We start from the raw sequence: 71,647 nt of genomic DNA, 5'->3' as shown, positions 1-71,647 counted from the left end.
CTGGTACAAACCCTGACCTGTGTGAATTTGTTACCCAGTTCTCCCCTCCTTCAATGTGGGGAGGACAATGTACACTTTTTGTAACCAAGCAGAGATTTTTACCCCAGACATTTCACTTAAAGGGATACTGGGTTTAGATTAAATCACAAAACAAGTGTATTAACTACAACAGATAGAATACAAGCCATTAGAAGGGATGTCAAACAGATCAAAGAAGATGACTGAGCAAATCAGCAAAAATTCAAACAAAGTTTAACACACTAATTAGACTGACTAAGAATTAGCAGTTTCTCACAAGCCATTCGGCAGATTCTCAAGGCACAAGCAGCATTTTCTAACTGCATATTCGGCTGCATTAGTAGGCCCATTGCCAGCAGATTGAGGGAAGTGATTATTCCTCTTGATTCGACACTGTTAAGGCCACATCTGGAGTACTGCATCCAGTTTTGGGCCCCCCACTACAGGAAGGATGTGGAAAATTGGAGAGTCCAGTGGAGGGCAATGAAAATGATCAGAGGGCTGGGGCACATAACTTATGAGGAGAGGGAGGCTCCGGGAACTGGGCTTGTTTAGTCTGCAGAAGAGAAGAATGAGGGGGGATTTGATAGCAGCCTTCAACTACCTAAAGGGGGTTCCAATGAGGATGAAGCTTGGCTGTTCTCAGTGGTGGCAGATGACAGAAGAAAGAGCAATGGTCTCAAGTATAAGTGGTGGAGGTCTAGGTTGCATATTCAGAAACATTATTTCACTTGGAAGGTGACGAAACACTGGAATGGGTTTACTAGGGAAGTGGTGGAATCTCCACCCTTACAGGTTTTTAAGACTGGGTTTGACAAACGATTTAGTTGGGGATTGGTTCTGCTTTGAGCAGGGGGTTGGACTAGATGAACTCCTGAGGTCTCTTCCAATCCTAATCTTCTATGATTCTATGATTCATAACTTCAGACACAAACATGAAATATGCATTAAAAATCATACTCAAAAAATCACAACACTTCATATGACATCTTATATGACCCATCTTGAATTAAACGTATCAAAATTGTACTATAATTATATCAAAATTACATCACAATGAAGAATATGGTTGCAATGTCATGCAAAGATAAATTGTTCTTTCCACCGGTGAAATGGAGTTGGGAACCCAGGCTGCAGGTCTGTGGCTTGCCAGAGCAAAGTTTCCTTGAGAAACCCCCAAACACACTCCGGGCCATGGAAGGTCCCAGTGCTGGCCTTGGACCAACAATGACAAAGAGAAATTTAATGTCAGTGCTGTTGCCCAACTGTCCCTGTACACCCCAGTCCCCACCCCCTAAACCTTCAGTGCTGTCTGCCTGTCTGTGAACATACCGCTCCCCATCCCCACGATCGCCACCTCTGTTTGCCGGTCACTGTACAACCCTGCCTTTCCCCACTGCCCTCAGTGCTGCCTGCTTCTCGGTATACACCTCCCTCCAGAATCCCCAGCACTGCCTGCCTGTCTGTGTGCAACCCGCTTCCCACCACCACAACCCTCCATGCTGCCCACCTGACCACCTACATACTGCTCCCTGCCCCAGATCCCCCACTTCCGGCCACTTGTCAATCTATTCCCCCAACCCCCACAACTTCCAGCCATGCTGCAGAGTGATACCCCTCACCCAGGAGCAAAACCAGGTGCCAGACCCCACAGTGACAGATCACAGAAATATCTCCTCAGACTAGGTTAAAGTAAATGTCTGCCTGCAATGGGGAAATGGGGAAGATAAGCCTGAACTGCCTTTCACGGGGCCAAGGGAACCCCAGCACCAGCTCAGACTATGCAGGGCAGGAGAGAGGGACAGGACCGGCAGGACAGCGAGAGACACCTCCACCCCCATGAACATGATACAGTTCTGTGGTGACCTAGAATCCAATTTTTGACGTCTCCGACTCAAGGAATATTTCCAACACACCTCTGAACAACATACTAATCCACAGAGACCTCCCTCCCAACACTACGAAAAGAAGGATTCTGGGTGGACTCCTCCTGAAGGTTGAAACAATAGACTGGACTTCTACATAGAGTGCTTCCGCCGACGTGCACGGGCTGAAATTGTGGAAAAGCAGCATCACTTGCCCCATAACCTCAGCCATGCAGAACGCAATGCCATCCACAGCCTCAGAAACAACTCTGGCATCATAATCAAAAAGGCTGACAAAGGACGTGCTGTCGTCATCATGAATAGGTCGGAATATGAACAAGAGGCTGCTCGGCAGCTCTCCAACACCACTTTCTACAAGCCATTACCCTGTGATCCCACTGAGGGTTACCAAAAGAAACTACACCATTTGCTCAAGAAACTCCCTGAAAAAGCACAAGAACAAATCCGCACAGACACACCCCTGGAATCCCGACCTGGGATATTCTATCTCCTACCCAAGATCCATAAACCTGGAAATTTTGGACTCCCCATCATCTCAGGCATTGGCACCCTGACAGCAGGATTGTCTGGCTATGTAGACTCCCTCCTCAGGCCCTAAGCTACCAGCACTCCCAGCTATCTTTGAGACACCATTGACTTCCTAAGGAAACTACAATCCATCGGTTATCTTCCTGAAAAGTTTGAAAAGACCATCCTGGCCACTGTGGATGTAGAAGCCCTCTACACCAACATTCCACACAAAGATGGACTACAAGCCGTCAGGAACAGTATCCTCGATAATGTGACGGCAATCCTGGTGGATGAACTATGTGACTTTGTCCTCACCCATAACTATTTCACATTTGGGGACAATGAATACCTTCAAATCAGCGGCACTGCTATGGGTACCTGCATGGCCTCACAGTATGCCAACATTTTTATGACTGACTTAGAACAACGCTTCCTCAGCTCTCATCCCCTAATGCCCCTACTTTACTTGCACTATACTGATGACATTTTCATCATCTGGACCCATGGAAAAGAAGCCCTTGAGGAATTCCACCATGATTTCAACAATTTCCATCCCACCATCAACCTCAGCCTAGACCAGTCCACACAGAAGATCCACTTCCTGGACACTATGGTGCTAATTAGCGATGGTCACATAAGCACCACCCTATACCGGAAACCTACTGACCACTATTCCTACCTACATGCCTCCAGCTTTCACCCAGATCACACCACACGATCCATTGTCTGCAGCCAAGCTCTACGATACAACCGCATTTGCTCCTCAGACAGAGGCAAACACCTACAAGATCTGTATCAAAAATTCTTACAACTACAATACCCACCTGCTGAAGTGAAGAAACAAATTAACAGAGCCAGAAGAGTACCCAGAAGTCACCTACTACAGGACAGGCCCAACAAAGAAAATAACATAACACCACTAGCCGTCACCTTCCGCCCCCCAACTAAAACCTCTTCAACGCATCATCAAGGATCTACAACCTATCCTGAAGGATGACCCATCACTCTCACAGGTCTTGGGAGACAGGCCAGTCCTTGCTTACAGACAGCCCCCCAGCCTGAAGCAAATACTCACCAGCAACCACACACCACACAATAGAACCACTAACCCAGGAACCTATCCTTGCAACAAAGCCCGTTGCCAACTGTGTCCACATATCTATTCAGGGGACACCATCATAGGGCCTAATCACATCAGCCACAATATCAGAGGCTCATTCACCTGCACGTCCACCAATGTGATATATGCGATCATGTGCCAACAATGCCCCTCTGCCATGGACATTGGTCAAACTGGACAGTCTCTATGTAAACGAAGAAATGGGCGCAAATCAGATGTCAAGAATTATAACATTCATAAACCAGTCAGCGAACACTTCAATCTCTCTGGTCACTCGATTACAGACCTAAGATTGGTAATTCTTCAACAAAAAGACTTCAAAAACAGACTCCAAAGACAGACTGCTGAATTGGAATTAATTTGCAAACTGGATACAATTAACTTAGGCTTGAATAGAGACTGGGAGTGGATGGGTCATTATACAAAGTAAAACTATTTCCCCATATTTCTTTTCCCACTCCCACCCCCCACTGTTCCTCAGACATTCTTGTTAACTGCTGGAAATGGCCCACCTTGATTATCACTACAAAATGTCCTCTCCCCCCCTCTCCACCCCCGCTCTCCTGCTGGTAATAGCTCACCTTACCTGATCACTCTCCTTACAGTGTGTATGGTAACACCCATTTTGTCATGTTCTCTGTGTATATAAATCTCTCCACTGTATTTTCCACTGAATGCATCTGATGAAGTGAGCTGTAGCTCACGAAAGCTTATGCTCAAATAAATTGGTTAGTCTCTAAGGTGCCATAAGTACTCCTCTTCTTTTTGTGAATACAGACTAACATGGCTACTACTCTGAAATCTGCCAATGTGAGTAACTCTTCCTTAAAATGACACAAAGCGTTAACAAATTTCAGTCCATTAGAAACCCAGACAGAGCCTCCTCAGTCTGCTGTCCCTGTGTTGGCAATTGCTGACGTTACCAGGAGGCTGTAGTTGGGTTGCTCATGGGAGGAGGGTTAGTCCAGATGGGGGATGATGTCAGAGACAATCTGCTACAGTGTGGTCCACATTATGTTACTTCCTGAGGCAAACCTCTGCCCCAGGAGACCTCGTTACACCTCCTGGTCTGTGCATTAGGCAAGATGTCCATTCCCTATTTCACCCAGTTTGAGGACTCCACACCACAGTGATCTGGATACTGCATGTTTCCCCCTGCTCCGCCCTGCGCACACACACACCCTGTTCATTCCTGAATCTCCCTGAAGAGATTTCCACCACTTGGTTTTCTCTAAGCCAGAATCAAGCTTTTCTTTTTACTGTCTTTTGGTACTGCCCATTTGCAGTACCAAAAGACAGAGATGCAGGGGCACAGAAAGAAAGAAGACCCCTCTCCCCCGTCAAAAAAACTGTTCTCCTGGTTGTTCTGAACCTCTAAGACTGTGAGTTTGAGATTTCAGTAACTCTCCTGTCAGTTCTTCTTTGATCCAAACGAGATATCCCGTCCTTAAAGGCTATGAGACAACTGCTTTTAAAGTCACTGAGGATCCTGGCCGGTGTAAACGAGGCCATTTATTTAAATCCCTTCTTGTGGACTTAGGGTGAACTCCTATCCCTGTTGGGAGTTTTGTCATTGATCTCAGTGGGACCAGATTCACCCTTAGTGTTTAACTTTTGGCTCCGAGATGCGAAAATCATGGCTTTGGATAATGCTACAGAGAGCATTGTTCTGTAAGGGTGCTGAAAGAGTCTGAAGGAAACCCCCAGTTTATGTGGAGTTCTGAGACTCCACCATAAATGATGGGGATTTCAAAACATGTGGGCCTTAATTTTGCTCTCAGGGAGGCCTGTGTCATTGTGGAGTTATCCAATGAAGGCAGAATGTGAGAGCATAATCTGGCCACTGGGCGACACATTCTTGTTGTGAACCCTCTGGTAACATAGATACCCGCTGCAGAAGCTTTGGCTGCACTTCCTTACAGGGCAGTGAAGTTGCTGAATTGGAAAACGTGAGTGAATCAGAGGAAAAGCCACACAGCCTCAAAAAAGGAAGCTACTGAAACAGATAGAATGACACAGTAAGAGACAAGGAACTGATCTTAACAACCAATATTTGTCCAATCTATTTCCATTACATTTGTAGTTCCAATTTTACCGGGTAAATACCTTGGTGTTTCTGACAATACTAAACAGTTCAAGCACTGTGAATCCTACCTAGATGGTTCTTGCCTTTACCCCTGGAACCCTTCCTGAGCCCTTACCACTAGCTTTATTGCAGAAAGAAGCAACTCACCAAAATCCCACTCAACAGAGAGAGGAAATCGCTTTACTGCAACAACAAGGCAGAGCCCTGAGTATCAGTGTCTGACTCTCACATGTCTGACATTTCATGTGCTGGGCAGCAACCTTTATGGTTGATCTATACAGTCCCTGAGGACTCTCACGTTGGCCAGGATTCACACACAATTCCCTTGTCTCCATTAGCAGTAGGGAATAGCAGAAAATAGACCTTGGAGAATTTCAGCCTGAGAGGTTCCCCAGGGAGTGAAGACAAGATTCTTTGATAACAGAGGCTCAGATTGTCATGGGAAATTGAGTCTCCCAGACTTAATAAAGTGGTCTGGCACTACATAAACCTTGGAAAGAAAAGGAAGAGCCAAGGTTTAGATGTACTCATTTATGTATCAGCATTTCTATGCTCCTGCACATAGTCATAGAATTTGAGCATCTCATCCTCATCCTCCTGGCTGACGAGCCCTGCGCTGAGTCCCTGAGAACATGACATGCAAAGTAAAGGCTTGTCCTTGTCACACATCCTTGTTTCAATCCCATCTGATAGCCTCTCTAGGACCGAGGGTAGCACAGTTTGTCCCTACTTAATCATATACCCCTGTAGTGCAATATCATACCATGGGCAGGAGCAGCTTCTTGAGCCCCTTCAGTGATCAGCAGGTACCCTGAAGCCTAGGGACTGCTAGAATAACTGCTCAGGCTATAATTAGATTAGGGAGGGTGGAGGAAGAGGTTTAGAGGCACACCTGTGAATTAGGTGCCCAAGTCCATCCACATTCAGTGGGACTCGGGTTGTTAATGGCACGAAGGAAGTTGGCACCAATTAAAGTCTTGGCCTTCACAACATCTTCCTGACAAAAGTTCCACAGGATAGGTCCAAAGAGTTCCTGGATGATAGTTCAATTGCTATTAATCAGGAAGGGCAGGGATGGTGTCCCTAGCCTCTGTTTGCCACTTGATGATTACCTGTTCTGTTCATTTCCTCTGAATCACCTGGCATTGCCCACTGTTGTAAGACAGGATACTAGGCTAGATGGACCTTTGGTCTGACCCAATATGGCCATTTTTCTGACTAAGAGGGGATATGCTATAGATGTATAAAATCATGACAGGCGTGGAGAAAGGAAATAAAGAAGTGTTATTTACTCCGTCCTATAACACAAGAGCTAACACAGTCAACCTTTGGAACTCTTTGCCAGAGGATGTTGCGAAGGCCAAGACTGTAACAGGGTTCAAAAAAGAGTTAGTAAGTTAATGGAGGATAGGTCCATCAATGGCTATTAGCCAGGATGGACAGGGATGTAGCCTCATGCTCTGGGTGTCCTAGCCTCTGTCTGCCAGATGCTGGGACTGGATGACAGGAGATGGATCCCTCAATAATTGCCTGTTCTATTCTTTCCCTCTGAAGCATCTGACCACTGTCAGAAGTCAGGATATAGATGGACTGTTGTTATCTGAGTCTCCTTTTCCTTCTCTTGGTGCTGCTCCTCCTAGTCAATGGGGTTCACATGCCTCACTACCTCAAACAGTCCCTGCCTTCAAACCAGTAATTTGAACCGAAAGCTTGGTAGTAACAATTACAGTCATTTACCCAGTTTGAACACTCACAGCTGGACCCCTTTGTTATAGGCCTTCTCTTTTACCTGCTGTGCATTTAGCAAAATTCTTCTAGCAAACACTTACAATGTCTTGAGGCAATTTCTTAATTGAATTATGTATTGGACTGTATTCATCACCTGGGGTCTTTGCTCTTCCATGTTTCTCTCAGCATGTCTGGAAATCCTTGAGGTTGCTTCCTGGATAGCAGTTCAAAGGGAGAAAGAAAAGTTGGAGACTTGAGGCACATCCCTGATAGCACAAAGGTGGCAGGGGAAGAGTTGGTCCTAATGTTTGGGATCCGAGGCTACAAACTTGTTTAACACCGCCATCAAAGTTCTGTGAAATCTCTCTATCATCCCATCACTTTGGAGGTGGTAGATCGACGTTCTGAACATCTTCACCCTCAGTAGATTGCACAGTTCTTTCATTACCTGGAAAGTAATTTTAGGTCCTTGATCAATAAGGATTTCTCGGGGTATTACTACCAGGGAGATTAATTTCATAAGATCATTTGTTATGGTAGGTACATTGGAGGAGCACAAGGGCATGGTTTTGGAGTATGCAGCGTGCAGTCCAGGATAATGAGGGTATGTTCATACCTCCGAACACTCTTTTCTAGGAGCCCCACAATGTCTGCGCCTGTCCTTTCAAATAGGTTATCAACATGGAGGAGCAGGATGAGAGGGTCTTTAGGTATTCTCCTTCGACTGGCCAGTGTAGTAGAGAGTGAGAGAGACCCTGGAACACTGGGCCTGGTGTAAGATCTGAGGTCTGAACCAGAGGCTGTGAACTCAAGTCAGGCCAGGTATTAATGCAGACACTCACAAGTTGACTGTTTGGTACATGAACTATGCAAAGTTGTTGCTCGTGTACTAGGCCCTAGATATTTACCTGAATATATTCCAGCTACTGCAGATCGATCCCAGTCTGGTACAAGATAAGATGGTTTGACAAAGTAATGAATAGGGATGTTTTGTTAAGATATCAGGAACAAAGGGAGGTAACAAACAGATATCATGAAACTTGTTTATTCCAGTTGTTTGTCTCAGCCTGTAAATGGCAGAGTACCTCACCTTAATCCTTTCTGTAGCCTTGTAGCAAGAAAGTTTGCCTTTATTGTTTTGAATGCTCAGGAACCAATTGTGCCTTAACTCTGAGGACTGCCTGTATCTTATAAAGTATTAATTGAATGGTTCTATTGTTATATTCTTCTATGTGACAGAGTCTGTGTCCTATATTTGCCATGCGGCTCCACTCTCTTAACTGTAACTGTTATTATTTGAACTCTGTTGTTTCCTGGTTTATTATTTTAACCACTCATTTCTAAATAAGTATTATTTCTATTTTCAAAGAAACCACTGCTTGTGTGCCTATTCCTGATTGGAGGGTTGTATCTGTGTCCCTTCAAGGATCAGCAAGGCTAGATAGTTCTGGGGAGCACTCTGTAGATCAGAGACAAGTACTGGTAATATCCTGGAAATTGCTTTAGAGCGGGCCAAACCTTGGTTACCAGATTCGAGTAAATGGTAAATTAAGGTTTATATCTAAAAGCTTTATATTTAGTTAACATAATTTGTTTAAGATGTTAGGGGACTTACTCCTTCACTTTCTTCCCTGGTCCTTCTTGCATGAACAGAGAGCAACAATACCCGAAGTCCAAAGGTGCAAACAATTCAACGTTTACTGGGGTGAACTTCCAGCAAGCATGATTCCAGTTTCCTTCCTTAGTGTCCCCCTTCCCAGCTCTGACACCACAGAGCCTTATACCTGTGTCCCTGTTCCCATTCCTGCCCTTAGTCAAACATGATTCCAATTTCCCCCACCCCCGTTCACTGTTCCCATTCCCCCTCACACACCCCCACTCACTTCCTGATTGACTGCAGACTATATAGTAAAACTTGAGTTCTGCTTAGCTATACCTTAACCAATCATTTTCCTGAAATTTAACTAACCAATACTAACACGTTGTAACATGATTATGTAACCAATTATATCCCACCACCTTAATTAGTTTACACCCAGCAAAATTAATTATACAGCAGACAGAAACAATCACAGAACCAGATAGAGATTATACAGACAAACAATAGAAAAGTGGGAACTATAATGACAAAACAATACAGAAGTGAGGATTTCACATCCCAGCTATTGATGAGTGAGTTCTTGACAGACAGTATGCTATCAAACTAAGTTTCCTTTTACATTTTCTAGGCACTTCCCTTTCTCTGGAGGCAATAGGCATTATCAGGACAGGATTGTATTCCTAACAGCCCAATAACACCTTATTTCAATGTGACTAAGGGTTGGAATCTGAGAATGTGACCATTCGCTTCCCAGCTTATGACTGCCTCTGCTGCGTAGCCAAAGGCCTTAGCTTAAGAACAGGGCCTCAGACTGTCTCAGTAAGAGAAGGACCTTACACTGGCAGACAGTGATTTTGATTCTTTCTTTTATACCTCTAACTAGCCAAGTGATAAGAATAGACCTAAATTCTTTGAGTACAGGCCTTTACCGACAGGCCTGAATATCTATATCCTAACGAATATAATTGCATCTAAATCTTCTGGTAGCAGGAGAGGAGATAGAAGAAACTCCTGCTGCCGACTGAACCACTTGGCACTCATGTGTTAACATACCTGTGACCATGGAGGCAGGACACTCTGGCTCTTCCTTGACGGCAATAAACCTGGCTGAGTGCCTTTGTCACTGAACTGTGCCTTTGGTCTTTCTTTATGAATAACATTAAGTTCTTCTGAGTGAGCTGGCTGCCTTGTCTGCTAATTCTGATAATACTGGAACTCCAAGGACACAAGCACCGAGCAGCCTGAATAGCATTACTGAGGCAACAACTTTCCAGCCATCAGCACTTCACAATGGCCAGCTGACACTTTTGGGGACATTTTACATGTCAGCCCCAGGATTGCGAAGCCAGAGCTGTGTTGCCCAGAACAGCAGAAAAGGATCCGACCTTGTCTTTGAAGACTGAGGCAAAAAAAGCATTGAGTACTTCAGATTTTTCCACATCATCTGTCACTAGGTTGCCTCCTTCATTCAGTATTGTGTCCAAGTTTCCACGTCTTGTAACGTTCCTTTTGGTGTTTAAATTCAGCAAAAATTTCTCTGTTAAGCCAAGCTGGTCTCCTGCCAAATTTGCTATTCTTTCTGCACATCAGGATGTTTTTTTCCTGAGCCCTCAAGAAGTCTTCTTTAAAATACAGCCAGCTCTACTGGTCCCCTTTCCCCATAATATTCGCTTCCCAGAGGATCCTGCTCATCAGTTCCCTCAGGGAGTCAAGGTTTGCTTTTCTGAAGGCCAGGGTCTGTATTCTGCTGCTCTCCTTTCTTCCTTTTATCAGGATCCTGAACTTCACCATGGTCACTGCTTTATGGTCACTGTTACCCAGGTTGCCACCCACGTCTACTTCCCCTATTAATTCTTCCCTGTTTGTGAACAGCAGGTGAAGAGAACCATGCCCCCTCGTTGGTTCCTTCACCACTTGCACCAGGAAGTTCTCCCCAACACTTTCCAGAAACATCCTGGATTGTCTGTGCACTGCTGTATTGCTCTCCCAGCAGATGCAGGGTGATTGAAGTCCCCCATGAGAACCAGGGCCTGTGTCAGTGTTCCCTCCCCACTCTGAACTCTAGGGTACAGATGCGGGGAAAGATCCCCTAAGCTTATTTCTACCAGCTTAGGTTAAAAGCTTCCGCAAGGCACAAATTGCTTTCCTTGTCCTTGGACAGTATTGCTGCCACCACCAAGTGATTTAAACAAACACTCAGGGAGGGGCCCCTTGGAGCTCTATCTCCACCAAAATATCCCCCCAAATCCCTTCGCTCCCTTTCCTAGGGAGGCTTGAGAATAATATACTAACCAATTGGTTAAAAAGTGAGCACGGACCAAACCCTGGGTCTTTAGGACACTGCAAATCAATCAGGTTCTTCAAAGAAGAATTTTATTAAAAACAATTAAAAGAATCACACTTGTAAGATCCGGATGAAAGGTAACTGTACAGGGCAAATAAAAATATTTAAAACCCATCCCCTCTAGGCTTAGCTTCAAAGTTACAAACAACAGGAATAAAACTCGCTCTTAGCATAGGGGAAATTCACATGCTAAAACAAAAGATAATCTAATGCCTTTCCTTGCTTTACTTACCATTTTTGTAATCTTAGAGGCTCATTTGAAGAATGTCTTTAGGAGATGGATTTTCCTGCCCTGGTCTCTCTCTATCCCAGAGAGAACAACAACAAAGAGCACAAACAAAACCTCCCTCAACAAAACCTCTTACAGGTAAAGAAGGGATTTTAGGCTACCCTTAACTGTATGTTTATGACAGCCTGTGATCTGGAAACTTCTGTTCATTGTCCAAAGAAAGCATAATCTACCTCATTCTCCTGGTCAAGTGGTCTACAGCAGATGCCCACCATGACATCACCCTTGTTGCTCTCACCTCTAAACTTAATACAAAGACACTCAAAAAGCATTTCTCCAGTTTCATACTGGAGTTCTGAGCATTCATGCTGCTCTATTTCATGCAAGTCAGCTCCTCCACCTTCCCCCCCACCTGTTCTTCCTAAGCAATTTATGCAGATCCATGGCAGTGCTTCAGTCCAATTCTTCCTGCTTCTTTCCCAGACTTCTCGCGTTCGTGAACAGGCACCTAAAATAACTAGCTGATTACCCTACTTTCTCAGTATGAATAAGGAGGCCTCCCCTGTTGTACACTCCTCCTTGATTTTCTCCTGGTATCCCACTTCCCCACCTCCCCTGATGCTTAGTACTCTATCCCCTGGCAAATATAGTTGAAATCCTAGTTTAAAGATTAATGTTTCCCTCTCAGTATGCCCGTGAAGCAAGCCATCCCTTCCCTCAGATATGGACTTTTGGACAGTTGTTCAGGGGCAGATTCTGCCTTCCTCAGCTCATTTCTCCTGGAGCTGCCAGAAGCAGGTCTCTTTCCACTCTGATATGCCACAAAATGAGATTCTCCCCTGCCTTTTTGCCTTTCTCAAACACCTCTCTTCAGATTTGATTTATCTGCCCCATTTTCTGATAATTTACTTCCTGAACATATGGCTACTTTGAACTCAGTTTTAAATTAGCTACAACTTCAGGGCCTTTGGAAAGTAATACTGCTGCTCTGTATAGATCTCTGTCTTTGGATTGTAGCAGTTTTGAAACAGCATTTCCCATTTCCACAATGTTTCTTTGGAGCACAATGATAAAAACAAAACTACATTTTTCCATTAATTTCTTTAAAGCTGAAGGTTCGTAAATTTGTTGGCATTTTTGTTCAGGAGAATGATTTCTGTGGGTGCCTTAATTGTGTCTAAATACTGAATCTGAGACGAAGCTTGCTTAACCGAGTTTTAATTTGTTATGAAATATGTTCAAGTTTACTGCTCTAGTCCCATAATAAAATAGTAAATGAAAAAGGTTTAATATGATACTAGTCTCTGGGAGGCCATCCCATGCAGTAATGTGATATTCACCTTACGCAGAAAGTGTCCTCCGCAAAATTACACATTTCAGCTTTTCTCATTTTTATTAATATTTCACAAGTTACACATATATTTACATGTCACTAAAATCCAACCAATCAATTTCTCTCAGTTCCCAAATATAAGTGGGGAACTACCGTAGCAAACTTGCCAGGCTTCTGCACTACACTATTGGAATTGGCTAGTAAAAGGTTCTAAGGCCCCACTCCTACTCCTTTAGCCAGAGGCCTGCCTGCAGTGCTTGGCGATGCAGTGATAAGATGTGAGGTGTGAGGAACTTCTCAGACTATGAACTTCCAAAATGCTGAGCTCAGCCAAACTGGGACAGAGCACCCTTTATTAACAAGGAGATGTCATTTCTCCCCCTTGTCATGCAGGTTTAAAGTCAGTGTCCCCCAGCAATCACCTTCTACTGGTGTATTTGACCACTTTGTCACAAAGCTCTTTGGTTTTGACCCCATAAATGATAGGGTTTAGCATGGGGGGGACAAGGAAATTGAGGTTGGCCAGGATGATGTGAACATGGGGAGTGATGCCCTGACCGAAGCGATGTGTCAGAGAGGTGAAGAGGAACGGAGTATAAGACATCAACATCACACAGATGTGGGCTGTGCAGGTGTTGAGGGCTTTCTGGTGGGCTGTCTTGGAGGAGATTCTGAGGACAGACCTGATGATCAGACCGTAGGACAGAGCAATGAGTGTCAGGTCTGACCCGATGATTATAAATGCTCCCACCAAGCCATACATCCCATCGAATGTGGTGTCCCCACACGACATCTTCACCACAGTCATATGGTCACAGTACGCATGGGGAATAATGCGGTTGGTACAAAATGGCTGCCTGATAAGGAGCAAGAGCAGGAGCAGAACTATGAGAACAGCTCTGATCAAACCCACGAGCCCGAGCTTGGCTATTCGTGCGTTGGTGAGGATGGTGGCGTATCTCAGAGGGTTACATATGGCAAGGTAGCGATCGAAGGCCATTGTCACAAGGATGGCTGAATGCATAGTAGGAACCAGGTCAATAAAGAACATCTGGGTGAGGCAGCCACCCACAGTAATGCCTTTCAAATTGATCCAAAATACACAGAGTGCCTTTGGCATGATGGAGGTAGACGTGCCAATGTCTGTGAGTGCCAGCATGCACAGCAGCAGGTACATTGGCTTGTGCAGGGTCTGCTCTTTCCATACAACAAAGAGAACTGTGAAATTGCCAAAGAGGCCGATAATGTAGCTTATGCTCAAATAAATTGGTTAGTCTCTAAGGTGCCACAAGGACTCCTTTTCTTTTTGCGAATACAGACTAACACGGCTGTTACTCAGGAACAAAGATGTAGGTGATGCTTACATGAGGGGGAGTCTCATGGGAAGTGAATGACTCTGAACAAGATTTTGAGGCATGAAGGGATCATTAGCTAAACATGAGCTTCCAGTGTGACTCTGTGGCAAAAAGAGGCAATATGATCCTTTGATGATAACCAAGGGAATCTCAAGGAGATGTAGAGAAATTATTTTACCTCTATATTTGCCGCTCATTCAACTGCTACTGGACCCTTTCTCCAGTTCTGATGTCCACAATAAAAGGTAGATACTGATATATTGAAGAGGGTTCAGAAAGGAGTCACAAGAGTTATTAAAATATTAGAAAACTTGCCTTATAGAATTAGACTCAAAGATCTCAGTCTATTTAGTTTAACAAAGATGGTTAAAGGGTTACTTGATCACAGTCTGTAAGTATGTACACAGGGAACAAATATTTTATAATATGCTTTTTGTCCTAGCATAGCACTGTTCAATGGCTGTAAATTGAAGTTAAAACAATTATGACTGGAAATAAGGTGTTCATTGTCTAAACGGTGAGAATAACCCTAGGAAAAATATACCAAGGTTCTTGGCAGATTGTCCATCAAAGAGAATTTTTAAATTGGGGTTGGATGTTTCTCTAAAAGATCTGTTCTGGGAACATTTTTGGGGAAATTCTCTGGCTTATAGTCTACAGGAAGTCAGACCAGATGATCACAATGGTCCCTTGGAATCTTTGAACATGTCCCCAGGAGTCAGCGGGACGCATTTTGCTTACGAGCTTATGCCTGAGCTTTCTGAAGGCATTTTTTTCTATTCATTAACATGTTTAATTTTACCCTAGTGGGAGCAATTCTCATGTGACTATGGAGCCTTGAAAATATTATACTAGGTGTGTATTTAACAAGGCTGAGGGATCCCGTGAGGCACTCTATGGTTGAACATTTTAGGTGAGAAAAACAGACTTCAGCCCATGAACTCTAGTACAATCCTTGCCATTCATGCCTAACAGAGCTGGCTAGCAAATGGTCCCAGAGCAAATGGTCAGTGGCTCTGACCAGCCACTGCATGACCCAACAATAGAGAGGCTACTACCAAAATAAACACCAGCTGCCTTGGCTATGACCCCAGAGCTGTACCATCGTGCCCTGGTACAAACTCTGACCAGTATGAATTTGTTACCCAGTTCTCCCCTCCTTCAATGTGAGGAGGACAATGCACACTTTTCTTAACCAAGCTGAGATTTTTACCCCAGACACTTCCCTTAAAGGGATACTGGGTTTTGATTAAATCGTAAAACAAATATATTAACTACAATAGATAGAATACAAATGATTCTAAGAGATATCAAACAGATCAAAGAAGATGAGCGAGCAAATCAACAAAAATTCAAAGTTTAATACACTAGTTAGATTGACTATGAATTAGCAGCTTCTCACAAGGCATCTGGCAGATTCTCAAGGCACAAGCCACATTTGTTTTGCCATTTGGGTTTCTCAGGTTTCCATACAAAGGCTAGAAATCACTTTAGCATTTCTCCAGGTTCAATCTTTTTTCCTCAGGCCTTTCCAGTTGTCCTTTTTGTGTGGGGAATGAAGAACCACCCATGATGTCAATCCCTCTCTTACATAGCTTTAGCGTATGGCAGGAACCCCTAGTTTCAAAACTTGGTTCCCAAAGCATTTTGTGGAAAAAACACAGACATTGCAAGATGGAGTCCAGAGTTATGTGGCCTGATCACATGCCCTTGCAGAGTCATAGCATCCATTACTTATAGGCTATCTGAATACACCTTCCTCCCTGCCCCCACAAGTTCCAGTGCTGCCCACCTGCCCATATACATCCTGTTCTCTTCCCCAGAACCTGCAGTGCTGGCCACTTGCCCATGAAGGTCCCCCGTCCCCACAACTTCCAGCCCTGCCACACAGTAATACCCCTCACCCAGGACCAGAACCAGGTGCTAGACCCCACAGCAACAGCTCACAGAAATACCTCCTCAGGCTAGGTTAATCTCAGTGCCTACCTGCATGAGGGAAAAGGGGGAGATCAGCCTGAAATGCCATTCTGGGGAGCAAAGGGAACCCCAGCAGCAGTTCAGCCTGAGCAAAGGAGGAGAGAGGGACAGACCCTGCAAGATGGAGAGAGGACGTGGAGATGAAAAGGACCCAGAGTGAGTAACACTTCCTCAAAATGCCACAAAGCTTTAATGTATTGCAGCCTGTTAGGAACCTGGACATACTTTCCTGAGGCTTCTTTTCCATGTTAGGAATTGCTGACGTTACCATGAGACTGTAGTGGTTTTGCTCATGTGAGGAGGGATGTTTCGAGTGGTGGATGGTGTCAGAGACAATCTGCTACAGTTTGATCCACATTCCGTTATGGTCTGAGACACCCCCAACCCCAGGAGTCATTGTTACACCTCTTCAGTCCGTGCATTAGGCAGGATGTCCATTCCTTATTTCGCCAGTTTTAGGACTCTATGCCACTGTGATCTGGATACTGCACATCTCCCCTACACCACACACTCACACTGTGTGTTCCTGTACCTCCCCCAGTGAAATATACAACAACACCTAGTTTTCACTAAGCCAGAAACATGCTTCTCATTTTATTGCCTTTTGGTGCTTCTCGTCCTCCCCAGAACCAGAGATGCAGGGGCACACAGAGAACAGACCCTTCTTCCTCCCTGAAAAAAAAATGTTATCCTAATTTTTCTGAATGTGTAAGCCTGTGAGTTCGAGATTTCAGCAACTCCCCTGTCAGTTCTTCTAAATCCTGGCTGTGTTCAGAGTTTTGCCACTGATCTCAATGGGGCTGAAATTTCACCCTCAGCCCTGGTCTACACTAGGACTTTAGGTCGAATTTAGCAGCATTAAATCAATGTAAACCTGTACCCATCCACACGATGAAGCCCTTTATTTCGACTTAAAGGGTTCTTAAAATCAATTTCCTTACTCCACCCCTGACAAGTGGCTTAGCGCTTAAATCGGCCTTGCCGGCTCGAATTTGGGGTACTGTGGACACAATTTGACGGTATTGGCCTCCAGGAGCTATCCCAGAGTGCTCCATTGTGACCGCTCTGGACAGCACTCTCAACTCAGATTCACTGGCCAGGTAGACAGGAAAAGAACCATGAACTTTTTAATCTCATTTCCTGTTTGGCGAGCATGGCAAGCTGCAGGTGACCATGCAGAGCTCATCAGCAGAGGTGACCATGATGGAGTCCCAGAATCGCAAAAGAGCTCCAGCATGGACTGAACGGGAGGTACGGGATCTGATCGCTGTATGGGGAGAGGAATCCGTGCTATCAGAACTCCGTTCCAGTTTTCAAAATGCCAAAACCTTTGTCAAAATCTCCCAGGGCATGAAGGACAGAGGCCATAACAGGGACCCGAAGCAGTGCTGCGTGAAACTGAAGGAGCTGAGGCAAGCCTACCAGAAAACTAGAGAGGCGAACAGCCGCTCCGCGTCAGAGCCCCAAACATGCCACTTCTATGATGAGCTGCATGCCATTTTAGGGGGTTCAGCCACCACTACCCCAGCCGTGTTGTTTGACTCCTTCAATGGAGATGGAGGCAATACGGAAGCAGGTTTTGGGATGAAGAAAATGATGATGATGATGAGGCTGTAGATAGCTCACAGCAAGCAAGCGGAGAAACCGGTTTTCCCGACAGCCAGGAACTGTTTCTCACACTGGATCTGGAGCCAGTACCCCCCGAACCCACATAAGGCTGCCTCCTGGATCCAGCAGGTAGAGAAGGGACCTCCAGTGAGTGTACCTTTTAAAATACTATACATGGTTTAAAAGAGAGCATGTGAAAGGATTACTTTGCCCTGGCATTTGCGGCTCTCCTGGACGTACTCCCAAAGCCTTTGCAAAAGGTTTCTGGGGAGGGCAGCCTTATTGCGTCCTTCATGGTAGGACACTTTACCACTCCAGGCCAGTAACACGTACTTGGGAATCATTGTACAACAAAGCATTGCAGTGTATGTTTGCTGGCGTTCAAACAAAATCTGTTCTTTATCTCTCTGTGTTATCCTCAGGAGAGTGAGATATAATTCATGGTCACCTGGTTGAAATAGAGTGCTTTTCTTCAGGGGACACTCAGAGGAGCCCATTCCTCCTGGTCTGTTGGCCTGTGTCTAAACAGAAATGTTCCCTGCTGTTAGCCACAGGGAGGGGGGAAGGTTGAGGTGGTAGCCACGCGGTGGGGGGAGGCAAAATGCGACCTTGTAACGAAAGCACATGTGCTATGTATGTAATGTTAACAGCAAGGTTTACCCTGAAAGATTGTAGCCACTGTTTTATAAAATGTGTCTTTTTAAATACCGCTGTCCCTTTTTTTTTCTCCACCAGCTGCATGTGTTTCAATGATCACAGGATCTTCTCCTTCCCAGAGGCTAGTGAAGCTTAGAAAGAAAAAAAACGCACTCAAGATGAAATGTTCTCCGAGCTCATGCTGTCCTCCCACACTGACAGAGCACAGACGAATGCATGGAGGCAAATAATGTCAGAGTGCAGGAAAGCACAAAATGACCAGGAGGAGAGGTGGCGGGCTGAAGAGAGTAAGTGGCGGGCTGAAGACAGGGCTGAAGCTCAAATGTGGCAGCAGCGTGATGAGAGGAGGCAGGATTCAATGCTGAGACTGCTGGAGGACCAAACCTGTATGCTCCAGTGTATGGCTGAGCTGCAGCAAAGGCAGCTGGAGCACAGACTCCCACTACAGCCCCTGTGTAACCAACTGCCCTCCTCCCCAAGTTCCATAGCCTCCACACCCAGATGCCCAAGAACGCGGTCGGGGGCGTCCGGCCAACCAGCCACTCCGCCACAGAGGATTCCCCAAAAAACAGAAGGCTGGCATTCAATAAATTTTAAAGTTGTAAAATTTTAAAGTGCTGTGTGGCATTTTCCTTCCCTCCTCCACCACCCCACCAGGGCTACCTTGGTAGTCATCCCCCTATTTGTGTGATGAATGAAGAAAGAATGCATGAATGTGAAGCAACAATGACTTTATTGCCTCTGCAAGCGGTGATGGAAGGGAGGAGGGGAGGGTGGTTAGCTTACAGAGAAGTAGAGTGAACCAAGGGGCGGGGGGTTTCATCAAGGAGAAACAAAGAGAACTTTCACACCGTAGCCTGGCCAGTCATGAAACTGGTTTTCAAAGCTTCTCTGATGCGTACCGAGCCCTCCTGTGCTCTTCTAACCGCCCTGGTGCCTGGCTGCGCGTAACCAGCAGCCAGGCGATTTGCCTAAACCTCCCATCCCTCCATAAACGTCTCCCCCTTACTCTCACAGATATTGTGGAGCGCACAGCCAGCAGTAATAACAGTGGGAATATTGGTTTCGCTGAGGTCTAAGCGAGTCAGTAAACTGCGCCAGCGCGCCTTTAAACGTCCAAATGCACATTCTACCACCATTCTGCACTTGCTCAGCCTGTAGTTGAACAGCTCCTGACTACTGTCCAGGCTGCCTGTGTACGGCTTCATGAGCCATGGCATTAAGGGGTAGGCTGGGTCCCCAAGTATAACTATAGGCATTTCAACATCCCCAACAGTTATTTTCTGGTCTGGGAATAAAGTCCCTTCCTACAGCTTTTGAAACAGACCGGAGTTCCTGAAGATGCGAGCATCATGTACCTTTCCCGGCCATCCCACGTTGATGTTGGTGAAACGTCCCTTGTGATCCACCAGAGCTTGCAGCACTATTGAAAAGTACACCTTGTTGTTTATGTACTCACCGGCTTGGTGCTCCGGTGCCAAGATAGGGATATAGGTTCCGTCTATGGCCCCACCACAGTTAGGGAATCCCATTGCAGCAAAGCCATCCACTATGACCTGCACATTTCCCAGGGTCACTACCCTTGATATCAGCAGATCTTTGATTGCGTGGGCTACTTGCATCAGCCCCAACAGTAGATTTGCCCACTCCAATTTGATTCCCAACTGATCGGTAGCTGTCTTTCGTTGCAAGCTTCCACAGGGCTATCGCCACTCGCTTCTCAACTTCTCAATCAAGTTGGGCTATTTCCTTGATTGTCATGCACATTGTGTAAAGAGTTGTCACTTTGGATGGGCTATCACCAGCAGGAGAGTGAATTTGTGTGGGGGGGTGGAGGGTGAGAAAACCTGGATTTGTGCTGGAAATGGCCCACCTGATGATCACTTTAGATAAGCTATTACCAGCAGGACAGTGGGGTGGGAGGAGGCATTGTTTCATATTCTCTATGTATATATAAAGCCTGCTGCAGTTTCCACGATATGCATCTGAGGAAGTGAGCTGTAGCTCACGAAAGCTTATGCGCTAATAAATTGGTTAGTCTCTAAGGTGCCACAAGTACTCCTTTTCTTTTTGCGAATACAGACTAACACGGCTGTTACTCTGAAACCTTAATTTATACAGTTTTTTTTGGAGAACAAGTTACAGAGAAGTTACAGACAAAAGAAGAAAAAGATTTTAGTCACCACCCTTGGAGATCCCTGAGACCAGTCACGTATCTTCAATTACCTGCCACCCTTAACAATCTCCTTTAACAGCTTCCAGTTAACGTAACTAATTGCCCTTCACACCTTCCATTCTGATGCCTGCTTCTTAGACGTGCTGGCTCTATCTTAATTGCTCCTCCATTCAAAAGCTAACTGTCCCTACGTGTACTCCCTCAGATACTTTGTAACATATTTTGGCATGCCCTCTCATATACAATGTATCCAGCATGTCCCCTTATACAACGTTATACTTATACAATGTTATAATTCCACACAATCTATTCAGACTACCAACTGGCAATGTTTTTTTTTCTCCGTACAATGTATGCTGTTGAGGCCAAATGACGTGATCTTATGATTCTATGATCCTGAATTAATGCAGGTTTAAGGGCTTGGAAAAGGCTTTCTTCTCCTGGGATTCTGACATCAAATTTCCATACTGTGTTTATCTTTCTGAAATCAATGCAAAAACAGGTTGTGTTATCCTGCATCAACACTAGTACCAGGGATCTTCTCCATTCACTATGTTATTTCTTCACCACTCCCAGAGCCAAAATGACCTGGAGTTCATCTCACATGATATCTACCATGTTATGAGGGAACAGCCAAGGAGTTTTCTTAATCTGTTGCCCTGGGGCCATTTCAGTATAGTGGTATTTTTGGTAGGTGTGCCCTGCTGGGGTGAGAACACAGTGGCAAAGGAATTAAACAACTGCTACATCTCGATCTTTTGTTCATGCTACAGTCCCTTCCCTTGATTGACATCACACGTGCCTGGGGACCTAATTTGAGCTCCACAGGGTATGGTTGTGATGGGTTGTCGCATGTGGGGTGAACTGCTGCTCCCCTGTAACCACCCAGCTAGCCTTGCCCTTTTTCACAATGCTTTGCTGGTGATTCAGCCTCTTAAGGCCCTTTTATCATAGAATCAAAGAATCATAGATGATAAGGAAGGAAGAGACCTCAGGAGGTCCTTTATTACAACCCCTTGTTATCACCAACATCACAGCAGATGGCACGGTGACATTGCATTCCATATGTTTATGAATGTATTTTTGCTTTATTTTGCTTGGTAACTTACTTTGTTCTGTCTTTTATGACTTGAAATCACTTAAATTCAACTTTTTGTACTTAATAAAATGACTTTTGTTTAGTAATCAACCCAGAGTAAGAGATTAATGTCAGCTGTGCATCTCTCTCAATTTTGTAGAGGGCAGACAACATATGAGTTTACCCTGTATAAGCTTTATACAGAGTAAAACGGATTTATTTGGGGTTTGGATCCCACTGGGAGCTGGGTGTCTTGATGCTGGAGGCAGGTAACCTGCTGAGCAGTTTTTAGTTAAAGTCTCCAGCTTTAGGGGCGTGGACCAGACCTGGGTCTGTGTTGCAGCAGGCTAGCGTGTCTGGCTCAACAAGGCAGGGTTCTGGAGTCCCAGGTTGGCAGGGAAAATAGATTCAGAGGTAATCTCAGTGTGGTGGCTTAGCTGAGCAGGGTCTGTGCACAGCAGATTGCTTTGAGACACGGGTAGTGATTTTCAGAGTGTTTTAAGTGTCATGGCTGGAAAATAGAAAAAATGGTTACTGATTTGTTATTTTCTCTTTGCTTATTTCAGGAAAAGGAAGTAGAAACAGAAAAACAGGAAAATTAGTGAAAGCAGTGAAGCAGTTGTGCAGTTGGAGCATTTTAGGCTGCAAGTTGCAGAAAAGGAGAGGGAGAACCAGAGATTATTGCAACTGAAACAACTGGGGATAAAAGGAAAAGGAAAAGAAAAAGTCAGCTATAGAGGTGGCTGCAGACAGAAGGGCTATGGAAGCCCAGACAGAGGTTAACACAGCAAGCTGCACAGGAGGAGAAGGAAAGAGCAGCAAGCCCTGGAGTTAAAAGAGAAAAAAAATTGAGGCCCAGAAAAAGGCTCAAATTGAAGCACAAAAAGCTGCTGACCAGCAAGCCCTAGAGTTAAAAGAGAAAGAAATTGAGGCCCAGATTGTGACCCAGAACTATGAACTGGCTGAAATGGAGTGGAAGAAACAAAACCCTTCAGGATCCTCACTTCCCCAAAAATCCACAAGTGGGAATGGTTATGCCCACCATATTATGAATCCAGTGATATTGGTGAATATTTCATCACCTTTGAGGGACTGCACATTCTCCATGCGAATCCTGAGGATCCAAAAATGGCTACTTTGGTTGCAAAATTGACGGGGAGAACTCTGGACATATCCAATAAGACGCTTATTGCTGCTGCTTCAAACTATGGTAAATTTAAGGAACTGATTTTGAAACAGTTCCAGATTACACCTGAAACCTACATTCCACTGGTAGGGAATGGGCAAGGATGTTTCTACCTATGTCCGGTCTTGTGAGGTGTGCCAAAGAGTGGGAAAACCCCAAGACCAGGTCAAAGCCCCTCTCCAGCCACTCCCCATCATTGAAGTTCCATTTCAGCGAGTAGCTGTGGATATTCTGGGTCTTTTTCCAAAAAAGACAACCAGAGGAAAGCAGTACATACTGACTTTCATGGATTTTGCCACCCGATGGCCGGAAGCAGTAGCTCTAAGCAACACCAGGGCTAAAAGTGTGTGCCAGGCACTAACAGACATTTTTGCCAGGGTAGGTTGGCCCTCCAACATCCTCACAGATGCAGGGACTAATTTCCTGGCAGGAACTATGGAAAACCTTTGGGAAGCTCATGGGGTAAATCACTTGGTTGCCACTCCTTACCACCATCAAACAAATGGCATGGTGGAGAAGTTTAATGGAACTCTGGGGGCCATGATACATAAATTCGTAAATGAGCACTCCAATGATTGGGACCTAGTGTTGCAGCAGTTGCTCTTTGCCTACAGAGCTCTACCACACCCCAGTTCAGGGTTTTCCCCATTTGAACTTGTATATGGCCACGAGGTTAAGGGGCCATTGCAGTTCGTGAAACAGCAATGGGAGGGATTTACACCTTCTCCAGGAACTAACATTCTGGACTTTGTAAGCAACCTACAAAACACCCTCCGAACCTCTTTAGCCCTTGCTAAAGAAAACTTACAGGATGCTCAAAAAGAGCAAAAAGCTTGGTATGATAAACATGCCAGAGAGCGTTCCTTCAAAGTAGGGGAACAGGTCATGGTCTTAAAGACGCGCCAGGCCCATAAAATGGAAGCATCGTGGGAAGGGCCATTCATGGTCCAGGAGCGCCTGGGAGCTGTTAATTATCTCATAGCATTCCCCACCTCCAACCGGAATCCTAAGGTGTACCATATTAATTCTCTAAAGCCCTTTTATTCCAGAGAATTAAAGGTTTGTCAGTTTACAGCCCAGGGAGGAGACGACGCTGAGTGGCCCGAAGGTGTCTACTATGAAGGGAAAAGTGCTGGTGGTGTGGAAGAGGTGAACCTCTCCATGACCTTTGGGCGTATGCAGCAACACCAGATCCAGGAGCTGTGCACTAGCTATGCGCTGACGTTCTCAGCCACCCCAGGACTGACTGAACGGGCATACCACTCCATTGACACAGGTAATGCTCACCCAATTAGGGTCCAACCTTACTGGGTGTCTCCTCAAGCTAAAACTGCTAAAGAACAGGAGATCCAGGATATATTACAGATGGGTGTAATCCGCCCCTCTGGAAGTGCATGGGAATCTCCAGTGGTTCTAGTTCCCAAACCAGATGGGGAAATACGTTTTTGCGTGGACGACCGTAAGCTAAATGCTGTAACTCGCCCAGACAACTATCCAATGTCACGCACAGATGAACTATTAGAGAAACTGGGACGGGCCCAGTTCATCTCTACCTTGGAATTAACCAAGGGGTACTGGCACGTACCGCTAGATGAATCTGCCAAGGAAAGGTCAGCCTTCATCACACATCTCGGGCTGTATGAATTTAATATACTCCCTTCGGACTGCGAAATGCACCTGTCACCTTCCAAAGACTTACAGATTGTCTCCTAGATGGATTAGGAGACTATGCAGTCGCCTACTTTGACGATGTGGCCATATTTTCAGATTCCTGGGCAGAACACCTAGAACATCTACAAAAAGTCCTTGAGCGCATAAGGGAGGCAGGACTAACTGTTAAGGCTAAGAAGTGTCAAATAGGCCTAAACAGAGTGACTTACCTTGGACACCAGGTGGGTCAAGGAACTATCAGCCTCCTACAGGCCAAAGTGGATGCTACCAAAAGTGGCCTGTCCCAAAGTCAAAGAAACAGGTTCAATCCTTCTTAGGCTCGGCCGGTTATAACAGACGATTTGTACTGCAATACAGCCAAATCGCCGCCCCACTGACAGACCTGACCAAACAGAAACAGCCAAATGCTGTTCAGTGGACCGAAAAGTGTCAGAAGGCCTTTAACAAGCTTAAAGCGACACTCATGTCTGACCCTGTACTAAGGGCCCCAGACTTTGACAAACCGTTCCTAGTAACCACAGATGCGTCCGAGCATGGTGTGGGAGCAGTTTTAATGCAGAAAGGATCTGATCAAGAATTCCACCCTGTAGTGTTTCTCAGCAAAAAACTGTCTGAGAGGGAAAGCAACTGGTTCGTCACTGAAAAAGAATGTTACACCATTCTCTACGCTCTGGAAAAGCTACGCCCATATGTTTGGGGACGACGTTTCCACCTGCAAACCGACCATGCTGCACTGAAGTGGCTTCACACCGTCAAGGAAACTAACAAAAAAACTTCTGCGGTGGAGTTTAGCTCTCCAAGATTTTGATTTCGACATCCAACACATCTCAGGAGCTTCTAACAAAGTGGCTGATGCACTCTCCCGTGAAAGTTTCCCAGAATCAACTGGTTAATATCGTCCTTGAGATGTAGAAAATATTGTTAGTCTTTATGTACTTGGTAGTATATTTAGAGATGCATGTGTCTTATTAACTCTGTTTTTCCTAGAGCTCCAGGAAGAAATCCCAGCCAGTGTTTCACCCTAGCTGAGATTTGGTGGGCGTGTCATAAATATAAAGGGAAGGGTGAACCCCTTTGAAATCCCTCCTGGCCAGGGGAAAGCTCCTCTCACCTGTAAAGGGTTAAGAAGCTAAAGGTAACCTCGCTGGCACCTGACCAAAATGACCAATGAGGAGACAAGATCTGGGAGTCTGGGAGGCAGTGACCATGAGTTGGTTGAGTTCAGGATCCTGACGCAGGGAAGAAAGGTAAGCAGCAGGATACGGACCCTGGACTTCAGGAAAGCAGACTTCGACGCCCTCAGGGAACGGATGGCCAGGATCCCCTGGGGGACTAACTTGAAGGGGAAAGGAGTCCAGGAGAGCTGGCTGTATTTCAAGGAATCCCTGTTGAGGTTACAGGGACAAACCATCCCAATGAGTTGAAAGAATAGTAAATATGGCAGGCGACCAGCTTGGCTTAATGGTGAAATCCTAGCGGATCTTAAACATAAAAAAGAAGCTTACAAGAAGTGGAAGGTTGGACTTATGACCAGGGAAGAGTATAAAAATATTGCTCGGGCATGTAGGAATGATATCAGGAGGGCCAAATCGCACCTGGAGCTGCAGCTAGCCAGAGATGTCAAGAGTAACAAGAAGGGTTTCTTCAGGTATGTTGGCAACAAGAAGAAAGCCAAGGAATGTGTGGGCCCCTTACTGAATGAGGGAGGCAACCTAGTGACAGAGGATGTGGAAAAAGCTAATGTACTCAATGCTTTCTTTGCCTCTGTTTTCACTAACAAGGTCAGCTCCCAGACTGCTGCGCTGGGCATCACAAAATGGGGAAGAGATGGCCAGCCCTCTGTGGAGATAGAGGTGGTTAGGGACTATTTAGAAAAGCTGGACGTGCACAAGTCCATGGGGCCGGACGAGTTGCATCCGAGAGTGCTGAAGGAATTGGCGGCTGTGATTGCAGAGCCATTGGCCATTATCTTTGAAAACTCGTGGCGAATGGGGGAAGTCCCGGATGACTGGAAAAAGGCTAATGTAGTGCCAAACTTTAAAAAAGGGAAGAAGGAGGATCCTGGGAACTACAGGCCAGTCAGCCTCACCTCAGTCCCTGGAAAAATCATGGAGCAGGTCCTCAAAGAATCAATCCTGAAGCACTTGCATGAGAGGAAAGTGATCAGGAACAGCCAGCATGGATTCACCAAGGGAAGGTCATGCCTGACTAATCTAATCGCCTTTTATGATGAGATTACTGGTTCTGTGGATGAAGGGAAAGCAGTGGATGTATTGTTTCTTGACTTTAGCAAAGCTTTTGACACGGTCTCCCACAGTATACTTGTCAGCAAGTTAAGGAAGTATGGGCTGGATGAATGCACTATAAGGTGGGTAGAAAGCTGGCTAGATTGTCGGGCTCAACGGGTAGTGATCAATGGCTCCATGTCTAGTTGGCAGCCGGTATCAAGTGGAGTGCCCCAAGGGTCGGTCCTGGGGCCGGTTTTGTTCAATATCTTCATAAATGATCTGGAGGATGGTGTGGATTGTACTCTCAGCAAATTTGCGGATGATACTAAACTGGGAGGAGTGGTAGATATGCTGGAGGGGAGGGATAGGATACAGAAGGACCTAGACAAATAGGAGGATTGGGCCAAAAGAAATCTGATGAGGTTCAATAAGGATAAGTGCAGGGTCCTGCACTTAGGAGGGAAGAACCCAATGCACAGCTACAGACTAGGGACCGAATGGCTAGGCAGCAGTTCTGCGGAAAAGGACCTAGGGGTGACAGTGGACGAGAAGCTGGATATGAGTCAGCAGTGTGCCCTTGTTGCCAAAAAGGCCAATGGCATTTTGGGATGTATCAGTAGGGGCATAGCGAGCAGATTGAGGGACGTGATCGTTCCCCTCTATTCGACATTGGTGAGGCCTCATCTGGAGTACTGTGTCCAGTTTTGGGCCCCCCACTTCAAGAAGGATGTAGATAAATTGGAGAGAGTCCATCGAAGGGCAACAAAAATGATTAGGGGACTGGAACACATGAGTTATGAGGAGAGGCTGAGGGAGCTGGGATTGTTTAGCCTGCAGAAGAGAAGAATGAGGGGGGATTTGATAGCTGCTTTCAACTACCTGAAAGGGGGTTCCAAAGAGGATGGCTCTAGACTGTTCTCAATGGTAGCAGATGACAGAACGAGGAGTAATGGTCTCAAGTTGCAGTGGGGGAGGTTTAGATTGGATATTAGGAAAAACTTTTTCACTAAGAGGGTGGTGAAACACTGGAATGCGTTACCTAGGGAGGTGGTAGAATCTCCTTCCTTAGAGGTTTTTAAGGTCAGGCTGGACAAAGCCCTGGCTGGGATGATTTAACTGGGAATTGGTCCTGCTTCGAGCAGGGGGTTGGACTAGATGACCTTCTGGGCTCCCTTCCAACCCTGATATTCTATGATTCTATGATTCTATGAAGAAACTTTCAAAAGCTGGGAGGAGGGAGAGAAACAAAGGGTTTCTGTCTGTCTATATGCTGTTTCTGCCGGGGATAGACCAGGAATGGAGTATTAGAACTTTTAGTAAGTAATCTAGCTAGGTATGTGTTAGATTATGATTTCTTTAAATGGCTGAGAAAAGAATTGTGCTGAATAGAATAACTATTCCTGTCTGTGTATCTTTTTTGTAACTTAAGGTTTTGCCTAGAGGGGTTCTCTATGTTTTGAATCTAATTACTCTGTAAGGTATCTACCATCCTGTTTTTACAGAGGTGATTTCTTTACTTCTATTTACTTCTATTTCTATTAAAAGTCTTCTTGTAAGAAAACTGAATGCTTTTTCATTGTTCTCAGATCCAAGGGTTTGGGTCTGTGGTCACCTATGCAAATTGGTGAGGCTTTTTATCCAACATTTCCCAGGAAAGGGGGGTGCAAGTGTTGGGAGGATTGTTCATTGTTCTTAAGATCCAAGAGTTTGGGTCTGTAGTCACCTAGGTGAATTGGTGAGGCTTTTTACCAAACCTTGTCCAGGAAGTGGGGTGCAAGGTTTTGGGGAGTATTTTGGGGGGAAAGACGTTTCCAAACAGCTCTTTCCTAAGTAACCAGTATTTGTTTGGTGGTGGTAGCGGCCAATCCAAGGACAAAGGGTGGAATATTTTGTACCTTGGGGAAGTTTTGACCTAAGCTGGTAAAGATAAGCTTAGGAGGTTTTTCATGCAGGTCCCCACATCTGTACCCTAGCGTTCAGAGTGGGGAAGGAACCTTGATATCTCCTCATTGATCATTTTGGTCAGGTGCCAGTGAGGTTATCTTAGCTTCTTAACCGTTTACAGGTGAAGGGGTTTTGCCTCTGACCAGCAGAGATTTTATAGTTCTGTATACAGAAAAGTGGTTACCCTTCCCTTTATATTTATGACAGTGTGCTTACGTTTTCTTTTCTTTTGGTAACTACTCTGACTTTTTGCCTATCCCTTAATATCACTTAAAATCTGTCTTTGTAGTTAATACATTTGTTGTTTATTCTAATCTGAAGCAGTGTGTTTGGTTTGAAGCGTGACAGAGACTCCCCTTGGGATAAAAATCCTGGTGCATCTCAATTTCTTTGTTAAATTGACAAACTCATTTAAGCTTGCAGTGTCCTGCGGGCATAGCTGGATCCTGCAAGAGGGAGGTTTCTTGGGTTGTGTCTGGGACTGGAGATATTGTCTAGTGTAATTTGGTTGCACAAGCCGAGGAGCAGCTTACATGCCAGAAACTGTGTGTGAACAGGCCAGGAGTGAGGTTCTCACAGCTGAGCAGAGGAAGGCTGGCTCCCAGAGTAAAGGATAGGGGTGACCGAACAGATCACCAGTCTAAATAACACCAGAGGGGAACATCAGAGTGTCGCAGAGCAGCATGTAGGTGGACAGGTAGGCAGTGCTGTTGAAATTATTTTTTTCTTTGTGATTGTTGGTCCAAGGCCAGCTTTGGGACCTTTCTTGCTACAGAGTGTGTTTGGGGATTTTCAGGGTCTCTTTGCCCTGGCAAGCCATAGAACTACAATCTTGGTGTCACAAGCTTTACACAGTTTTGTTTCCATTTGTTGTTGTTCTGTAACTTCAGGCATTTCATTGGTAGAAATAACCATTGATATTTTTGTGACAAGGTACCCCATTGCAAGATGGGTTATGTACGATGTCATTGGAAATGTTTCAGAGTAACAGCCGTGTTAGTCTGTATTCGCAAAAAGAGAAGGAGTACTTGTGGCACCTTAGAGACTAACCAATTTATTTGTTATTATTTAAATGTTATGACTTTCTGAATATGATTATCCTTTTTGTATGCATTTATGATTTTTGTCAGAAGCTCTGAATATTTAGTACTTCTCTGCATTTCAAATGTAGTTACAACTGGGTAACAACCACTAGGGAACTTGGTTTCAGTCTCGATAGCTGGTTGGGAAGGGCCTATTCAGGGCAATTAGACATTGGCGGAAACAATAGGCCTTAAAAGAAAGTGATCTCCCACCTGGTGAGCCTCCCTGGGAATGCTTCAGACAGACTCAACGTAATGGATGCTATGACTCTACAAGGCCATGTGACCAGGCCACATAACTCTGGACTCCATCTTGGGGAGTCTGTAATTTTCCCACAAACTAGTCTGGAAACCAAGTTTTGAAACAAAGGGTTCCCGCCTTATGCTAAAGATATAGAAAGTAGGGAGTGACATTGTTGGTGATTCTTCACTCCTCACTCAAGAAGATTCCTAGAATGTTCATAACTATAACATATTTACCACATTATTTGTTTAAAAAGCATGCAACCGCCTTGCTGTGCTTTTCTCCCTTTACAGGCACCTTGAGAATTTCTGAGTCATATCAACGCATCAGACGCCTCATGGCAGCTTTAAACTTCACCCACTCTGATGCTTCAACTTTCATCCTAACGGGCATCCCTGGCCTGGAGGCTGCCCACATCTGGATTTCCATCCCTTTCTTTACATTCTACATTGTCAGCATGTTGGGAAATGTCATGCTTCTGTCTGTCGTAGGTAAGGAACAGACTCTGCAGAAGCTGATGTACCTTCTGCTCTGCATACTGGCACTTACAGATATTGCCACACCTACCTTTGTTGTGCCAAAGGCACTGGGCATATTTTGGTTCAATTTGAAAGGCATTACTGTGGCTGGCTGCCTCACCCAGATGTTCTTCCTCCACACGGTTTCTGTTATGCACTCAGCCACCCTCGTGACAATGGCCTTTGATTACTATGTTGCCATACGTAACCCTCTGAGATATGCTACCATCCTCAGCAATACACAAATAGCTAAGCTAGGGCTTGTAGGTTTGATAAGAGCTGTTCTCTTCATTCTGCCCCTGCTCCTGAGTCAGCGCCATTCTGTGCCAACCGCATTATCCCACACACGCAATGCGAGTACCTGGCTGTGGAGAAGGTGGTGTGTGGGGACCTCAGAGTCACCAGGATATACGGCTGGGTGCTAATGTTTGTAATCAATGGGTTTGACCTGATGCTCATTGCCCTGTCCTATGGTCTGATCAAAAGGGCCATCCTGAGAATCTCCTCTAACAAAGCCCACCAAAAAGCCCTCAACACTTGCACAACCCACATCTCTGTGAGGCTGACATATTATATTCCTGGACTCTTCTCCAGTCTCACAAACCAATTTGGTCAAGGCATCGCTCCCTATGTTTGCATCGTTTTGGCTGACCTCTATCTCCTTATCCCTCCCATGCTCAACCCTATCATTTATGGGGTCAAAACCAAAGAGCTTCATGACAAAGTAGGCAAATACACCTGATGAAGGTGATTACCTGGGGCCACTGACTTGAAACCTGTGTGACAAGAGGAGGAAAGCATATCTCCTCATTAATCAACGGTGCACTGTCCTAGTTTGGTTGAGCAAAGCACTGTGGAAGTTCACAGTCTGAGAATTTCCTCCCAACCAACATCTTATCACTCCATCACTAAGCACTGCTCTTTCCACTGCTGAGTTACCTGTCTCTGACCATCACTTGACCTCTTTATTGTCACCCATCAGCCTCCCTCCCCACACACCCTGATACTTAGCCTTTCCGTGACTCTAAGGCTATGTCCATACTACCATGCTGTCTACATGCTGTTCTACATTGTGGGGAGGTGGAGAGGGGGCTGTCAATGGAGAAAATCTCCCATTGATTATGTTACTCTTCTTCTTGGGGGTCAATTGCAGAGTGATCTGCTGTCGAGTAGGCGGGTCTTCACTAGACCTGCTAAATCGACCGCCGGTGGATTGATCTCAGATCATCGATCCCAGATGTAGTGTAGACCTGCCCTAAGACTACCATAAGACACTGTAGCATTTTGATGCAAAGTAGTTTTCGATTAGTCCCTCTGTGGTAATTTCTCTTGTCCAGTTTTACAAACAAAAGTTACACTTTCAGATAGCCAAAGAGAAAAAGAAAAAAAAGGCAATGCTGAAATTCTGTATCATATGGACAGTGATTTGCTGAACAAAATGTACGTGTTTTTTCTATGTTGAATCCATCACAAATCCTGGAGGATAGTGCTAATGTTTCAGTGGGAAAGTCCAAATACAGGAAAGCTGCTATAGGAATTGAGGCCATTGTACCAGAGCTTACTGGTGAGAGTTAGGAAATGGTGTGTTTTTGAGAACTGGACTGCTGTATTTAACTATGACATCACTTTTAAGTAAAAATAATGTACTGCTTTTTGCAGGTTTCAGAGTAACAGCCGTGTTAGTCTGTATTCGCAAAAAGAAAAGGAGTACTTGTGGCACCTTTGAGACTAACCAATTTATTTGAGCATTAGCTTTCGTGAGCTACAGCTCACTTCATCAGATGCATACTGTGGAAAGTGTAGAAGATCTTTTTATATACATACAAAGCATGCATCCGATGAAGTGAGCTGTAGCTCACGAAAGCTTATGCTCAAATAAATTGGTTAGTCTCTAAGGTGCCACAAGTACTCCATTTCTTTCTGCTTTTTGCAGTTGTTTTTGTAGTCAATTTTGGAGTGGAAGAGACTATGAACTTTCCTTGCATCCTAGAGAGGACTCTTTGTGATATCCCCATGCACACAGAGCAGGGATTCTTGTTTCCGTGAACCTTTCCCTTTTTTGGTTTATTATTCTTACACTTGCTGTTTAATAAATTATATTTGGATTGAACTTAATTTAGTGATCAGGGGGTCAAGGAATCATCCACTGTGAAGGGAGTACCCTGGAGTGGGGACACTCTGGCTCCTATCCTAAGTGACCATAGGAGAATGGAAGGGGAGTCCTTGATGTCAGGCAGGCCTGGGGGAAAAGGGAGTGTGAGTTTTGACTCATAGCCTTTCCTCAGCGAATTCCCCTGTGGTAATGCAAAAGCCAGGAAAGTTCCCCATAATACTTCCCCACTTACATTAGGGAACTAGGACAAACAGATGGGTTGGATTTTAGTGATGGGTAAAGAGATGTGTAACTTGTGAATTCTTCATAGAAATGATACAATCTGAAATGCGTAACTTTGGGGACCACGCTTTCTGCGTAAGGTGAACGTAACATCACTGCATAAGATTGCTTCCCAGAGACTGGTATCATATTGTACCTGTTGGGTTCTGGGAAGTGGGAGCCCGCCCACTGCATGAGAACCCCTCCCCCATCCCATAGCCCGAGGGGAGGATCTACAGGACCTGGAAACCAAATGATTCCATGGGACAACTAATGAAATAACAGGGACAGGAGTGTGGTCAAAGGGTCTAAAGAAGGGATCCTGATGGGGACACCGAGCAGAGAACCCCAGACAGCACCCACTGCTCCTCAAATGCGTTAAGGGAGCCAGTGCACACTGCCCAGAGGAACTCTGCCCAGATATGTGAACGGACAGAGGATTGGAAAGAGGCCCCACAGTCACAGGAGTCTCTATTGGCCAACATCCTCTCCCAGGTTTTATAGATGGCCATTTTAGACAGGGCCAGGAGGAGTTTGACCAGGAGGTCCCGGTGACTTTGTGGGGCCACAGACAGGGAGTGCATGGAGAAGGAGGTGAGGGGAAAAGTGCAGCCAGAAACGTAACAGGATATTTGTGAGGAGCAGGAATAGGGGCTGCAACCTGGCGCACTCCAAGTAAACATGTGCCAGAGTCTCCCTCACGCAGGAGAAGGGGCAGGTGTCCGGGATAGATGTAAACCGCTCCAAATACACGCCCGTGCTCACAGCCCCATGAAGGAGCCTCCAGCTGATATCCCCAGTGGGCCTCAGGACCAGGGTGGAGTATAGGCTGGCCTACCGGGGCTCCTCACTCTCCAGAGGTGGCAGGAGGTCCCACCACTTTGTGTCGGTGCAGAAGACGAGGGTGAGGAAGTAAAGGGTGTGGAGGATGAGCATGTATAGGTGTTTCCTTGGTGCGGTCTGGAAACGAACTGGCTGCAAGTCATGGAGCCGGCTCATGGAGAAGGGGCGGGGGACTGTTTGGGTCCACGGGGCACGGGCCTGATGAAAAGGTCCGGAGGGCCCGTGGTGGCGGGTGAACAGGGCGTGCCCAAATGCAGGACCCGGTCGAGGTAAACCCGAGCAGTGGGTGGAGAAGCGGCCCTCACCTCCTGAAGTATGTGCTGCTCAGTTTCCCCAGCAGCGTGGCTTCCTCCTACAGCTCCTGATACGTGCCCCCACATGTCTAACTGGGAGGCTTTTAACTACTTTCAGCCAGTCCCTGCTTGACTTCAGGTGTCCCAATCAACCTAGCTGTCCTCCCTGCCTTCTTGAAAGCTCTTCATTGGCCCCAGATGTCTTAATAGACCTGGAGCAGCTGCCATTTTCTTCTGCTGGTAACAGGGATTTGTTTAACCTTTGGATAATATATCTGTCTCCCACTACTTTCCTATAGCCATCTGGCCTTGCCCCGTCACAGAATGTTTGTGTGAATACAGTTTACTCATGCTCTGCTTACATATTCAGCAGCTACAGCGGTGTCAGAGTGATCAACTTTGGCTGGTGTTGGGTAGAAATCACCTTAGTGCTGGATGCAGCGGTATTGAAATATGGTTGCCAATGTTGTAATTATTGTAGGAATACAGGACATCAGTACTGCAATTACATTGTTCCAAAGGAGGGGGCATGCTCAGTTGAAAGAACCTTGTTAAGCCAGAAGCTTGAATATCAGAGCCCTGTGAATGTATGAGGGGTGGGGACAGGCATTCCAATGAAGACGCTGAAAACAGTTCCATTGGGTCCTCCCTGGACTGATTAAATCTGTTTCTCCCACTGTTCAAAGAAAGAGCTAAATAGGCTTCATTAGGAGTCTCTTTGTTACATGAAATGCTCAATCTGAGCTAACAGCAGTTGTGGTACGACTGTGTTTCTGCCCTGGCTGCTAAGAGCTGAAATTACCGAAAGCTGAAATCACTTGAGATGGGACAGTGTTTCCTCCCTGCCTGCAAAGAGTTGGAAACTGCTACAACACTGATGTGCAGAGGTCACATCAGAGAGGCAGGTGGCAGCAGAAGGTGATTGAAATTCAACTGGTTGGTGAGGCAGGAAGGTGAAATGAGTGGCAGCAGCCCAGCAGTGGAGAGGCATGATGAGCAACCAGCAAGGGGATTTGTAGAGAGGCACGGCGAGAGTAGTGAGCAGGTGGCCGGCAGGAGCAGCAAGCAGGGGGCTGGCAGGAGCGGCTGGTGACCAGCCAGCAGCACAGCTGGCAGAGAAGAGTAGTGAGCAAGTGCCTGAGCAGCGCAGCCAGTAGGGTTCCTCTTTACCTGACCTGGGAGTGGGAGGGAGGTGAACTCTGCAGATGCACCTCTGAACTCTGGGTCTGCACTGAGCAAGCATAGCAACTGTGAGTGGGGTACAGAGAAGGATCGTGAATGGGACTTTTGAGTTGCTGGACTGAAGAACCTGAGGGTAAATATATGCTGCCCAACTTGCTTGCGGGGGGATGTCTTTTACTCAGGGTTTTTGCTTAGGACCAATGTTTGCGGGCGGTACCCAAATTAATACCTAGTTACTTCCCTCCTTTTATTAAAAGTTAGTTGTCTAGAGTGGGGAAGTATTGCCTCTCAGAGGTGCCTAAGTGTGGTGTGTACATTTCCAAGGTAATTGGGTGGGGGCTTGAGCCGGTTCTGTATTGTGTCAATAGAAAGGAACTCCTAGATATTGAACCTGGCCCTGGTTGCTGCTGGCTGTACCTGGAAGAAGAGTTACATACGGATAACCTAAATATTCCCAACAGGAAGAGGATCAGGAACTATTTTCCTATCATGGCGTGATTCCAGAGCGGAAAGGAAAACCTCGGAAAAAGGAACCACCTAACAATTTGCTCTTTAGAAGAACATAAGAACTATCTAGCCCTCTGACAGTGGCCAATGCCAGGTGCTTCAAAGGAAATGAACAGAAGAGCTAATCATCAAGTCATCCAACCCCCATTTCTCCTTTCCAGTTTCTGGCAAAGAGAGGTTATGGACACCTCAGAGGATGGTTTTGAATCACACGTCCCAGGCCCCCTGCCAGCTTCTCATTGTTCTGTGGTGATACTGCCAAGTCAGACACTAGCTTTTGCAGTGGCCACACACCCTCAGGCTCTAGGTGGCAGGACCCTTCTCCCCAGCACCTGGCCCTACATCAGATTGACGTCCTCTCTCCTGAGTCCAGTCTTCAGGGCCCTCTTGTCTGGTGACATCTCCCTGTGCTGGGCCCTCTGTCCATGGCCCCACCTTGCTCTCCCCAGCTGCTCATTGTGAACGGCTACCTTGTTACTAGTTGCCGGCATCCACTATCCTGGCTCTGTCCCCGCAGCTCCCTACTCTAGCCCAGCCGTGGCTCCCTGTTGGTGCAGCTTGTTTGTGCGGATCCAGCTCCCGGTTCTGGTCTGCTCCAGCTGCAGCTCCCCAGCTCTGCTTCAGCACTCCTGCCTTCAACTCTTCTGCCTTGTTGTGTGTTTGGTTGTCATGCTATTCACACCTTGTTGTTGCTATGACAACTGAGTTAGCTTATTAGGGGATAGCCCAACCAGTTTGGGCTGGTTTGGTTAGTTCAGTGTGTGGAAAATAAATGGCTGCTTTCATGGCTCACCGCTCTCTGCGTCTCAAGTGATTTCTTCCGAAACTGCTGCCCCCAAGGATACAACAAAGTGGTGACGAGAATGGGATCCCTGTGCTGCCCCAGCCACAGAAGGAAGTAGAAGTCAAGGCAAACAAACAAAAAAACCTACCAAAATCTTTTAGCTGTTGGAAGGGGGTGAGAACTGGCTTGTTAGCACTAACAGTGCTGGCTTGTTGGCACTGACTTTGAAACATGAAACTAAAACCATGGCTACACTTGAAGGGCCACTGGAACCTTTGGAGGAGAATGTAGTGCAGAGGCATGTGTATACTGAGCATTTTGAGCTTTTTGTTCTTGCAAATGACATTACAGCAGAGAAGAAGGTGCCAATATTCTTAAGTGTTGTGGGAGCTAATACCTACTCCTGCTACGCAGCTTACTACACCCTGTTAAGCCTGAGACCAAATTTTACAGTGACATTGCGGAAATCCTGGGGTCCCATTTTTCCTCCAAACCACTGGTAATTCCTGAAGGATAGAGGTTCCACAAAAGACGTCAAAAAGAAGAGGAAACAGTTGTATAATTTGTAGCAACTGTAAAAAGGCTAGCAAAACACTGTGAATTTAAGGAGATATTAAATGATGCCCTGCGTGACAGATTAGTGTGTGGCCTGCACAGTGAAGCTATACGGAAGAACCTATTGACAGAGGCTCAGCTTCCCTTACCGAAGGCTGTGGATGTTGCGTCTCCATGGAACTCGCTACAAAGGAGGCGCAATCAAGTGGTGCATCCCCTAGGGTGCATAAAATGTCACAAGAACCTTCCCACAAAACTGTGCAGAGTCAGGAATGTTGCCACTGTGGTAAGCCGGGTCACAAGGCATCACAAAGCTGGTGTAAGGACCTGGTGTGTCGACACTGTGGGAAAAAAAGGACACATTGAGTGTGCCTGTAAACAAAAGAAAAAGGGGCTGTGATCTGGCTGACCAAAACGGGGAACATGTATACCCTAGAGCAGACCCAGAATGACCAAGGTGACACCTCATCGCAAGAAGAAGAGCCACTCCACGTTTTGTCTTTGGCAGTGGGCTCACATGAATACTGGGTAACCCCGTTGTTGGATGGCAAACCTATACGCAAGGAACTGGACACCGGGGCAGCCCTCTCGCTTGTCTCTAAGACTGTGTATAAAGAAAAGCTACAGCATTTTCCGTTTAAGGCAACAAAAGCTGTTCTGAAGACGTATACGGGAGAAGCTGTGCCCATGTTGGCCAGTATTGATGTTAAGGTGGAGCTCAAAGGACAGGCTGCTAAATTGCCAATATTTGTGATGAGAGGTAGTTACCCAGCCTGAATGGGTAGGTCCTGGCTTGGGAAGATTCAGCTGAACTGGACAGAAGTGCACTGAAGGACAAAAGAAGAAACCGGTCTGACCGCTATACTAAGGAAACATGCTACTGTATTTGGAGAGGATCTGGGAAGTATGAAGGGAATCACTTTCACACTGAACATGAAACCTGACAGTCAACCAAAATATCTGAAAGCCTGAACTGTGCCACATGCCATCAGGACAAAAGTTGAAGCGGACTTGGAGTGCCTGGTCACCAATGGAGTCCTAATACCAGTTACCCATAGTCCATCGGTCACTCCTATCATTCCAATAGTAAGGAAAGATGGCTCCCTGCGGATTTGTGGTGATTTTAAGGTCACTGTCAAAACAGTTCTGTGTGCAGAGCAATACCCGCTTCCCCGCATCGATGACCTCTTCGCGGGCCTGGCTGGGGGACAAAACTTCAGTAAGATTGATCTGAGTCAAGTGTATTTACAGATGCATATCGATGAAAAGTCCCAAGAGCTGTTGACTATTGTGACTCATAAGGGCCTTTATCTATACTGTCGCCTACCCTTAATGTCTGTTCCCACCCTGTTCCACAAGGCTATGGACCAGATCTTGTGTGGCTTGCCAGGAGTTCAGTGCTATCTGGATGACATCCTGGTCACTGGAAGGAATGAAGAGGATCACTTACAGAATTTAGAGGTTACCCTACAAAGACTGGAAGAGTATGGCCTACAAGTCCGCAAAGACAAGTGTGAATTCTTCCATCCCTCTGCTGAATATTTGGGATACATCATTGATGCTGAGGGTCTTCATAAGGCCCCTGCAAAAGTTAAGGCTATTGTGGAGGTTCCCCCACCTCAAAATGTTAGCCAGCTGCGCTCGTTTCTATGACTATTGAACTATTATGGAAAGTTCATCTCACAGTTAGCCACGCTGCTAAAACCACTTCACGAACTCCTTGGGCAGACCTGGAAATGGACTGAAGCCTGTAATGTTGCATTTAACAAAGCTAAAAATGCATTGCTAAATTCTGAAGTTCTAATGCAGTTTTATCCATCCTTATCCCTACAATTGGTCTGTGATGCCTCCCCTTATGGAGTGGGTGCAGTCGTGTCACACATTATACCTTCCAGAGAAGAGAGACCTATTGCTTTTGCTTCACTCACTCTAAGCAAAGGAGAAACTAACTATGCCCAAATCGAATGTGAGGCATTGGGAATCATTTTTGGAATTCAGAAGTTTCATCAGGACCTGTTTCGGCGGAACTTTACTTTTCTTACAGACCATCGCCCTCTGACGTCAATTTTTGGACTCTACCCAGCCATTTCCCCGTTATCTGCTAGTCGTATGCAACGTTGGGCATTGTTACTTCAGCGCACACATAAGAAATCAAATATCGGAAATCCACTCTGCTCGGCAATGCAAATGGTCTCTCAAGGTTGCTTTGCCAGTCAAACATCAAGATACTGCCCAAATGGAAGTCTTCTACTTTGAACACGTAGAGAATACACCCATCACTGCTACTCAGATAAAGAAGGCAACTCTCGTTGACCCAGTATTGTCCCAAGTTATGGACCTCGTGATGCATGGAAAATCTCAACGAACCTCTCCGGTCTCACCGGACCTTGTTACCTACATGTCCAGGAGGACAGAGTTATCGATCTAATCTGGTTATTTGTTGTGGAGGAGACGTGTCATTATCCCACCACAACTGAGATCACAGATGTTAGAACAGCTACATTCTGGTCACTGTGGAAAGTGCCCATGAAGGAAATTGCACGAAGCTATTTCTGGTGGCCTGGATTGGACAGTGCTTTTGAAGAGAAAGCAAGAGCTTGTATGTCATGTCAGGGTGTCAGGAATGCACCCCAGTGGGTGCTCCTACACCCCTGGGACTGACCTGAAAACCTGTGGCAACATATTCACGTTGACTTTGCTGGCCCTCTTGAAGGAAGCATGTTCTTAGTGGTGGTAGATGCCCATTCTAAATGGCCAGAAGTCTCCAGAATGCAGTCCACTACTGCAGAGAGTAACTATCTAAAAACTACGGGGACTCTTTAGTCGTTTTGTTCTGCCAGAACAACTTGCGAGTGACAACAGACCACAGTTCATCTCTCAGGAGTTTCAAAATTTTATGAAGGCAAATGGGATACACCACATCTCTACAGCACCATATCATCCATCGACCAATGGATTAGCTGAAAGATTTGTGCAGACAATGAAACAAGCTTTGAAATCAGCAAGGGGACAACACTCCAATGGCTGGATCTTTAGCTAGGGTGAACCCAGGGTTATGGGGCAAAATAATCCCCGGGGTTTAGCCGGGAATGCAGGCAGTCTACTCTCATTCTCTAGTTTAGTGTTTGTTTTATTTAAGAGATGTTTTTATGAAGGGGGTAGGAATATGTTGTGTATTTGGTTGTCGTGGTAATAGCAGCTTGTTGTTGCTATGGCAACTGAGTTAGATGATTTGGGGATAGCCCAGCCAGTTTGGGCTGGTTCGGTTAGTTCAGGGATTAGTTCAATTATAAATATATAATATAATAATAAAAAGGAGTACTTGTGGCACCTTAGAGACTAACCAATTTATTTGAGCTTAAGCTTTCGTGATGAAGTGAGCTGTAGCTCACAAAAGCTTATGCTCAAATAAATTGGTTAGTCTCTAAGGTGCCACAAGTACTCTTTTTTATTATTATATTATATATTTCTAATTGTATTCAATGATGCTAGTCAATGTCCATATTGTGAGATGCATTATTTTGTTACTATTAGTCCCTAAAAGGCAACATTTCCTCTTCAGTGTCTTCCCTGGAAGTAGGATGCTTCTGGTCATACATATCAGCAGTAACCAGTGCAATCATTCTTTCATTGGTGCAAACTCTTCACAACAGATTTTGTATCATTGTATATGTGCAAAAATGAGATATCAGCCAATCTAGGTTGCGAGAGACTCAGGAAGGCAAGCGATTCAATCACCTGGACATATAGTGGCAGTCTCTGTTTCATCTGTTTCACAAACTCCCTTTAAATTTAGAGTAATATGGTCCAGTTCTCAGAAACACATCGTTTCAAAACTCTCACCAAGAAGCTCTACTAGAATGCCCTCAATTCCTGCAGCACCTTTCCTGTATTAACATTTTCCAACCGTAACATTGAGTTTATCCTCCAAGGTTCAAGAAGGACTGGACGTAGAAAAATCAGGTATATTTCAGCACTGTCCTTACTTTATTGTCTTTGGCTATCACAAAGCATGGCTTCAGTTTGTCAAACTGAACAAGATACCGGTTCAAACAGGGTATAATGGAACGCCACCTTGCTTCAGAAAACTACCGTATCTTCTGTTGGTTTGAAAGCCACGGAAAGAACAAGTGACAGGGTTTCTGGGGCTGAGGGCTGATAGATGACACTGAGAGAGATCAGCTGATGGCGAGAGAGAGGGAACTTAGCAGCAGAGAGATCAGTACTTGGTGAGACAGTGATAAGAGCTTAGGAGTGATGAGCTTTTCACACTTCAACTTCCACAGTGCTGAGCTCAGCCAAAGTAGGACAGAGCACCCTTGATTAACAAGATATAATGTCACCCTCTTGTCACGAAGGCTTAAAATCAGTGGCACCGGGCAATCATATTCTGCAAGTGCACTTACACAATTTCTCACGAAGCTCGAAGGTTTTGGCCCCATAAATGATAGGATTGAACATGGGGAGGAGGAGGTAATATAGGTTGGTCAAGATGATGTGAAGATGGGGAGCAATTCCCTGACCAAACCGGTATGTCACAGTGGAGAAGAGGAAGGAAGGGTAAGACATCTTCATCACACCGATATGGTCTGTGCAAGTGGTGAAAGATTTCTGGTGGGCTTTCTTGGAGGATACTGTGATGAACAGACCATAGGACAGGGCAATAAGTGTCAGGTCTAACATAGTGATTACAAATGCTATTAGCAAACCATACATCCTGTTGACTGTAATGTCGCCACACGACATCTTCACCATGGCCATGTGGTCACAGCATGTATGTGGGATCATGCGGTTGGCACGGAATGGCTGCCTGCTCAGGAGCAGGGGCTTGGGAAGAAGGAAGAGAACAGCTCTTATCAAACCCACTAGCCCTAGCTTAGCTATTCATGCATTGGTGATGACTGTGGCATATCTCAGAGGGTTACATATGGCAACACAGCGATCAAAGGCCATTGTCATGAGGATGGCTGAATGCATAACAGTATGCACATAAAGGAAGAACATCTGGATGTGACAGCCACCCAGAGTGATACCTTTCAAATTGAACCAAACGATGCACATTACCTTTGACACGATGGAAGTAGATGTGCCGATTTCTGTCAGTGCCAGCATGGAGAGCGGCAGGTACATCGGCTTGTGCAAAGTCTGCTCCTTGGCTATAACATAGAGAAGCGTGAAATTTTCCAGCAGGCCCATAATGTAGAAAATAGAGAAAGGGATGGAAATCCAGATGTGAGCACCTTCCAAGTCAGGGATGCCCATTAGAAAGAATGCTGAAGCGTCAAAGTGTGTGAGGTTGAAAACTGCCATCATGTGTCGATCAGGGTCAGAAATGACCAAGGTGCCTGTGAAGGACAGCAAGTGGGTGGTGGGAGGAGGATTGGGGGTTTACACAATTTATAACAAACTGTATGGCAAATGTTTTATACTTATTACCAATCTAGAAAAAGGGTGTTGAGCAGTGATGTGGCAACATATGCAGATAGCACAAGATTATATAGGTCCTAGTCAAGTCCAGAGAAGTCCTCAGAGAGAGCTAATCAAGCCAAGTCAATGGGCAGCATAATGGCAGATGAACTTTAAAGAAAAACATTGGCATCCAGGAGGAGAGGGATGGGAAACCATACAGAAAATACAATGCCATGAGATCAGTCAGGTGATGTTTCACCCTCCTCTGGACTCCTCTGTGTAGTACTGAGAACCATACTCACAGTGGATATTGCAGAACTAGAGGGGTTCAGGCAAGGGCAATAAGTAGGCTCAAGGGCCTGAGGAAGCTCTCAGCTCGAGAAAGGGTAAAAAGACTGGGATTGTTACCTTACAAAAGAGATCAATTAGAGGGGAGATGTGAAAATCTCTAAAATACTGCCTGGTAGAGAGTAGATTGAGAATGTATTCTCCATGTCTCCTAACACAAGATCAAGAGGACATTCAATAAAAGTGAAACATGGCAAATTCAAAACTAATAAAAAAAGAGTGCTCTCTTGACTCAATGCCTAATTAAACTGAGGAACTCGTTGTAACAAGAGGTAGTTGAGGCCATGGGCTAAGTGAGAATCAGGAAGGATTTGGACATTTACCTGGATAGCGAAATTAGCCACTTACAATATTTATAGCTAAAGACATATTTTGAAAGGCCTACCCTCGAACATGCTTTAGGGCACAAGCCTATCTCCAGCTGTTAGACATTAGGATGACACATTCAGGATGGATAAGTCATCCCCCTATCCAACTATTGCTTGGTGTCTTACCACTTCTTCTGCAGCACCTGGGGCTTTCAGTATCAGAGAGAGGAAACTGGACTAGATGAACCATAGGTCTGATCCACAATGCCATTCCTATGTTGGAAAGGAGCCAAGTTTCCCCCAAAGAAACAGATATAATCTGGCTAGGTTATGACTTTGTGCTCAACAGAATGGGCAGGAAGGCCACAAGGCTATTGGTGTTTAGGGCTACAGGTCTGCACCTCTGTTACCTCCTGTCATAAATATAAAGGGAAGGGTAACCACCTTTCTGCATACAGTGCTATAAAATCCCTCCTCGCCAGAGGCAAAGTCCTTTAACCTGTAAAGGGTTAAGAAGCTCAGGTAATCTGGCTGGCACCTGACCCAAAATGACCAATGAGGGGACAAGATACTTTCAAATCTGGAGAGGGGAAAAGGTTTTGGTCTGTCTGTGTGATACCTTTGCAGGGAACAGATCAAGGATGCAATCCCTCCAACTCCTGTAAAGTTAGTAAGTAATCTAGCTAGAAAATGCATTAGGTTTTATTTGTTTTGGCTTGTGAAATTTGCTGTGCTGGAGGAAATGTATATTCCTGTTTTTGTGTCTTTCTGTAACTTAAGGTTTTGCCGAGAGGGATTCTCTATGTTTTGAATCTGACTGTCTGTGAGATTATTTTCCATTCTGATCTTACAGAGTCATTCTCTTATCTGTTTTTGTTCTTCTAACAAAATTCCGTTTTTTAAGAATCTGATGGGGTTTTTTGGGTCTTAAACATCAAGGCTGGTTTGTGCTCATCTTGTTTATTCTCAAGCCTCCCAGGAAAGGGGGTGTAAGGGCTTGGGGGGATATTTTGGGGAAAGATGTCTCCAAGTGGGCTCTTCCCTGATTCTTTGTTAAATCGCTTGGTAGTGGCAGCGTACCAGGTTTTAACCTAAAATGGTAAGAATAAGCTTAGGGGGCTTTCATGTTGGTCCCCACATCTGTACCTTAGATTTCAGAGTGGGGAGGGAACCCTGACACCTCCCTTGTTTCTTTTGGTGAGACACTTCCTTGCAGGCACCCAGCTTTGTCTGAGGCATAAGTTACAGATGTTAACAGACAAATGTAAGAAGAAACATGTGTCAGCAACTCAGCTGCTAACCTTTCTCATGCCTGAATATCAATGACGTTTACAGATGACAAAAAATTTGGGGGATTGTAAATAATAAAGAAGACAGGTCACTGATTCAGAGCAATCTGTATTGGTTGGTAAGAAGGAATAATTAGCTAAACATGAATTTCCAGTGTGACCCTGTGGCAGAAAGAGCCAATGTGGTCCTTGGATGATAACCACTGGAATCTCAAGGAGAGTAAGAGAAGTTATTTTATCTTTGTATTTGGCACTGGTGTGGCTGCTTTTTGAATCCTCTGTCTAGTTGTGGTGTCCCCAGTTAAAAGTGAATGTTTATCTACTGAAGAGTGTTCACAGAAGGGTCACAAGAATTAGTACAAAATAGAAAACATGCCTTATAGTGATAGACTCAAAGATCTTCATCTGTTTAGTTTAACCAAGATGGTTAAGGGGTGACTTGATAACTGTTGGAAACGACATACACTGGGAACTAGTACTGAATAATAGGCTTTTCAGGCTAGCATACTGAGGTGTTACAGCGAAAAGAAAAGGAGTACTGGTGACACCTTCGAGACTAAAAATTCATTTGATCATAAACTTTTGCGATAAGCTTTCGTGATAAGCTTATGCTCCAATCAATTTGTTAGTCTCTAAGGTGCCAAAAGTCCTCCTTTTGTTTTTGTGGAGACAGACTAACATGGCTGCTAGTCTGAGAGGTGTAACACGATCCATCGGCTGCAAATCGGAGTTAAAGAATTTCTGATTGGAAATAAAGTGTACATTTTAAATGGTGTGAGTTAATTAAGCATTGGAACAATTTTCTATTCATGAGTACGTTGAAGTTAACTATAATTATCAGGTGACTGCTCTGCCTTGGAAATGTTACACTCGGTGTCTATTTCATGAAGCCGAGGGATTCCATAAGGCGCTGCATGGATAAAAGTTTTAGGTGAGAAAAATAATAACTTCACCCAATAAAATCTTTGCACTAAGGATGAATGTACAACCCTCACCATTCATAACTAACAGAGCTGGCGAGCAAATCGTCCCAGAGTATCAAAGTGGCCCTCTGTTTCTGTCAGCTACCAGTGGTTCCTGCATGTGGCAGCTGTATTGATCTAGGCCCTCACATGTCCCAGAGTTGCCCGCTCTCATTATATAATGTGCATAATTCTCAGCCTGTGAGTTGTTCCTGAGCAGCAGTCCTTGAAGCACCATGTACTGTGTATCGGTGTAACAAGAGAAGCAGCATAGGTTCCTTGGCATTTGCGGCCTGTGTGTGAGATTTCTGACCTATGTGTTACTCCTGCCAGCCAAGGGAGCCGGTGTGATCGCAGGGACCTTACACTCTGCAGAGGAAGAGCTGTGGGGAGCATGGGGCAGCTCGGAGGTTGTGGAATCCACAGGTGACTGAGGTGTATGGAGAAGACACTGGCAACCAGCATGATGTTGGAAGCAAGGCAGCCTGGGATGGGAAAGGAGAGTTCAGACAGTGGGTCCAGGATATGGTAGGAGATTGAAGCAGCTGAGGTGCAAAGATCGGTGGTTCTTTCCACCAGTGAAATGTCTGAAGTTATGTATATAACTTTCAATAAAAATTGGAAACAAAACGGAGAAATCGGCTGGGGTCTGCTGTTTATACTTAGGAGGTTTGCTAAACTCTCAGGTAGCTCTGTTTCAGTGTGTGGCACCATCTGCTCTAGGGTTGGTGATCACAGGGCCTGGAGAGACTGAATCTCCAGCAAAGCAGTGTGAAACAGGGCCAGCCCAGTTGGGTGGTTAGAGGGGTGCAGCAGTTCTCATGGCTCCCAGACTGCACCCCAGGGGTGACAACCCATCCGTCTTATACCCTCTGGACCTCAAATTTGGCCGCAAGGCATCTATGACACAAGTATGGGGCTAGGGACAGTAGCCCAAACAGGAGATCCACATGTAGCAGTTCTTTGATTCCTGTACCACCATGTTCTCACCCATCCTCTCACCGAAGCACGGTCATTTTAGCACGGGAAGAGAGGAAGGAATCACGCAGTCAGTGGAGAAGTCCCGTTGGACTAGCTCTGACCCAGGATATCATAACCCATTTCTGCACCAATCTGTGAAAGGTCAACAAAGCAGTGAAATGTGATGCCTCCCTGATGCAGAGAGTAGATTAACCATTAAAACAGTTGATAGCATACAGACATAAAAGAAGTTAACACCTCCCAAGGGCCACTGGCAAATACCATTGATGTCAGAATCCTGGGAGAAGAAACCCTTTTACACGCATTTCAGCTTGCATCAGTTCAGGATCATTTAATCAGGGTGGCACTGATTTTTCAGAAGCGAAGGGAATGGCTATTACAGCTGCATGGGTGGTGTGCAGTGGTACAATGCTACCATCAAGTGAAATGTGTGTTTGGCCCCCAATCTTGTGGCAGCGTTCCCAGTGAGTGCAGGTGGAAGTGCACGACACACAGGAAAGAAATCTATCACCATGTGCTGCACTGAACCGTTTGCAAACTGCATTTTGCTCTGTAAATCTGAGCCCCTGTTATTGGCAAATCATTTCTTCACTCCCGGGTGGGCTCTTAGGCTGAAGTTCTCTAGGGTCTATTTTCTGCTTTTCCCGCTGCTCACAGAGTCCAGGGAATTCTACGGGAGTCCTGGCCAACCTGACAGTTTGCAGGGAGTGTTCAGGGGGATTATAAAGGTTGCTGTGCAGCATGTGAAGTGTCAGCCATGTGACATTCACACACTGATTTTCAAGCCTCTGCCTTGCGGTAGCCGTAAGGAGTTTTCCCTTCTCTGCTGAGCGGGATTGCGGTGACTTGCCTGTTTCTGCATTAAGGTTAGTGCTGAGGGCTCAGGAAGGGTTCTATGGTTCAAATCAATAACCATCTGGGGGAATTCACCAGCAGGGTGACTTAAATTGTTTAGTACTCTTGGAAACACCAAGGGATTTACCTGGTAAAATTGGAACTACAAATGTATTGGAAAGAGTTTAGACAAATATTGCGTTTTAAATTTGGTTCCTTGTCTCTTACTGTGTCCTTCTATCTGTCTCAGTAACTTCCTTTTTTTTTGTGCTGTGTGGTTTTTCCTCTGGTTCGCTCAAGTTTTCCAATTCAGCAACATCACTGCCCTGTTAGGAAATGCAGCCAAAGCCTCTGCAGTGGGTATCTGTGAACCAGAGAGTTCACAACAAGAATGGGCCACACACTGGCAATATTCTGCTCTCTCCTTCTGCCTTCACTGGGTCACTCCAGATTGACACTGGCCTCTCTGAAAGCAAAATCAGGGCCCCTGTGTTTTGAAATTCCCAACTTTCATTCCCGGTCTCAGAACACCCCATGAACTGGGGGTTTCCCCTCAGACTCTTTCAGCACCCTAACAGAATTGCATTTTCTGCAGCAGGACCCAAAGCCGCGATTTTCACTGCCAGGAGCCAAAAGTTAAACACTCAGGGTGAATCTGGTCTCCTTTGAGATCAAAGGCCAAATTCCCAACGGATCCAGGAGTTCCCCCGTAATCCATATGTCGTGACTTAAATAAATGCCCTGAATTAAATCGGAACTGAGTCTCCAGTGACTTCATGTGGAGCTCTCCTGTGGCCTCTAAGGATGGGTGAGCTTCTTAGGACCCAAGAAGAACTTACAGGAAAGTTGCTGATATCTCAAACTCACAGGCTTAAACCTTCAAAACAATTAGGATAACTTTTTTTCAAGGGGGGAGAGGAGTCTTTTCTCTCTGAGCCCCCGCATCTCTGTTTCTGGAGAGGATGAGAAACACAAGAGGCAGTAAAATTAAAAGCACGTTTCTGGTTTAGAGGTGGTGTTGCAAATGTCCCCGGGGGAGCTCCAGAAACATACCGTGTGTGGGGGCCTGGGGATGGGACAGAAGGACATGCAGTGTCCAGATCAGAGTGACTCGGAGTCCTGAAATTATGGAAAATGGGGACTGGACGTCCTCCCCAATGCACAGCCCAAAGTGGTGTCATGAGGCCTCCTGCATCCGGGAGGTGTCTCAGCCTGGAATGTAAAGTGGATCATGTTGGGATATGGATATTCAGGCTTCTCTGTAAAGGCCTCTACTGTAAGAATTTAGGTGTATTCTTATCACTTGGCTAGTTAGAGATAGAAAAGAAAGAATCAAAATCACTGTCTGCCAGTGTAAGTTCCTTCTCCTACTGAGACAGTCCAAGGCCCTGTTATTAGGCTAAGACCTTTGGCTAAGCAGCACAGGCAGCCATAAGCTGGGAAGCGACCAGTCACATCCTCACATTCCAAAATAGTCACATTGAAAGAAGGTGCTATTGGGCTGTTATGATACAATCCTGTCCTGATAGAGCCTATCACCTCCAGAGAAAGGGAAGTGCCTAGAAGATGTAAAAGGAAATTGAGGTTGATAGTTTTCTGTCTGGTAAGAAATCACTTATCAATAGACACAGCTGGGAAACTCTTATGTCTTTATAGATGTAGTTGTGAAATCCTCACTTCTGTATTGTTTTGTCATTATAGTTCCCACTTTGCTATTGTTTATTGGCATGGTCTCTGTCTGGATCTGTGATTTTTTCTGTCTGCTGAAAAATTTATTTTGTAAACTAATTAAGGTGGTGGGATATAATTGGTTAGCTAATCATGTTACAATATGTCAGGATTGTTTAGTTACATTTCAGTAGAATGATTGGTTAAGGTATAGCGAAGAATATTACTATATAAATTAGGGGCAAACAGGAAATAAGTTGGGATTCGAAAATAAGGAAAAAGGAACTTGTATTTAAGCTTGCTGGAAGTTCACCCCAATAAACATCAAATTGTTTTCACCTTCGGACTTCGGGTATTGTTGCTCTCTGTTCATGCGAGAAGGAGCAGGGAGGTGGGAGAGTGAAGGAATAAGCTCTCTAACAGATCACACTGTAGCAGATTTTCTCTGACACCGTCCCCGTCTGGACCATCCTTCGTCCTGTGAGAACCTGCAGTGGCTAAGGACAGTCAGGAGGAGGCACTGTTATGTCATTTTCTGTTTGTTTAATTTCAATGAGGGAATTAAGCACAAGAAAGCAGAAAAATTACTACCGACGCTGGAGCTACAAAACTAGAGCTGGCAAAACTGGAAGCAGCAGAGAAGGGAAACTACGGCAAGTTTCAAACGTGGCAGGCAGCAATGAGGCTCAAAGAAGAGAAGGCTGCACACCAAGGGGCTATGGAAGAAAAAGAGCGAAAGAGAGAGAGAGAGAGAGAAAGAGAGAGAGAGGGCAGGAAGAAAGAGAGAGAGAGAGAAAATGAAAACACCAACTGGACTTGATAAAGAAGCAGAAGCAGAGGCCCCTGAGCCAAGTGACTCCCATCACTACAAAAATCCACAAATGGGAACACTCGTGTCCTGCAGACAGTCAGGAGGATGATATTGCTGAATATCTGACTGCCTTCGAAAGGCTGTGTGTGATACATGAAATCTCTGCTGGTAAGAGATTGCAAAATTCACTGGCAAAGCTCCAAATGAATTAAATGGAATGCCTAACGAAGATGCTTTAGAGACTACTGTAAATTTAAAGATACTGTTTTGCGAAGTTTTCAGATTAACCCTGAAACATATAGAGTTAAATTTAGGAATCTTAAGACGGATATTGGGATGAGTAATGGGGAATATGTAAAGAACGTGAAAGATTTTTTGGGAAAATGGGTGAGGGGTAAAGAGGTGGCAAGTTTTGAAGGAATGCTTGGACTTTTCGCTCAAGAGCATTTCCGCAACATATGTACGGCTGAAGTAAAGCAGTGTCTGTGGGACAAAGATGTAAAGTCTGGGGCTGAGATGGCTTTTTTAGCTGATGACTTTGATTAGACTCAGGTGTCTATTGAGGGCAGGCCACAGAAAGAGGGGTTTACAACTGGTGGGAAGGGAGGATCCCATTTTGCCCTTCGGAAGACAGTACGGGGTTGGGAGCCTAAACATTCTCTTAGCCAAAAACATTCCTCTAACCCCCATCCCAAATCTCCTGTAAAAGCAGAAGAGCTCAAAAGGTGCTATCAGTGTAATTCCACTGATCACCTGAGGAATAAATGCCCTGTGCTAGGAGGAAGCAGGCAACCAATAGCTCATGTTAGTTCTGCTGTCCTCACCACAGAAATTCCCCAAGCAACAAAAAAATAATCATATTGGTTTTGTGAGATTAGCCTCTGCAGTACCAGACATGGAGCATGTTAACACTCTCCAAATGGATGGTAGGAAGTACTTGGGGCAGAGGGATACAGGGGCCCAGATTTCTCTGATGAAGCAGAGTGTGGTCCCAAAAGACAGTATGCTACCTGGCCAAATGGCCGAGATTGTGAGGGTGGGCGAAAGCAGATTCCTCATACCACTAGGTAAAATCCTTGTGGTGTGGGAAGGTCTGGAAAGTGTTTGGACTGTGGAGATTGGAACACCTCTTAGTCGACCTGCTCCATGCTCATGTTTTTTTCTGTGCAGTTCAGCTTAAAGTATTTGCCTGCTGCAGGAGGGAGTTTTATCCTGGGACCCGAGGGAAAGAGTAAGGTCTCAGGAACTGCTGAGAGAATGGGAGAGAATCTCTTTGATTCTTCTGCAGCAGCGGGAAGCCACATGCTTGAGTGCAGGAGTTGGTCTCAACCAGGCGGGAGGCTGGTTGAGACCAACTCCTGCACTCAAGCTGGAGGCAACATCGCAACAGGAAGGGATAGGGGTATAATACCTGCCAGGGAGAGAACTGTCCAGGTTGTTACCTTCCAGCAGGTCACAGCTGAACCAGAGACAAACTCTAGGGAGCATAGAGAAATGTGTCCCAGAGGAGAGCCTAGAGAAGGGGCAGGGAATCTCAGAAACCACTGAGGTGAGTGAGGATTCCTGTCACTCTGTAACACACGGAAGCAGGATGCTTCCAAGTATGGGAGGGGGCTGAGACTAGGCAACATGCCCTCAGGCACAGAGGCAGGGGAGATGTTGTCAGTGAGTAAGAAAACTGTCTCAGCTGTTAACTGGCAGAGTTTTGCAGCTGAACAAAAGAAAGATCACTTCCTATGGAGCACACGGAAATGTGTCTTAGGAGGGGGCCCAGAGGAGGAAACTGGGGAAGGAATAGTGGGGGTAGAGGAATGTCTCCCCACTCGTCACTTGGGGCATAATGCCGAGGACACTAGAAGGAAGGCTGCATCAGCATCTGGGAACCCAGGTACTCAGCCTGTGTCAAAAATATAAAGGGAAGGGTAACAAGCAGAGAAACCTGGTTTGCAGTGTCTGAATGGGGAAACTGAGGCACACCGCCTCATGGCCTTGAAGGCTGGGTGCCAAGAGAACTATAACACACCCTGTCTTTGAGCTAGTCAGTGACTAACCCTCTTGTAGCAAACTAAGGGGGGAAGTGAGACATTCTCTATCATCGGGGAGCATACTGTAACCCCCATAGTCCTCATTTTCATATAAACATGATTTTACATATGAAGCATGCCTTGTAAGGTCTCAGGGGAAAGGTTATGATCTGCTGAAAGTCATGTCTCTGTCCATATATGTGTATCATTAATGTACATGGAGTTAGGAGAATGGTGTTGTATGGTGATCACTAAAACATGCTGTAAGTTGGGGAATAAGTCAGATATTAGCTCTCCAGAGGCAACAGCAAGGAAAGTGACCAATAGCGGGGCAGGGTGTCAAACAACCCATCCAGGGCCCTTGTCCAGCAAGGGAGCTCCAATGCAATGACTCACGTGCACGAGGCCCCACAAAGGGAATTGCTCAACCTTGCTTGGAGAGACTTAGCAATGCCCCCCAGACATGCCTGGACTTGTGCCCCGCAAGCACATGGACTGAGGCTATAAAACAGACAGAGTGGACACATGTTAGGGGGCATATTCCTTCACCCACTTACTTCCCTGGTCCTTCTTGCATGAAGAGAGAGCAACAATACCCGAAGTCCAAAGGTGCAAACAATTTGATGTTTATTGGGATGAACTTCCAGCAAACATGATTCCAGTTTCCTTCCTTAGTGTCCCCCTTCCCAGCTCCGACACCACAGTGTCTTACACCTGTGTCCCTGTTCCCATTCCTGCCCTTAGCCAAACATGATTCCAATTTCCCCATCCCCATTCCCTGTTCCCATTTCCCCCTTTAGCAAAACATGATTCCGGGTTTCCTTACCCCCATTCCCTGTTCCCATTTCCCCCACCCACCCACACACCCACCCACCCCTTCAGGTTAACCTGTCCCCCGATTTTCAGGTTTGACTTGTTTTTTCACCTGCCTTTCCTGGAGGGCCATAATCTGAGTCTTCTAGTAACTTGTTTGCTGACAAGATGTATTCATTATTTGCAGTTCCTTTGTGCTCATCCGCTAGGTAATTTGCATTTACACAGAGGCTTACTAGCTTGCTTCTGGATCCAAAGCTGTAAGCAACTCAGAGACTGTCTTAAAATGGAAACATTCCACTTCCACTAGAGTTCTGATTTCTTTCCACTTTCATCTCCTGCTCCAAAACACACAGAAATCTGAAAAAGATAGCACAACCTATTGTGGCCCCTTTTAGAGCCCTAATGGGATTCTAATTAAGCACCATGTTTTGTTTGCATTTCTTTTACCCCTTCTCCAATATATACTGCACACGTCCTGGGAAAATGCACATTCCTTCAATATAGTTTAACCTCCATAACATTATATTAGCCATATTAATTTTACACAAGGTGTAACTGCCTCCCATGCCCACAGAGTTTTCATGCACACCCACCAACGCAACAATCTGATCCCCCAGAGCCACCCAAGGCTCAGTGTTCCCATCATTCCTCCCCTTTTCCTTCTCTTCTACCTGTGTGCACACACAAAATTCTCCTCTGCCCAACATCCCCTGCACTGTGATCACTCCCCTACACAACTGTACCTCGATTGCACTTCCATCTTGTACAACTAGACACAACCAGGGACAGCCAAGTTAAGTTCCAATAGAAACCCCTTACATCCTTTTGCGATTTTGATTACATTACCCAAGTCAAATAATTTTGATCAGATTCTCTCTCTGCCTGCTGCCTGCAGCAGTCCCTTATAGACCATTTCTGTGGGAAAAGGGCCTATTTTCCCTCAGAATAGCTGTAAAGGCTTCTGGGGACAGAAGCGTAGTGGTGGGAGTGGCCACTCTACATGACCCCCCCTTGGGTAATTTAATTACCAAGCTTCCATCCAATGCGACTGCACAGGGTTGCACATACAATTACAGTGATATAACTGGGTTTGATCATTAAACAAAAACTTCCCTCTTGTAACACTACAACAGTTACCTTTTACTATTTCCACAACTCCCAAATGTTTACTTTCCTGAAAACCCTGTATTATCAATTTTCGCAAAAGCTATTTGTAACTTTTCACTCACTTCTTTAAATCACTTGCTCCTACATTTAGTTCTTTAAGGTAGTGCAATTTGTCTGTAAGAACTTAGCCACCAAGTACAATTATTGCCACACAGCTGCCTTAACCTGTGTTGTCTTTACCTTGAGACTGTTCAAAGAGGCAGTAAAACATTTGTCTCCATGGATGCCCATGGATCTTTTACTCCAAAAATTCCAGTGGGATACAACAGACCTCCTTCATACTTTGTCCAAAATCACCAAAAACATTTCACATAAGTATCCAAAGTACCCTCCATTAAAACTTCAGAAAAAACAAAAGTGTGTGGAAAGGCAGGTTGCACTTTGAAACTCTTTTTTTCTTCCCCTTCTTTCTCTCCACTCCCCAAGGACCAAGTCCCAGGTCCAGTCTCTAAAGGTAGTCTGTTAACTCTGCTTTTGACTTTAAACCCTGTTGTGCCAAATCATCTTTCACACCCCCTAACTAATTTACAATCCTTCAGCTGCCCTTGCTGAAGCAGCACCAAACTTGAAAGATTCCTGGCAGCTTCCCATAATGCTGCCCTTACTTCAAACCTCTCACAAGGGGACTGAAGTGCCTCCTTTCCCTGGAAGGCATTCAGTCCCCATGGGCAGGGACCTTCTTTCACTACCCATATACCAAGGAGGGTGGGCTCCTCAGCCACCCCCCATCCCTCTGCGTCCCCTAACAACACATACTGAGCCCTTCTCCTGCCCCCACCTTCACTGGAAGCAACTGAGACACTGAGAAGAAGACAAGACTCCAACAGGGGAAATTGGCCCAGGTTTAAGCAACAAACTTGTATATTAAGGACAGCAGTATCCAGTGGGGTGAGAAAAATCCTTAATCTAGATGTTGCCCAGTCTAATAGGATTGAAAGTTTAGACTGTGTGCTTACATTTTCTTTTCTTTTGGTAACCACTCTGACTTTTTGCCTATCACTGAATATCACTTAAATTCTATCTTCGTAGTGAATACATTTGTTGTTTATTCTACCTGAAGCAGTGTGTTTGGTTTGAAGCATGTAAGAGACTCCCCTTGGGATAACAAGCCTGGGGCATCTCCATTTCTTTCTTAAACTGACAAACTCATATAAGCTTGCAGTCTCTTGCGGGCACACCTGCACACTGCAAGAGTAAGGTTGTGTCTGGGAAAGGAGATATTAGCTAGTGTCATTCGGTTGCATAATCCAAAGAATAGCTTACATGCCAGAGACTGTGCCTGAACAGCCCAGGAGTGGGGGTTCGAACAGCTGAGCAGGGGAAGTCTGGCTCCCAGAGTCAAGGACTGAGGTGTCCAAATAGATCACCAGTCTTGATAACACCAGAGGGGAACGTCATAGGGTCTCACAGCATCATGTAGGTGGACAGGTGGGCAGTGCTGCTGAAATTACTTTTTTCTTTGTGATTGTTGGTCCAAGGCCAACTTTGGGACCTTTCTTGGTACAGCATGCATTTGGGGAGTTTCAGGGTCTCTTTGCCCTGGCAAGCCACAGAACTACAATCTGGGTGTCATAAGTTTTACTCAGTTTTGTTTCCAACTGTTGTTGTTGTGTAACTTCAGGCATTTCACTGGTAGAAATAGCTATTGTTTTTCTTTTGTAACAATGTATCCCGTACTGTTCATTGTGATATGATTATACGATTATAGCATAATTATGATACAGTTTATGCGAGATGGATCATGTAAGATGTCATTGGAAAAGTTATGACTTTCTGAATATGGTTATCCTATTTGTATGCATTTATAATTTTTGTCAGAAGTTCTGAATATTGACGACTTCTCTGTATTTCAAATGCAGTTACAAGTGAGTAACGCCCACTAGGGAACTTGATGTCAGTCTAGATAGATGGTTGGGAAGGGCCTATTCAGGGCAATGAGACTTTGGGGGAAACAATATGCCTTTAGAGAAGCTTATCTCCCACCTGGTGAGCCTCCCTGAGAATGCTTCAGAAAGACTATACATAATGGATGCTATGACTCTAAAAGGCCATGTGACCAGGCCACATAACTCTGGACTCCATTTTGGGGAGTCTGTAATTTTCCCACAAACTAGTCTGGAAACCAAGTTTTGAAACAAACGGTTCCCTCCATATACTAAATCTATGGAAAGCAGGTAGTGACATCGTCGGTGGTTCTTCACTCCTCACTCAAGAAGCTTCAGAGAATGTTCATAACTATAACATATTTACCACATTATTTGTTATAAATAATAACCCCCTTGCTGTGCTTTTCTCCCTTTACAGGCACCTTGAGCATTTCTGAGTCGTATCGATGAATCAACTGCTTCATGGCACCTTTCAACTTCACCCACTCTGACGCTTCAACTTTTATCCTAATGGGCATCCCTGGCCTGGAGGCTGCCCACATCTGGATTTCCATCCCTTTCTTTACATTCTACATTCTCAGCCTCTTGGGAAATGTCACGCTTCTGTCTGTTGTAGGTAAGGAACAGACTCTGCAGAAGCCGATGTACCTCCTGCTCTGCATGCTGGCACTTACAGACATTGCCACACCTACCTTTGTTGTGCCAAAGGCACTGGGCATATTTTGGTTCAATTTGAAAGGCATTACTGTGGCTGGCTGCCTCACCCAGATGTTCTTCCTCCACACGATTTCTGTGATGCACTCATCCACCCTCGTGACAATGGCCTTCGATCGCTACGTTGCCATATGTAACCCTCTGAGATATGCCACCATCCTCAGCAATGCACAAATAGCTAAGCTAGGGCTTGTAGGTTTCATAAGAGCTGTTCTCTTCATTCTGCCCCTGCCCCTGCTCCTGAGTCAGCAGACATTCTGTGCCAACCGCATAATCCCCCACATGCAATGTGAGCACATAGCTCTGGAGAAGATGGTGTGTGGGGACATCAGAGTCAGCAGGATATATGGTTTTGTGCTAATGTTTGTAATCAATGGGTTTGACCTGACGTTCATTGCCCTGTCGTATGGTCTGATCATCAGGGCCGTCCTCAGAATCTCCTCTCATAAAGCCCACCAGAAAGCCCTCAACACTTGCACAGCCCACATCTGTGTGATGCTGAAATATTATACCCCTACCTTCTTCTCCATTCTTACACACTACTTTGGTCAAGGCTTCGCACTCTATGTTCATATCATCTTAGCTGACCTCTATCTCCTCATCCCTCCCATGCTCAACCCTATCATTTATGGGGTCAAAACGAAAGAGCTTCGTGACAAAGTAGTCAAATACACCTGCAGAAGTTCTGCAGACACAAAGTTCACGCAAAGTTCTGCAGACACAAGAGACGATATCTCCTCAGGCCTGCAGTGTCCATCAGGGAACTGTCAAATTGTCAGAGAGTATGTGAACCAGCACTAAGTGGGATGCAGTTTGGGAGGAAGACCAGAAGTTCTGTGAGCGCCATGGTTCCCCAGTTACCCCTGGCATGGAGGAAGAGTATGCTCACAAACAATCTGAAAAAAAAGTCAGCCTTCCTTGACTGTGCAGTTCTTATGAGTTGTACTCCTAGCAGAAGGAAAATCCTTTCACCAGAAAAGGGTTAAGAAGCTAAGGTAACCTCGCTGGCACCTGACCCAAAATGACCAATGAGGGACAAGGTACTTTCAAATCTGGAGGGGGGGAAAGTCTTTGTCTGTCTGTGTAATACCGTTGCTGGGAACAGATCAAGGATGCAAGCCCTTCAACTCCTGTACAGTTAGTAAGAAATCTAGCTAGAAAATGCTTTTGGATTTCTTTGTTTTGGCTTGGAAATTCACTGTCCTGGAGGACATGTGTATTCCTGTTTTTTGTATCTTTTTGTAACTTAAGGTTTTGCCTAGAGGGATTCTCTATGTTTTGAATCGGACTGCCTGAATCGGTCCATGGGCCTGCATTCACCACAACCCTCGACAGCATCCAGAATGCGTTCACCCGGGGAGGGATATCCTGGCCCACAACACAATTTTTTTCAGGAAGAGGGGCAGACCAGTTGAATAGTCATGACTAAGGTTTTTTGTCACAGATAGTTTTAGTAAAAGTCACCAACAGGTCACGAGGGTCTGCGGGGGAGACTGAAATGGGGAAGATTAAAGCCTCATCAGGAGTATGAGAGCCTGAGCCGCACTTCAGGACGGGTGAGGGTCCAGCACTTACGGCCACCGCAGATAACAGCTCTGTGGCCCCCACAGCAGCCCCAGCACCTCAGAGGTCCAGAGCCCCTGCTGCAGCCCATGGGAGAGAGCTCCACGGCTCCCACTGCCAGTGGCAGCTCAGAGATCTGGGTCCCCACACAGCCAAGAGCCACTTGGAGGGCCACATACCCCCACCGCCAGAGGTGGCTGAAAGCTGCTGGTTCCTTGGCCACACATGGCAACTGAGAGCTCAGGAGCCTCCACCCGCTGCCCCAGGGCTGAAATGGTAAATGTCACAGAGGTCTCCGAAAGTCACAGAATCTGTGACTTCTATGACTTAATCTTATCCTTAGCCATGTCTATGAACAACTCTCCGTGGTGAATGGAGAAGTGGTGGAACCCTAGTGACTGAGACAGTGACAATACTTTGTGCAGGAGGCAAAACAATCACTGACTTGCCCCAGACAGTAGAATTGTTCATCCCTGGACTCAGAGTGTCATCCGGAATTGTTAAGACCTGGAATGTTGTTGCCTCTGTAACACTGTTCAGTGCTTCTCTCCTTGGAGCTCCAATATTATCAGTATTTGCAGGTGAGGCAACCTACTAATTCAGTAGACCTTGATGTTATTCACAAAGAAAGACCGCAGGCATGGTTCGATGACAAAGGCATCTGGAGAGGTTTATTTCCCCTAGGCAGAATCCCATCACCCTGAGTATGAGCAAAACGAGTGAATTACCTTATGAAAGTCCTTTTCTGAGTGGTAATACCCCAATAAATCCTTAGAGATCAAGGACTACTGAGGGTAAAGACATTAAGAATGTTGATCTACCATCTCCAAACCGATGGGTTGGTAGAGTGATTTCAAGGAACTGTTCTGGAGACATTATTGAATTCTGTAGCCTCAGATTCCGAACATTACGATCAACTCCTCCTCAACCTCCTTTAACCAATCAGGGAGGTGCCTCAAGGCTTCAAGTTTTCGCCCTTTGAACTGCTGTCTTGGAAGTCCTCAGGTAATGAACATAGACCAATAAATTCTTCAATTAAGAAATTGCCTCGAGACTTTGTGAGTGTTTGCTCGAAAAATTTTGCGAAATGCACAGCAGGTACAAGAGAAGGCCGATAATAAAGGGGTCTAGCTGTGAGTGTTCCGACTGGGTGATTGTGTGTTATGGTTACAACCATGCTTGCTCTTCAGATGATTGGTTCATTGGCAGGGACTCTTTGATGTAGTGAGGCATGTGGGCCCCATCGACTACAAGGAGCACCACCCAGAGAAGAAAAAGAAGACTAAGATAAGAACATAAAAACAGCCATGCTGGTGAGACCAATGGTCCATCTAGTCCAGTATCCTGTCTTCTGACAGTGACCAATACCAATCTTCACACTGAAAGAACAGAACAGGCTGTTCTTGAGGGATCCATCTCCTGTTCTCCAGTCCAAGCATAGGCAATCAGATGCCAGGGATTCCCAGATCATGGGGTTGAATCCCTGAATATCTTAGCCTGCAGCCTATTAATTTCCTTCAGTCATCGCTGGTTCTTGTGTAATGTGAAGGAGTAAACAAGACTTCCACAATTAAATTACCCCTAATGAAAAACAACACAGTAAAAGAATTAAAAAAGAGCTTAAGAACCATGTAAAACAAACAGTGAAATACGAAAAGGCATCTTTTGAAAAGTGGAAGTCAAATCCTAGTGAGATATATAGAAAGGACCATAAACACTGCCAAATTAAGTGTAAAAATGTAATAAGAAAAGCCAAAAAGGAGTTGAAGAACAGCTAGCCAAAAACTTAAAAGTTAAGAACAAAATGTTTTTAAGTACATCAGAAGCAGGAAGCCTCTTAAACAACCAGTGGGACCCCATGACAATTGAGATACAAAAGGAGCATTTAAAGATGATAAAGTCATTATGGAGAAACTAAATGAATTCTTTCCTTCAGTCTTCATGGCTGAGGATGTTAGAGAGATTCCGAAAACTGAGCCATCTTCATAATATCAGCTAACAGGATGTTAGGAATCATTAAAAAAGGGAGAAAGAATAAGACGGAGAATATTTTATTGCCTTATATAAATCCATGGTGTGCCCACATCTTCAATACTGCATACAGATGTGGTCTCCTCAACTCAAAAAGGATATACTGGCATTAGAAAAGGTTCAGAGAAGGGTAACTAAAATGATTAGGGGTTTGGAACAGCTCCCATATGAGAAGAGATTAAAGAGGCTAGGACTTTTCAGGTTGGAAAAGAGGAGAAGTTTAGACTTGAAATTGGACGAAGGTTTCTAACCATCAAAGAAGTGAAGTTCTGGAATAGCCTTCCAAGGGAAGCAGTGGGGGCAAAAGACCTACCTGGCTTCAAGATTAAGCTCGATAAGTTTATGGAGGAGATGGAACGTTGCAATAACATGATTTTGGCAATTAATTGATCTTTGGTAAATAGGCCCAATGGCCTGTGATGGGATGTTAGATGGGGTGGGATCTGAGTTACTACAGAGAATTCTTTCCTGGGTATCTGATTGGTGAATCTTGCCCACATGCTCTGGGTTCAGCTGATCACCATTTTTGGGGTCGGGAAGGAATTTTCCTCCAGGGCAGATTGGAAGAGGCCCTGGGGGTTTTTCGCCTTCCTCTGTAGCATGGGGCACGGGTCACTTGCTGGAGGATTCTCTGCACTTGAAGTCTTTAATCCATGATTTGAGGACTTCAATAGCTCAGACACAGATGAGAGGTTTATTGCAGGAGTGGGTGGGTGAGATTCTGTGGCCTGCATTGTGGAGGAGCTCAAACTAGACGATAATAATGGTCCCTTCTGACCTTAATATCTATGAATCTATGAGACTAAGGGGGGATATGATAGAGGTATATAAAATCATGAGTGGTGTGGAGACAATGAATAAGGAAAAGTTATTTACTTGTTCCCATAATATAAAAACTAGGGTCCACCAAATGAAACTAATGGGCAACAGGTTTAAAACCAAGAAAAGGAAGTTCTTCTTCACTCAGCACACAGTCAACCTGTGGCACTCCTTGTCAGAGGAGGTTGTGAAGGCTAGGACTCTAACAGGGTTTAGAAGAGAACTGGATAAATTCATGGAGGTTAAGTCCATTCATGGCTATTAGCCAGGATGGCTAATGAATGGTGTCCCTAGTCTTTGTTTGTCAGACTGGAGATGGATGGCAGAACAGAGATCATTTGATCATTACCTGTTAGGTTCACACACTCCGTTGCACCTGGCATTGGCCACTGTCAGTAGACAGGATACTGGGCTGGATGGACCTTTGGTCTGACCCAGTACGGCCATTCTTATGTTCTTATGTTCTCCCCAAAGTTAGACATTTTGGCTTTTATCAATTCTTGAAAGATTTCACCAATTACACATCTGTTTATACGTCACTATAAATCCAACCTATTGTTTTCTAACAGTTCCCTAATGTAAGTGGGGAACTATTGTTGGGATCTTTCCTGGCTTTTGCGTCACCCCAAGGGAACTGATAGTGAAAGAGTCCAAGTCCCTACTCCCACTCCCTTTTCCCAGAGGCCTGCCTGACCTCAAGGACTCCCCTTCCACTCTCCTGTTTAGAAGAGTCCTCGTAATGGCGATATGGCTGAGCCAAAGATTCCTGGAAGGCTGAACCCCCAGTCTCATCGTGGTCACTTAGGACAGGGGCTAGGGTGTCCCCACTCTGGGGTACTCTCTTCACACCGGACACTTCTTTGACCCACTGATCACTGCATTAACTTCAAACCAACTAGAATGTGTTAAACAGCGACTGAAAGAAAATTGGAGAGGAGTACTTGTGGCACCTTAGAGACTAAGCACTTTATTTGAGCATAAGCTTTTGTGAGCTACAGCTCACTTCATCGGATGCATTTAGTGGAAAATACAGTGAGAAAATTCATATACACACAGAACATGAAGGAAAAAAAAAAACCTGTAAGCAGAGTTATCATTTAAGATGAGCTATTACCAGCAGGAGAGAAGGGTGTTGGTTGGGCGGGGAGGGGGGTGAAAACTTTCCAGCAGTTAACAAGAACATCTGAGGAACAGTCGGCTGGGGTGGGGGAAATAAACATGGGGAAATAGTTTTACTTTGTGTAATGACCCATCCATTCCGAGTCTCTATTCAAGCCTAAGTTAACTGTATCCAGTTTGCAAATTAATTCCAATTCAGCAGTCTCTCGTTGGAGTCTGTTTTTGAAGGTTTTTGTTGTTGTTGTTGTAATATAGCAACTTTCATGTCTGTAATCGCATGACCAGAGAGATTGAAGTGTTCTCTGATTGGTTTATGATTGTTATAATTCTTGACATCTGATTTGTGTCCATTTATTCTTTTAGAGACTGTCCAGTTTGGCCAATGTACATGGCAGAGGGGCATTGCTGGCACATGATGGCATATATCACATTGGTGGATGTGCAGGTGAACGAGCCTCTGATAGTGTGGACATCGACACATCTACCAATGTGATATGCCTGCACAGTCTCTACGTAAAAGAATAAATGTAGACAAATCGCCCTCCCCCTCTGCCCTGCTGTCCTGCTGGTAATAGCTCCTCTTAAGTGATCACTCTCCTTACAGGTTTGTTTGTTTTTTTTTCCTTCATGTTCTGTGTCTATATAAATTTCCTCACTGTATTTTCCACTAAATGCATCCGATGAAGTGAGCTGTAGCTCACGAAAGCTTATGCTCAAATAAATTGGTTAGTCTCTGTCAAGGTTCCTCCCCCACTCTGAACTCTAGGGTACAGATGTGGGGACCTGCATGAAAAACCTCCTAAGCTTATCTTTACCAGCTTAGGTCAAAAACTTCCCCAAGGTACAAAATATTCCCCCCCGTCGTCCTTGGACTGGCCGCTACCACCACCAAACTAATACTGGTTACTGGGGAAGAGCTGTTTGGACGCGTCTTTCCCCCCAAAATACTTCCCAAAACCCTGCACCCCACTTCCTGGACAAGGTTTGGTAAAAAGCCTCACCAATTTGCCTAGGTGACTACAGACCCAGACCCTTGGATCTTAAGACAATGAACAATCCTCCCAACACTTGCACCCCCCCTTTCCTGGGAAATGTTGGATAAAAAGCCTCACCAATTTGCATAGGTGACCACAGACCCAAACCCTTGGATCTGAGAACAATGAAAAAGCATTCAGTTTTTTACAAGAAGACTTTTAATAGAAAATAGAAGTAAATAGAAATAAAGAAATCCCCCCTGTAAAATCAGGATGGTAGATATCTTACAGGGTAATTAGATTAAAAAACATAGAGAACCCCTCTAGGCAAAACCTTAAGTTACAAAAAAGATACACAGACAGAAATAGTTATTCTATTCAGCACAATTCTTTTCTCAGCCATTTAAAGAAATCATAATCTAACACATACCTAGCTAGATTACTTACTAAAAGTTCTAAGACTCCATTCCTGGTCTATCCCTGGGAAAGACCAGCATACAGACAGACACAGACCCTTTGTTTCTCTCCCTCCTCCCAGCTTTTGAAAGTATCTTGTCTCCTCATTGGTCATTTTGGTCAGGTGCCAGCGAGGTTACCTTTAGCTTCTTAACCCTTTACAGGTGAGAGGAGCTTTCCCCTGGCCAGGAGGGATTTCAAAGGGGTTTACCCTTCCCTTTATATTTATGACACGCCCCCCAAATCTCAGCTAGGGTGAAACACTGGCTGGGATTTCTTCCTGGAGCGCTAGGAAAAACAGAGTTAATAAGACACATGCATCTCTAAATGTACTACCAAGTACATAAAGACTAACAATATTTTCCACATCTCAAGGACGATTTTAACCAGTTGATTCTGGGAAACTTTCACGGGAGAGTGCATCAGCCACCTTGTTAGAAGCTCCTGAGATGTGTTGGATGTCGAAATCAAACTCTTGGAGAGCTAAACTCCACCGAAGAAGTTTTTTGTTAGTTTCTTTGACGGTGTGAAGCCACTTTAGTGCAGCATGGTCGGTTTGCAGGTGGAAACGCCGTCCCCAAACATATGGGCGTTGCTTTTCCAGAGCGTAGACAATGGCATAACATTCTTTTTCAGTGACTGACCAGTGGCTTTCCCTCTCAGACAGTTTTTTGCTGAGAAACACTACAGGGTGGAATTCTTGATCAGGTCCTTTCTGCATTAAAACTGCTCCCACACCACGCTCGGATGCATCTGTGGTTACTAGGAACGGTTTGTCAAAGTCTGGGGCCCTTAGTACAGGGTCAGACATGAGTGTCGCTTTAAGCTTGTTAAAGGCCTTCTGACACTTTCCGGTCCACTGAACTGGGATTTCCACTGCCATTTGTTTGATGGTGGTAAGGAGTGGCAACCAAGTGATTTACCCCATGAGCTTCCCAAAGGTTTTTCATAGTTCCTGCCAGGAAATTAGTCCCTGCATCGGTGAGGATGTCGGAGGGCCAACCTACCCTGGCAAAAATGTCTGCTAGTGCCTGGCACACACTTTTAGCCCTGGTGTTGCTTAGAGCTACTGCTTCCGGCCATCGGGTGGCAAAATCCATGAAAGTCAGTATGTACTGCTTTCCTCTGGGTGTCTTTTTCGGAAAAGGACCCAGAATATCCACAGCTACTTGCTGAAATGGAACTTCAATGATGGGGAGTGGTTGTAGAGGGGCTTTGACCTGGTCTTGGGGTTTTCCCACTCTTTGGCACACCTCACAAGACTGGACATAGGTAGAAACATCCTTGCCCATTCCCTCCCAGTGGAATGACCCCCCGCCAAACGGTCTTTGGTCCTGTTCACCCCAGCATGGCCACTAGGGTGATCATGGGCTAAGCTCAAGAGCTTGGCCCGGTATTTAGTTGGAACTACCAACTGTCTCTGAGGATGCCAGTCTTCCTGGTGTCCACCGGAAAGAGTTTCCTTGTATAAAAGTCCTCTTTCTACAACAAACCTGGATCGATTAGAAGAGCTGAGAGGTGGTGGGTTGCTCCGTGCCGCCGTCCAAGCTCTCTGGAGGCTTTTATCTGCTTCCTGTTAGGTCTGGAACTGTTCCCTTGATGCTGGGGACATCAGTTCCTCATTGGATTGTGGACCTAGGCTTGGTCCTTCTGGAAGCGATATAGGGGATGGAGCTGTTTCTGTTGACTGTGAACCGCTCTCCGCTGGTGCACTATGTTGGGATTCAGGCTCCGGCTGAGCCTCTTGTGTAGGGTTATCGGCTGCTGCCAGTTCAGGTTCGGTGGGGCCCTCTGGTGTTGAGGTTGCAAGTACTGGATTCAGTGCTGACACGGGGTCTGGTGTTGGTTGTTCGGCTGGTTCCGGTTCTGGGACTGGTTCCGTCTGGGTCTCTGGGACTGGATCCACTACTGCTGTTGCAGACATTGGCCTGGGGTCCGGGTCCATCACCTCTGACCGGGTCCTGATAGAAGTTTCCGGAACAGAGCTAGGCCTCACGGCTTGTTTAGCCTGGCTGCGGGTGACCGTTCCCACCCTCTTGGCCTGCTTCACATGATTGGCCAAGTCTTCCCCCAACAGCATGGGGATGGGATAATCATCATAGACTGCAAAAGTCCATGTTCCTGGCCAGCCCTTGCACTGGACAGGAAACTTGGCTGTAGGCAAATTGAAAGAGTTGGACTTGAAGGTTTGAATCGTCACTTGGATCTCTGGGTTGATTAAATTGGGGTCCACCAAGGAAGCATGGATAGCTGACACTTGTGCTCCGGTGTCCCTCCACGCGGTGACCTTCTTCCCGTCCACACTCACAGTTTCCCTCCGCTCCAAGGGTATCTGGGAAGTATCTGGGCCTGTGGACCTCTGGTGTGATTCCGGTGCAATGAACTGTAATCCGTTGGGGTTCTTGGGTCAGTTGGCCTTTACATGCCCCAGCTCGTTACATTTAAAACATTGTCCAGCTGACGGGTCACTGGGGCGAGGAGGGTTGCTGGAGAACGGGGTGGCAGGATGATAAGGGGTCTGGAGGGTTCTTTGGGAGGTAGGTGGGGCCTTGGGCGGCCCCCGGTAATAGGGTGTGGTCTGGGGTGGTCCCTTCTGGTCTCCGCTCCAACTGCGACCAGTTTTCTTCTTCTCTGCCACCTCCACCCATCTGGCTCCAATCTCTCCTGCCTCGATTACAGTTTTGGGTTTCCCATCTAGGATGTATCTTTCTATTTCCTCAGGAACACCCTCTAAGAATTGTTCCATTTGCATTAGGAAGGGCAAATTTACTGGAGATTCAACACTTGCTCCTGATATCCAGGCATCCCAATGTTTCACAATGTGGTAGGCATGTCGGGTAAATGACATGTCTGGTTTCCACCTTAGGGCTCTGAACCTCCGACGAGACTGCTCGGGTGTTATCCCCATTCTGACTCTCGCCTTGGATTTAAACAGTTCATACTTGTTCATGTGTTCTTTAGGCATTTCAGCTGCCACCTCAGCTAAGGGTCCAGTGAGCTGCGGCCTCAGCTCTACCATGTCTTGGTCAGTAGGGATGTTCTACCCAAGGCAGGCCCTTTCAAAGTTTTCTAAGAAGGCCTCAGTATCATCACCTGCCTTGTAGGTGGGGAACTTTCTGGGATGGGAAGTGGTACCTGGAGAAGGATTGCTAGGGTTTGTTGGTATATTCTGCTGGGCCTTTATCCTCTCCACCTCCTCCACATGCTTCCTCTCTTTTTCCTTCTCCTCCTCCACATGCTTCCTCTCTTTTTCCTTCTCCTCCTCCACATGCTTCCTTGCCTCCATTTCCCTCTTGTGGGCAGCCTCCTGTACCTCCTTCTCCAGCCGCATGAGTTCTATCTGTCTTTCATGTTCCCTTTGTTTTTCCTCAGCCTGAAATTTGGCTAACTCCAGCTGTAGTCGAGCTGAGGACTTGGTCATTCTAACCTCTCTGTTTTTAACTAACTTTACACCCGCGGTTTAGAAATAAACAAACAAAACTTGGCTGTAAAATTTTGCTGTGCTGGAATAGAATACCTATTCTCTGATAGTGATTGTCAGCCTACAGAAAAAGACAATTCCCTTGTCTCTGCTCTGGGCCCAAATTAAAGCAAAAAACCTCCAACTACTTGGAAACCTGCTTACCCAGCCCAAAGAAAAAGCAAATGGGTAGAACACACACCCCCTATTTACTTTTAGGAAGAAAAGAAAAAAAAAATCCTCTGGGTTGGAAGACTGTGAATTTCCCTGCAGGAGTTAAGTACCCTGCCTCCAGGCAAAGAAAACCTGCTATTCACAAAGATAATCCCCTTTTGTCTCTGCTTGGCCACAGTTTCAGCTTTCAGTTTCAGCTGCTTTCTGGACTTCCTTTCCAAATCTGTATTTCTAGTTCAAAAAATCTCAACTGGATCTCAAAATGATTTCAGGTTAATCCCACCCTCCCACCATGTCAAGGTTCCTCCCCCACTCTGAACTCTAGGGTACAGATGTGGGGACCTGCATGAAAAACCTCCTAAGCTTATCTTTACCAGCTTAGGTCAAAAACTTCCCCAAGGTACAAAATATTCCCCCTCGTCGTCCTTGGACTGGCCGCTACCACCACCAAACTAATACTGGTTACTGGGGAAGAGCTGTTTGGATGCGTCTTTCCCCCCAAAATACTTCCCAAAACCCTGCACCCCACTTCCTGGACAAGGTTTGGTAAAAAGCCTCACCAATTTGCTTAGGTGACTACAGACCCAGACCCTTGGATCTTAAGACAATGAACAATCCTCCCAACACTTGCACCCCCCCTTTCCTGGGAAATGTTGGATAAAAAGCCTCACCAATTTGCATAGGTGACCACAGACCCAAACCCTTGGATCTGAGAACAATGAAAAAGCATTCAGTTTTTTACAAGAAGACTTTTAAAAGAAAATAGAAGTAAATAGAAATAAAGAAATCCCCCCTGTAAAATAAGGATGGTAGATATCTTACAGGGTAATTAGATTCAAAAACATAGAGAACCCCTCTAGGCAAAACCTTAAGTTACAAAAAAGATACACAGACAGAAATAGTTATTCTATTCAGCACAATTCTTTTCTCAGCCATTTAAAGAAATCATAATCTAACACATACCTAGCTAGATTACTTACTAAAAGTTCTAAGACTCCATTCCTGGTCTATCCCTGGCCAAGCACAGCATACAGACAGACACAGACCCTTTGTTTCTCTCCCTCCTCCCAGCTTTTGAAAGTATCTTGTCCCCTCATTGGTCATTTTGGTCAGGTGCCAGCGAGGTTACCTTTAGCTTCTTAACCCTTTACAGGTGAGAGGAGCTTTCCCCTGGCCAGGAGGGATTTCAAAGGGGTTTACCCTTCCCTTTATATTTATGACAATCTCTAAGGTGCCACAAATCCTCCTCTTCTTTTTGCGAGTACAGACTAACAGGGCTGCTACTCTGAAACCAGAAAGAAAATTAAGGATAAATGGGAAAGTTCAAGGAAACAAGGAACCCCATCCTGACAAACAGCCGTGTCTGGGACCTAAGAACTGTTCTCTTTGTGTTCCTCACACATCCCAGGCCCCCTGCCAGCCTCTAGTTGTGCTGTGGTGATACTGCCAAGTCAGACACTGGCTTTTGCAGTGGCCACACACCCTCAGGCTCTAAGTGGCAGGACCCTTCTCCCCAGCAATTGGCCCTACATCAGATTGACGTCCTCTCTCCTGAGTCCAGTCTTCAAAGCCCTCCGGTCTGGTGACATCTCCCTGTGCTGGCCCTCTGTCCATGGCCCCAACTTGCTCTCCTGAGCTGCTCATTGTGATCGGCTACCTTGTTACTAGTTGCCGGCATCCACTGTCCTGGCTCTGTCCCTGCAGCTCCCTACTCTAGCTCAGCCGTGGCTCCCTGTTGCTGCAGCAGGTTTGTGCGGATCCAGCTCCCGGTTCTGGTCTGCTCCTGCTGCAGCTCCCCAGCTCTGCTTCAGCACTGCTGCCTTCAACTCTTCTGGCTTGTTGTGTGTTTGGTTGTCATGCTAATAGCACCTTGTTGTTGCTATGGCAACTGAGTTAGCTTATTAGGGGATAGCCCAGCCAGTTTGGGCTGGTTTGGTTAGTTCAGTGTGTGGAAAATAAATGGCTGCTTTCATGGCTCACAGCTCTCTGCGTCTCAAGTGATTCCTTCCTAAAGTGCTGCCCCCAAGGATACAACAAAGTGGCGACAAGAATGGGATCCCTGTGCTGCCCCAGCCACAGAAGGAAGTAGAAGTCAAGGCAAGCAAACAAACAAACAAAAAAAACCTACCAAAATCTTTCAGCTGTTGGAAGGGGGTAAAAACTGGCTTGTTTGCACTGACTGTGCTGGCTTGTTGGCACTGACTGTGAAACATGAAACTAAAACCATGGCTACACTTAAAGGGCCACTGGAACCTTTGGAGGAGAATGTAGTGCAGTGGCATGTGTATACTGAGTGTTTTGATCTTTTTGTTCTTGCAAATGACATTACAGCAGAGAAGAAGGTGCCAATATTCTTAAGCGTTGTGGGAGCTAAAACCTACTCCCTGCCTTGCAGCTTATTACACCCTGTTAAGCCTGAGACCAAATCTTACAGTGACATTGCAGAAATCCTGGGGTTCCATTTTTCCTCCAAACCACTGGTAATTCCTGAAGGATAGAGGTTCCACAAAAGAGGCCAAAAAGAAGAGGAAACAGTTGTACAATTTGTAGCAACTTTAAAAAGGCTAGCAAAACACCGTGAATTTAAGGAGATGTTAAATGATGCCCTGCGTGACAGGTTACTGTGTGGTTTGCAGAGTGAAACTATACGGAAGAGCCTATTGACAGAGGCTCAGCTTCCCTTACCGAAGGCTGTGGATATTGCCGTCTCCATGGAACTGGCTACAAAGGAGGCGCAATCCATCGGTACATGCTCTAGGGTGCATAAAATGTTACAAGAACCTTCCCACAAAACTGTGCAGAGTCAGGAATGTTGCCACTGTGGTGAGCCGGGTCACAAGGCATCACAATGATGGTGTAAGGACCTGGTGTGTCGACACTATGGCAAAAAGGGACACATTGAGTGTGCCTGTAAACAAAAGAAAAAGAGGCCTGTGCTCTGGCCGACCTAAAAGGGGAACCCGTATACCCTAGAGCAGATCCAGGATGACCAAGATGACACCTCATCGCAAGAAGAAGAGCCTGTCAAGGTTCCTCCCCCACTCTGAACTCTAGGGTACAGATGTGGGGACCTGCATGAAAAACCTCCTAAGCTTATCTTTACCAGCTTAGGTCAAAACTTCCCCAAGGTACAAAATATTCCACCCGTTGTCCTTGGACTGGCCGCTACCACCACCAAACTAATACTGGTTACTGGGGAAGAGCTGTTTGGACGCGTCCTTCCCCCCAAAATACTTCCCAAAACCTTGCACCCCACTTCCTGGACAAGGTTTGGTAAAAAGCCTCACCAATTTGCCTAGGTGACTACAGACCCAGACCCTTGGATCTTGAGAACAATGAACAATCCTCCCAACACTTGCACCCCCCCTTTCCTGGGAAATGTTGGATAAAAAGCCTCACCAATTTGCATAGGTGACCACAGACCCAAACCCTTGGATCTGGGAACAATGAAAAAGCATTCAGTTTTCTTACAAGAAGACTTTTAATAAAAATAGAAGTAAATAGAAATAAAGAAATCCCCCCTCTAAAATCAGGATGGTAGATATCTTACAGGGTAATTAGATTTAAAAACATAGAGAACCCCTCTAGGCAAAACCTTAAGTTACAAAAAGGATACACAGACAGAATTAGTTATTCTATTCAGCACAATTCTTTTCTCAGCCATTTAAAGAAATCATAATCTAACACATACCTAGCTAGACTACTTACTAAAAGTTCTAAGACTCCATTCCTGGTCTATCCCTGGTAAAGACCAGCATACAGATAGACACAGACCCTTTGTTCCTCTCCCTCCTCCCAGCTTTTGAAAGTATCTTGTCTCCTCATTGGTCATTTTGGTCAGGTGCCAGCGAGGTTACCTTTAGCTTCTTAACCCTTTACAGGTGAGAGGAGCTTTCCCCTGGCCAGGAGGGATTTCAAAGGGGTTTACCCTTCCCTTTATATTTATGACACGCCCCCCAAATCTCAGCTAGGGTGAAACACTGGCTGGGATTTCTTCCTGGAGCGCTAGGAAAAACAGAGTTAATAAGACACATGCATCTCTAAATATACTACCAAGTACATAAAGACTAACAATATTTTCTACATCTCAAGGACGATATTAACCAGTTGATTCTGGGAAACTTTCACGGGAGAGTGCATCAGCCACTTTGTTAGAAGCTCCTGAGATGTGTTCGATGTCGAAATCAAAATCTTGGAGAGCTAAACTCCACCGAAGAAGTTGTTTGTTAGTTTCCTTGACGGTGTGAAGCCACTTCAGTGCAGCATGGTCGGTTTGCAGGTGGAAACGCCGGTGTAGCTTTTCCAGAGCATGGGTGTAGCTTTTCCAGAGCATAGACAATGGCGTAACATTCTTTTTCAGTGACTGACCAGTTGCTTTCCCTCTCAGACAGTTTTTTGCTGAGAAACACAGCAGGGTGGAATTCTTGATCAGGTCCTTTCGGCATTAAAACTGCTCCCACACCACGCTCGGACGCATCTGTGGTTACTAAGAACGGTTTGTCAAAGTCTGGGGCCCTTAGTACAGGGTCAGACATGAGTGTTGCTTTAAGCTTGTTAAAGGCCTTCTGACACTTTTCGGTCCACTGAACAGCATTTGGCTGTTTCTTTTTGGTTAGGTCTGTCAGTGGGGCAGCGATTTGGCTGTAGTGCGGTACAAATCGTCTGTAATAACCGGCCAAGCCTTAGAAGGATTGAACCTGTTTCTTTGACTTTGGGAC

General features: G+C 45.5%; 3 protein-coding genes and 1 pseudogene across 3 annotated transcripts; 2 read left to right on the top strand and 2 right to left on the bottom strand.

Annotated features, from left to right (window-relative positions):
* Nucleotides 1-13,272: 13,272 nt before the first annotated feature.
* LOC144259673 (olfactory receptor 52P1-like) lies at nt 13,273-14,031 on the bottom strand. Its single transcript, XM_077807979.1, has one exon. It carries the CDS (start codon nt 14,029-14,031, stop codon nt 13,273-13,275), a length of 759 nt encoding a protein of 252 aa, XP_077664105.1.
* A 16,366-nt stretch (nt 14,032-30,397) lies between these two features.
* LOC144278690 (olfactory receptor 52D1-like) lies at nt 30,398-31,320 on the top strand (annotated as a pseudogene).
* Nucleotides 31,321-33,786: 2,466 nt separating this feature from the next.
* On the bottom strand, nt 33,787-42,429 carry LOC144259672 (olfactory receptor 52B2-like). Its single transcript, XM_077807977.1, has 3 exons — nt 42,181-42,429; nt 41,523-41,943; nt 33,787-33,968 (listed from the first exon to the last, which is right to left on the bottom strand). The coding sequence occupies exons 1-3, from the start codon at nt 42,427-42,429 to the stop codon at nt 33,787-33,789; spliced, it is 852 nt and encodes a 283-aa protein (XP_077664103.1).
* A 13,616-nt stretch (nt 42,430-56,045) lies between these two features.
* Nucleotides 56,046-57,134, top strand: LOC144278674 (olfactory receptor 52P1-like). The gene has a single exon (XM_077840048.1). The coding sequence runs from the start codon at nt 56,082-56,084 to the stop codon at nt 57,132-57,134; it is 1,053 nt and encodes a 350-aa protein (XP_077696174.1). The 5' UTR covers nt 56,046-56,081.
* Nucleotides 57,135-71,647: the final 14,513 nt, after the last annotated feature.

Source organism: Eretmochelys imbricata, chromosome 1 (assembly GCF_965152235.1).
Source record: "Eretmochelys imbricata isolate rEreImb1 chromosome 1, rEreImb1.hap1, whole genome shotgun sequence".
Taxonomy (NCBI): domain Eukaryota; kingdom Metazoa; phylum Chordata; order Testudines; family Cheloniidae; genus Eretmochelys; species Eretmochelys imbricata.
The sequence above is the reverse complement of the archived record's forward strand: the minus strand, read 5'-3'. Positions and strand labels throughout refer to the sequence as shown.

Coding starts and splice junctions, on each gene's coding strand:
- LOC144259672 (XM_077807977.1), bottom strand. CDS start 42,429: ATGATGGCAGTTTTCAACCTCACACACTTTGACGCTTCAGCATTCTTT. Junction 41,944..42,180: donor CTACTTCCATCGTGTCAAAG/GTAATGTGCATC, acceptor CTTCTTCCCAAG/CCCCTGCTCCTGAGCAGGCA. Junction 33,969..41,522: donor CGAGCTTCGTGAGAAATTGT/GTAAGTGCACTT, acceptor GGACCCAAACAG/TCCCCCGCCCCTTCTCCATG.
- LOC144259673 (XM_077807979.1), bottom strand. CDS start 14,031: ATGTACCTGCTGCTGTGCATGCTGGCACTCACAGACATTGGCACGTCT.
- LOC144278674 (XM_077840048.1), top strand. CDS start 56,082: ATGGCACCTTTCAACTTCACCCACTCTGACGCTTCAACTTTTATCCTA.